General features: G+C 37.4%; 1 protein-coding gene across 2 annotated transcripts; it reads right to left on the reverse strand.

Moving 5' to 3' along the window:
* Positions 1-7,078: 7,078 nt before the first annotated feature.
* Positions 7,079-43,798, reverse strand: USPL1 (ubiquitin specific peptidase like 1). 2 transcript variants are annotated; one of them, XM_027835159.1, is made up of 9 exons: positions 43,717-43,798; positions 41,629-41,784; positions 40,978-41,106; positions 39,048-39,702; positions 27,181-27,294; positions 22,000-22,129; positions 18,127-18,252; positions 11,181-11,341; positions 7,079-9,250 (listed from the first exon to the last, which is right to left on the reverse strand). In XM_027835159.1, exons 2-9 carry the CDS (start codon positions 41,707-41,709, stop codon positions 7,308-7,310), a joined length of 3,339 nt encoding a protein of 1,112 aa, XP_027690960.1. In that variant the 5' UTR covers positions 41,710-41,784; positions 43,717-43,798; the 3' UTR covers positions 7,079-7,307. The 2 variants fall into 2 exon arrangements, with proteins under 2 accessions (XP_027690960.1, XP_027690959.1); XM_027835158.1 differs by having other exon boundaries at positions 41,611-41,784.
* Positions 43,799-72,089: the final 28,291 nt, after the last annotated feature.

Consider the following 72,089-nt stretch of genomic DNA (forward strand, 5'->3'; position numbering starts at 1 on the left):
GAACTGCAAGTATACCGAATGGAATATCTATTTATTGTTTGGTTTCTTTTAAAAGCTCTTGACATGGTGGAACAAAATGGAGCTTAAAAGACTACCATAAGTGTTTCCCATATATATGCTAAGAGCTTATAAGATTTCCTGAAAGGTGCAATGCCAGCATAACTTTGTTTAATGATCCTCTGCTTAACTGTCAAGAGGGGCATGAAGGTATGCTCACATAGACGTTTGCCACAGCTATGGAAAATGTCTGCAGAGAACAAATGGATGAACGATTTTCTATCAATGTGGAAGTTTTCTAAAGATGTTTCTCTTTGCGGATGGCACTGTGCTGATTACCTTGAGCCCTAGAATGCCATAGGAGTGCTTAATGAGATCAATAACTCAAAAGTGATTTTTTTAAATATAGGATAAAAACAAATGGATAAAGAATGCTTGTTGATCAAACTTATGGTATGCAGTTGAGTGGGTAGCCCAGTGAATTAATTCATTATCAATAGGTGGACAGGTGAACAATAAGTCTGAAATGAAGGAAGAGACTAGATTGGGTTGCATTTGGGAATTGGTGTAGTAGCACTTTCAATCACACATCCATACTTTGTCCACCACAAATCTAACCTCAACTGGGTTTTCTCTGCAGTCTGCCAAGCTTTTCATTCTTCCCTGATGGACACAAGTAGTACACTTCCTATAGCATCTGTTTCAAACAGTCTGCTTCCTCTTCAAGCTACTCCCTCTGTCCCTTCCCCCTCTTATAAGGAGGGGCCTTAAATTTTGCTGGAAAAAAAATTGGAGGCCGTGAGCACCTTCTATCCTGCAGATCTAAATATCACTGCTCTCCTCCCCTCCCCATTCTCTCCTCTTTTGCTCCAGTTTTGAAAGAAGAGTGGCCCTTCTTGCCAACATCAACTCTTCAACTTCCACCCTTCATCCTATCCCATCTCCTCTCTTTCAGAAATTTGGCCTTTCGATTATATGTATTTTTTTTTTTTGCTTCTTCATATTCCTTAGCTCCTTCTTTCCCACCCACAAACAATCCCTTACTTTTCCCATTCTTGTTTGTCTGTTTTGGTGAGGCGATGGGGTTAAGTGACTTGCCCAGGGTCACACAGCTAGCAAGTATTAAGTGTCTGAGGCTGGATTTGAACTCAGGTTCTCCTGACTCCAAGGCCACAGCTCTATTCACTGTACCACCTAGCTGCCCCCTACTTTGCCCATTCTTAAAAAACCTTCACTTGACCCTTACCATTCGCTCAGGCTATCACCATCTATCTCCATTTTCAGGTGCAAACCTACAGAAAAATCTGTTTATACTCATTGTGGTTTCCACTTTCCACTCACTTCTCAGACCTTTATGGTTTCTGTTCCATCACTAGACTGAAATTATTCTCCCCAAGATTACTAGTGATCCCTTTTTCCTGCTAAACCTAGTGACCTTTTCTCATTCCTTATTCTTTACTTCTTTGAAGCATTTGACACTACAGAGCACCCTTCTGGATAGTCTTTCTATTCTAGGCTTCTAAGACACTGCTTTCTCCTGACTCTCCTTTTACCTATCCTCAGTCTCCTTTGCATGATCTTCATATCTTTCACCTCCTAACTCTAGGTGTTGTCCACATTTACATATCCAGCTCTCATCTCTCCTATGCTGCAGTCCTATGTCACCAATTGTCTACTGTCCATCTCCATTTGGATGTCCCATAGGTATTGCAAACTCACCATGTCCTTTTTTCCATAAAAAGGACACTATGCTTTCAGTCACTCAAGTTTTTAATCTTCCTTCTCAATTAGCTACCATGTCCAGTTTCTTTTCAACTTGAGTCAATTTTACCTCTACTACACTTCTCACACATTTCCCCTTCTCTCCACTCACACCACAATCACCTAATTCAGGTCCATGTCACCTCAGGCCTTGACTACTGAAATAGCCTCCTAATTAATCTATTTCCCTCAAATCTCTCCTTTCTCCAATCCATCCTTCACTGAGCTGCCAAATTAATGTAGGTCTGACCATATCTCTCTGGTTCAAAAAGTTTCAGTGGCTCTTAATTGCCTACAAGATAAAATACAAACTCTTCTCACAGTTAGAAGTCTTTATAATCTAGCTTCAATCTAACTTTCAACATTATCCATTATTTATCTTCATACACTTTGTTCCAGCCAAACTGGCTTACTTACTATTTCTCCCACATGACATTCCATCTTTTGCCTCTGCACAGGTGAATTACAGGTATTTTCCTGCTAGCCTCCACCTCTTAAGAGTCCCTAATTCCTTTCAGGAGTCAGTTCAAATATCACCTGGTACAAGAGGCCTTTCCTGATTTCCCAGTTAGTTCTCTCCCAAATTACTTTGAATTTGTTTGCCCCCCCCAATCCTGCCCCAATTACACTGTATATATTTTGAATATATTCTTCACCCAGCAGAAGTTGGACTTCTAGAGGGCAGGGAGGATTGAGGGTTGATTTTGCAGGGGGCAGGAGTGTCTTTGCATCCATAGCGCCCAAGACAGTGTCTGGTACATAATGATGTCTAATAAATCCTTGAACTTAATTTCAACGATCCCACTTTGCTTCCTGACACAACCACCTACTTTTTTAAATATCAGTTATGCACCAGTGATACTATAAAGCTGTGGACCATAGAATACCACAATCTCTCATTTAAAATTCTGGGTGACCCAAAGGGCAAGGGAGGGTCACAAAATGGGTGTGAGTAGGCTGCAACATACTATCAATGACTTGCGCAAAATAATTGATATAAAAGACATCATCTCCAAAATGAACTAGACAAAGATTGTTATAAACCAAATGAAAAATATCAAATGGACAGCTACAGTTCTACATTACAGAATGTTTAAAAGATCTAAAGAAAGATCTCCAGGATACTAGCTGGTAGGATGAAATGGAAACACACTGTGTCCTTTACTGTGCTAAAGAAGGCATGGATGAGTATTGCACACAATAAGAGGGTATGGACAAGTTATGATTGGCAGTACTGGAGGGAAGATCCATGTAATAATAATAGTAATAGCTGATATTTATAAAGCACTGTCAGGCACTGTGCTAACCACTTCATAATTACTATCTCATTTGATCCTCACAACAACAGTGTGACGTAGGTGCTATTATTACCCTCATTTTATAGAGCAGCTAACAAGCATATGGAGGTTAAGTGACTTGCTCAGGGTCACATAGCTAGGAAGTTTCTGAGGCTGGATTTGAACTCAGATCTCCCTGACTCCAGGCCTGGTGCTCTATCCATTGAGCTACGTAGCTACTGGAACAGATTAAAAATAGGAATAAGTAAAATGAAAAGGCCATCGGAATATGGTTGTTTTTCTCAACTCTTTGTTACAATGAAGAGTTCAGTATCAACTGGGAAATGACTGATCTTTTTAAGAGTACTGAATTTGGAAGTCAAAGGACCTAAGTTCAAATCTCAGCTCTGCTACTTACAATGTATGTGACCTTGGGCAAGTTGCTTCAACTCTCTGGGCTTCAATTTCCTCATCTATAAAATGAATGAGTCAGAATTAATTATCTCTAAGGTCTCATCTAGCTCTAATTTCTATGAACCTTTTGAAACCAAACAATTTAAAACAAACAACCAGAACTGTGGTCTTCAATCGGTCCCTATTAACATACTGTGCTAGGTGCTGGGAATACAAAGACAAAAAAAGTAAGAATTAAAGACAAACTAGTCTGGGTCATGTGACTAGGGTGAAGGATGATAGGCAGTCTGAATGCTTCACTGATATCCCATAAGGTCAGGAGAAATCAAGTAAGTCCTCCAGCACTTTGGCTAGATTCCCTGTGGCAAACTTTTGGACCATGGACAAGAGTTGCCCAGAATGGACAAGCAAGGTTGCAATATATAGGTTGCAATCTGCATCACCAGAGGAAACATACAGAGCTCAGATTCATTGGAGTAAAGGACGAATTAACAACATGGCAGAGTTGCCCCAAGAAGAACTAGATTAACTATTTAAAGATGGATTTTTTTAAACTTGTATTTTATTGATACACTTTTTGACTTAACAATCATTTTCCAATATTCCTTCCCATTCTTTTTTTTTTAAAAAGCTTAAGCAAAACTATCTAACAACAGTAGCTACAATTGACACAACATGCAACATTCTACATTTATAATTTACTATTTCTTCACAGAGACTATTTTAACATGTTATCTGGAACCAATATTAGTCACTGTATTTAAGTATCTTCTAATTTTGTTTTCATTTACATTTCTATAAATCGTGTCTATCATCCCCCTGGTTCTGCTTTCTTTGCCCTGTTTTTGTCTTCACATTTTTCTAAATTCTTTGTGTTCACCAGCTTCCATCACAATTGTATACTACCATTTGTTCAGCCTTTTCCCAATCCAAGTGCAGGTACTTTTCCAATTCTTAACTACCATAAATTGCCGAGTCTTTTGAGAGATATAGTAACCTTGTGGGGTGCAAGCTTCTTAGTGGGAGTTCTGGACAAAGGGGAACAAACTGTTAACTTTTCCATCTTAATTCCAAATAATTTTTTCCACTGTTTGGAAAGTTTTAAAACAGTTGGTACAGCTCCACTCAACGGCTTATTTCCACAAGCCTTCAAACTTTATTTCCAGTTCGATGGGTAAGATATCTCAGTTGTCTTATTGCATTTCTCTCATTATTACTGGTTAGGAACATGTTTTCACATGTGGTTGACAGAATTTCAAACTCGGAAAACTGATCACATCTTTTGAACAAGATTAATTCTTTATTTCACTAGTCTTTTTAATACCACGCTAAACAAAGCTGATCACCCTCAACTACTCTGTAAATCAGAAAAGTGGTTAAGTGCTTTAATTTTAAGTCTTTCATAGCCCAAGCAAAGTAAAAGTAAGTTGTGATTGAAATGCCAGGGAGCAACTAGGTGCTATTAATCAACAAAATAATTAAGTGGATTAGAGATGCTGTTCATACACTGTAAGCAAGGCACTGGCACACAATACCAAAGAACCAATGTTCACTATGCTCTAAAATTCTGTGCAATGTTTGAACAGCGGTTTTTTTGCAGAACTTAACAAAAGATCATATTTCTGGTTTTATAGTTACTTTATAGTTGTCACCTCCTATTAAATAGAACTTGGATACACTACCTTAGAAACTGAGGTAAATGCCAGCTGTGGCAGCAACATCTCCAAGCACTGGGTGCATATTGGTAACTCCTCTCCCTTAAGTGATGTCAGGCTAATTCAAGAGAGTTAAACAGGGCATTTCAATGAGCTACACAGTGCTTACTCACTCTCAATAAGATAAAGGTCTTTTTTTTCCTTTCCACTTGAAAACTGCAGTGTTCCACAGTCTCCTTCTCTACAATCTCTCCTGTGGGCATATCTTAAGAATTGAATTCTGTAACATTCTTCTGGTATATTTGAGATTTTCCCTGTATTCCTTTAGCACTAGTAGAAAGTACTACAATTTTTAAAAATTATATTATTAGGCATTTTATTGATATACTTTCATTTGTGTTTTATCTATCTGCTATCTGCCTTATTACATTGGGAAACTCCTTAAAGGCAGGGACTGACATCATCTTCTTGGATTACTGCCTCCATTGTGCCCAGTTACAGTATACATTTTACAGTGGGTACTGAATACATTTGCTAGAAGGAAAGCCAGCCAGTATTTTTTAGTACAAAATGTTCACTGGATCACAGTACATTTGTACCCTGTGTCGAAAGGTTATTCAGAAGTCTTTTCCTGGGGCATTAATATACTGTAAGACAGGCATTTCAAATGTTTGTGTATTTTATGTGGAAGGGAGGTCTTGAACAATATGCTTTAAAATAGAGATTCTGAATCTTTTTGCATGTCACTGACACCTCTGGCAGTCCGGCAAAGCCTATGAACTCCTTCCCATAATGTTTTCAAATGCATAAAATAAAATACATAGGATTACAAAGGAAAAGAATTATATTGAAAATTATCAATTGTTTAAGTTTACAGACTCCCAAGTTAAGAATCTGATTTAAAAAACTGAGTTTCCCATCAAGATGTAGTGACAAAAAAAATATTAATCATTCTCCGGCCAACCTTTAAGAGTTACCATCCTTTTTCTTGGAGGAGACATCCAGCCAACCAGCTCTGGCACTTTCCACTGGCACAACTAAGAACCTAAGTTCTCAACGTAGTATTACAGGATCAGAGTGGTATCGAACAGTAAAATTAGGCTACATGTCCGTAGTTTTCCCTCACAATCTGCTGAAATACATTCTAATGTTCACCCTCATAGTCCTACCTATTCTTTCTTGGTAAGGTAAGGGCCACCACCCTTACAATCATTTCAGCAGCCACATTATTTGAACATTTGTTGAATGAAATATACAGAAGATGTAAAGTATGTTGACATTGCCAATTCAACATTCCTCTACATCCTGGCAACCTGAAAGTAGCATATGGAAAGCCAAAATTGTTTCTTCCAGGTACATACAAACAACTGAGATATACGGACCCTATTCTCACTCTACTGTGGAAAACAAGTTTATTTTATTTATTAACATATTTTCTTGTCATTCAGTCATGTACAACTGTCTGTGACCTTATTTGGGGTTTTCTTGGCAAAGATACTGGATTGGTTTACCTTCTCCAGTTCATTTTACAAATAAGGAAACCGAGGCAATCAAGTGACTTGCCCAGGGTCACACAGCTAGTGTCTGAGGCCACATCTGAAATCAGAAAGGAGTCCTCCTGACTCCAGTACCAGAATTCTCTCCATTGCGCCACCTAGCTGCCCAACATGATATATATATATATTGGCTCCTACCAATGATTTTGTTTCCAATTATTTATTGACTGTCATCTATGCCATTCAAAGACTCCTTTTAAAAAATTACATTTTCAGCACAGAATCCCCATATGAAGTCCATTAATAAGCCCTGTCATGCATTTTATTTAAAGTCCTGGGATTTATAAATTCATATTATCAATATCTATCATTTTAAAACAGTAGAGATCAAAAAGTTGTCCATTAGCTGTATTTCTAATTATCTAAATTGTAGAAACTAAACATTAATTCCACAAAATAAAAAATTAACCCCCAAATGTTTAAAACAGAATTTTGATAATTTTAATTCAGAGATCAGAAGTGCTTTCTGGGAAATAATAAGGACGTTAGTATGTTACATTTTGTTCAAACAAACAATACATTTCACAAACCAGGTTTCTGATTTACATTTTGAGCACAGCCAGCGTGCAGTTTATTTGAAAACATAATTTAATATTTTTCCTAAAGCAATAATACAAATATTAAATTCTAAAAACACTGACAAACATTCAACTATCAAACATATAGTCATCAAAATGAGGTAAATATTCTATGTCATCTGCTGAAGAACTTAATACTGAAGTGGAAAAAAATTCATCAAGAATGTCCGTCTTCAGGGGATTTTCCAAGTTTAATGTTTTAGCACAAGAATTATTCGTTAGTGAGTCCACTTGAACTTCATACTGACTTTGTTTTACAGGACTATAATAATTATGGTCTTTGCTAGGATATGCAGAAGAGAATCCACTGACAAAGTCACCAGATGTTGGCATTATGTTATGGTTATCTACCATCTCCAAATACTCACAATCATTTTCTCTATCCCTTGGGAGTTCTGATGAGGCAACAGTTGTAGTAGAAGACAGTAACTCTGCTAAAAATTCTTCATGAGTTGGGCTATTACACAGGGAAATACTGGAATGTGTGGTACCCTTAGGTTTATTATCTGTGGCATTGATATGATCCTGGAGTTCCATTAACAGGCCTTGCAGTGATTCACATTCATTTGGAGATGCATCCTGGGACAAGGGTTTTGTACTTTTCTTTGGAGGATTTCCATTTATTTGGAGAGCTTGAAGAGTGGCCAGTTTTTGCTTTTTTGCCTTAAGTTTTTTAAGAAGTTTTAGACGAAGTTTATGAGTTTGACTCTCATATGTCCCTGAAGAGATGTGATTTTCATTTCCATTAAAATTGTGCTTAGGAGGTATCCCACCAGAGAGGGGCTGAACACTTTTATGCAAAGATTTAGTCAAAACCTTTGTACCCTCCTGAACTTCATCAGGTATTAAGGATGCACTAATATTTGATGGTAAAGAGTTATGAACTGGAAGTGAGTTGCATGCAGAACTGGATGTTTTCTTGGGTGCTTGAGGACTTGTTTGATTTGTTATACCTTTAGGTTTAAAGCCCCGAAAATTATTTGCCCTTTTAACCAGAGAGTTCAAGTCAGTTGTCTTTTGCAAACGGACCTTTCTTTCATTAGCTGAGGCACAAGATGGCATAAAAGAAACTCCCTTGTTTAGTAATCCTTTTACCCAACTTCCTACAAACTTTTTTTTCTGTGACTGGGATTGTGAAGAATTATGTGTTGAACCCAGGACTACACTTTGGGAATCTCCTATACTATTTGCTGTTTTCAAATTAGATACTTGAGATAAGACACTTTGTTTTGATACAAGTTTTTCAACCTTTGATGAAAGGACTGGATTTGACATAGCACCCTTCTCCAAGGCAATGGGAGAAAAATTAACTTTTGTCTCTTGAATTTGTAATGGCTTCTCTCCTTCTGGAAGAGTAGTCACATGTACTGTGTTATTCATGCAGATAGTATCTGAAGTATTTTCTGCATTCAGCTGATCCAATTTCAAATCAATACTAGCATTCTGAATTAGGATACTAGTAGGCGGAATTTGAGGTTGGACAGGTGTTTCCCTACATGGAGCTAACTGTGAAGAAGCTAACACTAATTCTTGTTTTTGCAAAGTGTCCATTTCAGCAACTGCCTTATCTCTTATCACGGACTGATCTTCTATCACTGGCTGATTTTCAATTAGATTGCCCTCAGAATCAACATGAATTTCTGTGAGTGTTAAAGTTATAACATCATTATCTACCAAATCTTCTAGACCAGAAAGTAAACTGTGCTCATGATCTGTGGCTACTACATATTGTGGATCGGTAGTTGGAGCACTTAGAATATTCTCCTGATCAAACGCTGAAAACATTTCAGTGGCAGCATCACCACCAGAACACAAAGCCAGAGATTCTGGTTTAGAATCACTGAGGCTGAAACTTTCTGTCTTTTTAACTGGAAATTCTACATTGGATTGATCTACTGTTTTGGAAATGTTCCTTTCCCAGATAACAATGTGAATTTCTGAAGCAGGAACTTCAAATCTCTGATGTCTTTTACAGTATGATCCTTTTAAATCATCACATTCTAGCCAAGTTCCTGAAAAAATAAAGTGAACAATTTAAACACTCAAAGGTTACTCAGTCTGTGTATGTGTAAACTACTTCCCTAAGCTCAAAGTAACTACTTCTTTGCCCTTTTGCTTCTATATTTGACTACTGCATAATCCTTCACAACACTGAGCCTATCTTTATGACAGCACCTGTCTCAGACAAATGCCGAAGGTCCTTCCCTTTAATAACAAAGGCAGTGTTCTTACATATCAATTCTGAAGAACTGGAGCAGTTACATGAGCAGTTCAGTTGTGCCTTGTTCCTCCCCACCTCTTACCCCTTCAATATTGTAAGGGTTCTATTAAGAATTATTAGGAATTAAATGAGTATTGCAAATACCTAAAATTAAATTACCACCCCCAAAATTAGGTCTCAAAAATGATTCCGTTAGAAAGAATTTTTGGTTAACTGAGCTAAAAGAATGAACATACAGATATAAATGGCTAAGTTTTTAAATCCTGTTAGAATATAACAAAGAACCTGTTTGTTTCAAGACATTTTCAATATAACAAAATTCTAGTAGAATTTCAACAGTTTCTTTCAGGTAACTAACTGTAAGCTGTTTAAAGTCTCTATAGTCTATATCCAAAGTCGCTGATACTTAGAGGCAGAAAGTGTCTCAAGTCAAATTCATTCTTTTAACCTCTTTGATTACTGAACTCTTTTTTGATTCTTTATCTTCTACCATTCAGCAGATAAAAAGAAAATACCATGTTCCTGACAAACAAAAAAGCATTTTTGCATAGAAAGAAATAAGACTAGAGCCAATGACTTATTTATTAGCCAAGCTCAAGGACAGGCACTGAACAACAAATATGATCCTTTATGCTCCCTATGAGTTATTTCAATAAGTAGACTGCAATCCACATCATAGAGTGAACATTGGAGCAATATAAAGAAATCATTGCCTTCCTTTTTCCCCTATCTCTTTTTCAATCTTTCACATCTACAACTTGCTGAAAAGAGTGAGACAATGAGGAAACAGTAAATAGGTTGATGACGATGGTGGCACTCACCAAGTAACATAAATTTAAGTTGCTGGAAGGTAGGTTCTATTTTTTGATTTTTGTCTTTGGAGCCCCATAGTGCCTCATACATAGGAATCACTTAATAAACATTTATTGAAAGCATGAGAAGACACCTTCCCCAATCTTTTGCAGAGGTGAGAGGTCCTGAAGTATGGAACACTGCATATATTTTCCAGACTTTTTTTGATGTATTGATCAAAACCAATTAATTTTTTTTGTCTTCCTCTTTCTACTTTTTTTTTCCTGTCAAAATGCCTTTTCTTATATGGGATAGCTCTCTGAGATGGGGAGGAGAGATTCTGAGAGAAATTTAGGCAATGTAAAAATAAAAGAGATCAGTAACATTTCCAAGAAAATAAATGCTTGTTGAAGACCCTCCTCTACAAATTGCTTATTGAGAATGGAATACAGCCACTGGCAAATATCTGAATTTCACTTCTGGGAGTCAGGCTTAGCACTTTCATGAGCTTAGTCTAAATCAAGCGGAAACCCTTTGCTTAATAATTATATCTGAGAACAGATAAACCATAACAAAAATTTGTTAAAGAGGTTAACAGAATTTTTCTTTAGCTATATTTCTATATTTAAGACCTTTGGTGGAATGAACAAATTCTCCTATCTGGTTGTTCCTTTACATGTGGAATGGATGTATGTATGTCTATGCATGTATTATATGTATAAATAAACACACAACTAAATTATTAAAGTCTTTTCCTATTTAAAGGTAAGGATAAAAAAAGATTGCAAACTTAATAATGTGAATTCTTAACTACATATACAAATCAGCCAGCATTATCAAAAGAATACTTATTATTGTCTATTTTGACAAATACTTTAAAACTTCATTTTTAATAGCATGAATTACAAAAATCAAGTTGAAATACTTACCATCGGAATTCAAAATCCAAGTTATAAAATGTTTTTCATTCATTTGATACTGAATCACACAAGTTATTTGGTAGAAAAAGCCTTCAAAGTGAAACGAATAGAACTGCAAGTCATTACGTGGCAAGCCTTCTACAAAGTGCAGCATAAATACTGAAGACACTCTGGAGGGAAACAGAAAAGAGAAGTCAAACAAATAATACCATATGTCTTGTTATACAAAAGGCAGTCGGAAGCTAACAAGTCACATACAATTCATTTTCAGGGCTGACTGCTACCACACTGAAGCAGTAATTTTTTTTTCTGAGACCCTCCAGATGTGTTTCTTAATTAGAATTGAAGAACTCTTTTAAAAGTATGTAACACAAAACCTTCCTCAGAAGGGTTATCACTCACAGTTGGAAGCTATCATGCAATAAGGTTCTATCACAGTCCATTAAGCAAAAATTGCTTTGCAAAATATACCCATTATGTCTTATAAGGAAATCTCTAAGTAGCCACAGCCACCTTGTACAATCAAACTCAGACCCTCAAACACCATTCTCTGAGATTTCTCCAAATTAGTTGTTCTAACTGGTAGTTTAAGAAAATAGGAATCATCATTTTAAAATATAAGGAATTCGGTGAAAATGGGAAGAATGTTATAAACTGAGGCAGAGTGAAGTAAATAGAATTAGGAGAACAACATCAACAATGACAAAGGAAAAAGAATACTAAATACTAAAAGGAAGTCAAACCCCGAGCCCCTATTATTACTAATCTTTGTCTTGGTGAACAGATCATGAAACATATATCCCTTGTCCTCATAAAGTAGTGGGGATAATACAGATAGATTGTCATGCAATGGATCACTGTACTACCTGGTTCTGTTTAACAGTTTTTGTTATGTGCTTGGAGGCGAGGGAGAAAGGACATTTGCAGAGTTTGGAAAAGAAGGGTGATACAAAAAGAAATCAATAAAACCTCTTTAAAATATGCCAATTTGACATAATCTTATGCTGCAATAAGGGAAGAATACTATCCAGGTCAAGGGCACCTAGGTGCCACAGTGGATAGAGTGCCAGGTCTGGAGTCTTCCTAGACTCCTCTTCCCGAGTTCAAATCTGCTTCAGAGACTTATTAGCTGTGTGATCCTGGGTAAGTCACTTAACCCTGTCTGCCTCAGTTTCCTCATCTGTAAAATGAACTCGAGAAGGAAATGGCAAACCACCCCAGTATCTCTGTCAAGAAAACCCCAAATGAGGTCACAAAGAGCCAGACCTGACTGAAAATGACTAAACAAGGGACTTCTTAGTCTCATTCAGAATATTGCATTCAGGTCTAGGAACAACATTTTAGCAAGGCTATTGATGAGCTACCCAAAAAAGGCCAATCAGGATAACAGAGGTGAGGACATTTAGATGTCTGAAGAATTGTCACTTGGAAGAGGGATTAGATTTCTGCTTGGCCAGAACTAAGGCACAACTAGAAGCAACATAAAGAAGTAAATCTAGGGGCAGCTACGCGGCGCAGTGAATAAAGCTCTGGCCTTGGAGTCAGAAGGACCTGAGTTCAAATCTGGCCTTAGACACTTGACACTTACTAGCTGTGTGACCCTGGGCAAGTCACTTAACCCCGATTAGTAGTAAATCTAGATTTGATGTTTGACAATTACAATAATAACATAATTTCAGCAATACTGTTTCCCAAGGTGACGTGACTGCAAATTAGTATGGCTGTGTTGTGATGGTTTAATTGTATGATAGCAAGGCATGGAATACAGTGGCAGTCAGCAGCACACGAGGTGATGTGAAGAAGAGGGATGAAGTAATCCAGGAATGAGTTTTGGAAAGGAATGAAGGGCAACAGAACAAGGGGTACAGGATTCAAGGAAGGAAGATAATGTGAAGCTGAACTTGTTAACAAGACTGTCATTACTGAAAGGAGGAAAGTGAGGCCAGTTGGGAGAGAGAGATTGTGAAAGGCTCTGGATAGCTCCTAACAATCAGAGCTAACCCAAAGTGGAATGGGCTGTCTAGGGAGGTACTGGAGGCTTGATGACCACTTGTTGAGTATGGTATAGCAGGGATTTTTGTTTAGGTACTGATCAGACTAAATGGCCTATGATCCCTTCCAAACCTGAAATTCTGTAAAATTATACTTGGAGGAAGAATTCAACTTGCAAAAACAAAAGAATGGAGGAAAAAAAACCATTGAAATAATTTCTTGGGAACTAAAGTTCATAGCAATTCCAAAATTCTATCTCCAGTACTGCTAAAAAAAGAATAATTTGTCTCATCTATAGATTATCGTTAAATCAGCCTTAAGCTGGGTCCTGAATTAAGTATGAATGAAATGAATCCTTTTTCAGCCTTTAAGAAAACTGTCAAGTGTAAGTGTCCCTTCTACTAATTTTTCAAAAGCTGCCAAAACTCAGTGTCTCAAGATGTTCAGCTGAAATGGACTTCATAGTATTTCTTAACATTTCAGATTAATCACATAATTATTATGAATTACTCCTAATTACACATTCAGCTGGAAAGCAATCAAATCTTCAAATTACAAATGCCCCTCAATATATAGAATATATTCCTAAAAATTTGCCTATACAGCAAAATCCTAGATATTAGATCCTATTTCCCCTATTTTTTTCCAATTATAATATTAAAGATGTATTTCTTTCCAAGCCTTTAGCCCCTAACTCTCCACTTCTCACTATGTTTCACTTCTGTTGATGTGTCTCACTATGTACCAAAAGAGTCACACCATACCCTACTGCTGACTATATGAAGCTACCTGCAGGCTGAATGATGAAACTTCTTTTAAATCCTTTGTTCTTCATTCATAAAAATAATAACTGGTCTGTATCAGCTTAACATCTGAAAACATTCTTTTCTCAACTTATTTTAACCAATGAAGTAAGTAAATTCCATTAAATACAAAGAAATAGTTTGTAGGAAAACCTGAAGTCATTTTAATTTTTTCCAGTTTTTAAACTTTAACAACTTGGGTTGGACATTGTATAGAAAATAAGCTTAGGAAATAGGAGATGTGTCAATCAGTAAGCATTTATTAAATGCCTTCTATGTACCAGGCACTGTGCTGAGTACTAGAAATATGAAGACAAAAATTAAACAGTCCCTGCCCTAAAGGAGCTTATATTTTAATAAAGGAGACAACATGTACACATACATAAATACAAAATAAGTGGATCAGGTAAGGCCTCATTGAGGAGGGGGTATTTAAGTCGAGCTTTGAAAGAAATAAAAATTCTAAGAGGCACAAGTCCAGAAGTACATTCTAGCCTCTGCAAAGGCACAGAGACGGGAGACAGACTATCATGTTTTAAGGCAGAGCAATAAGGCCAGTTGGGCTGGACCATAGCGTGTGAAACTAATGTATAACAAACGGGGAAAATTGGTTGGATAAATGTTAAACAAGAGAGTTTAGAGAGCAGTCAGACCTTCACACTATGAAAATCAGACACATCTTTTGTGGAACATGGGCTGCAGAGAGTAGAAACTTGATGTCAAGTGACAAATTAGGAAGCTAACATAAAAGTCCAGGCAAAAGGCAACAAGGAAATAATTTCTATTCTAGGAAATGATTTTATTCTCCAGCTAAAGCAGAAGGCAGATTTTAACGATACCCATTTTCTAGATTTTAAATTTAAAGTGACTGTTTTTGGTACTTAGCCTCTTGGTGCTAAGTAGTAACCCTAAGTGTTAGTGCCTAAGGTGAGGTAAAGTAAAGCAAAACTGAATTCCAGTGTTTCTATGCAAGCTTGAGTGGCACTACTTTTCTCCACAGGCAGAGGCTTTCTCCTCACACTGACTCCTTTTCACCTTTTCTTTTCTTTAGTCCCCTGGGTGCTATTCCCTACAATTCAACTCTTCTCATAGTTCAGGACATGCACAGCTGATGTCCCTGAGGCTCAGTGATCACAGAATTCCAGAAATGGGCTCCACGAGTCCCTCTAACCCAAACAACCAACCATCCCCTCCTACCAAACTGCCTTTGTCTGAAGACCTGACGTGCACAAGAACTTACTTCCACTCTAAGGGCTAGTTGTTTTTTTCCCCACAGCCTCTCTGAGGTTGAAATCAAGTCTAATGTCTCTTTCACATTCTACCCCTGTAGAGCTTAGGCTTGAGCTCCCCTCACCATTCCATGCTCCAATTTGTCAACATCCTTCCTCAAGCGTGTCATCCAGAACTGTTTAGGGTCTAGGACTGAGAGATGGGAAGGGAGACTAGCTCAACCCTAGAACATCTGTGGGAAGATGGTATTAACGGAATGGACATTGTTTGTCTTGAGAGAAAGGATGGGATTTCAAGGCCTACATCTATCCAAGTCTACTATCTTAAGATGTTAGCCCAGTTTTTTAGGTAGCAATCCTAACTTGTTCCATAATTTTATGTTGAGTTCAACTGCTTCCCAAGATAATGTCACCAGACTCCTTCCCACAGCAGAGTAGCCACCATGTGCGACGCTAATGATTCAAAGCATATTCAAGGCACAATTGTTCAATGTTCTAGACAAGTAACTTGTCATTTAAAAAAATTCAAAAATTCACTATTGATTACACAAGGTTTTTATAAACTCCTTTTAAAATTTTAAACCAATACCTAAGAATATAAGATTTGATGAAAATAAGCTATAAATGGCATTTAAAGATAAATTTAATATGCTGCAAAAGTAAGAACAATGTTTTCCTGTTTCAGATCTTTCCATAAAAAATGGCAATTATAGGTGAGATGGTAACTTGTGTATTATGCTTAGCATAAATGAAATCCTTATTAGCTGTGAGTATACTTTCCACATTTTCAGAAAACAAGACTGAAAACTTATGAAAATATTAACCATTCTAAACGGAAATCTACCTTTTAACTGAATATTTAAAAGAAACCTATTTTGTAAGTGATAACCACTTATCCAGGAGATGGGTAAGACAACTCTGACTAGTATGTGGGGAACATTTCAACAGAGTCCATGAAAATAACAGAACACTGTCCACAAATAACCAATGAGGGCTAAGTCATAACTGAGATTTTCCTCAGAAAGCAAATTAGCAGAGGTAGGCCAATGACATGACCAAATTCTTGCTAATTTAATTTAATAATGATGTTCTTTTAAAAATGAAATATTCAGCATGTCAATTCATTCACTGAGTTAATCCACATTTACTTATCATAAGCAAAATAAGAATATGATAGGCACTAAAAGAGATAGAAAGATAAATGAGGCATACATAGTCCATGCCCTCAAGATATTTAAAATTTAGTAGAGGAGGTGACATGTTCTCACAGATAACTATAATGCAAACTAGAATGTTAGAGCACAAGAGAGGTACAAACAGGTAGCATTTGAGTTGATAAGCAAGAGCTCATTTTTAGCTGAGCAGCAGGAATAAGGGAAGTATTCATGAAGGAGACGGCATCTGAGATGGATCTCGAAATCTGAACAGGATTTCCACAAGCAGATGAGGGATAAGAAAATGTTAAGCATATGATTTACACAAAGTCATGGAAGTAGGCAGGTTATGTTTGAGAGACTGTTTTCTTTGGTTGAAGTATGTGAAGTAAGTGGTATGGAAATGATGCTGCAAAAACAGATTAAAGTCAGATTATGGAAGGCTTTGAATGCCAAGTAACTGGGAGCCATTGAAGATTTTTGGGTAGAAGAATATTATTATATCAACATATTAAGAAGATTAATTAAGTGCACTAATGTGTAGCATAGACTGATAGTTAGGAAGCTACTGTTATAGCCCAGGTGAGAGGTAATGAGGCCCTGAACTCATTGAAATGGTGGCAATAGACATGAAGAGGAGTGAATAGATGGCAGAGGTGTTATAAAGATAAATTTGACAGTATTTGGTCACTAAAACAGTGAAGAAGAGGTAGGAACTGAAGATAATGAAGAAGAAAGGACAATGAATCCAATTTTAGAGATGCTGCACTGGAGAGGCCAGCAGGATATCCTGGCAGATACATGTCAGAACTTAGGATAAGAGTGGGCAATTGGAAACTGCAAGTTGAAAGAGAAAGATAAGGGTTGGAGACCAGCATTTAGTTATAGCTAAAGCTACAGAAATAGAAGAGATAACTAAGGAAAAGGACACAAAGAGATGAGAGAAGGGACTTGAGAAATGCCTTTATCAAGGAGCACAGGTAGAAGACAGTAAAAGAGAAGCTAGAAGAACTAAGAGGCTTGAGAAATATATCATAGGGGAGCATTACTTTGAAACTGTATTAAAATATTTGTACAGTTTTTAATACTGCTAAAACCTACAATGATTTAGTCTTTAACTGACAATTATAATTTTATCTATCATATTTACAAATCTGGTTACTAAAAGTTATAAAACAGCCTAAGCACTTTAAGAAGATCTACTTTATCAAAGATCCACTTTAATAGCAAAACACAAATGTAAAAGTTCCAGTTTCAAAATTAAACCTACTGCATTAGGATTTTTATTGGACATATACAGTATCATATTGGTTCTAGTTCCCCTTAAGGAAGATTTGTCAAACAGGAGCCCAAACTAGGTATCACTGGTGCTAATTCCTTCCTCTTGCTGCCAGCTGACACAAACTAGGGAAGTCACCTGATTATAAGTAGGATTTGTGAAGGTCTACTCCAAGGGTGGGGAAACTGTGGTCTCAAGGCTGCAGGTTCCCCATCCTTGGCATTCTATCCCACTTCAGCTGCTCCCTCCCCACCAAATGCTCTGAGAAGCTGCTTATGTGCAAAATACATAAGAGGTCCTGTCAGGTCGAGCCTCCTTCAATGATCATTACAAACCATACTTTACCCTATATGACAATATTGAAATTCTATCAATTAAAACAAAATTTTATAATGATAAATTGTATCTTCATGTTTATGGGTTGTTTAACCCTTTACATTTTAAAATACCTACATCTATATACATTTATACTAGAAATTTGAAGAAAACTGAACTTACTTTTCCAAGACCATTCTTCTTCTTTGTAATTTACTTTTACAATTGTTACATGGACCAAAATGGACAGCATCAAGTGGATGCCACTCAGGTATTATGTTTGTGAAGGTTACCAGATTCTTTGAACACCTGGATAAAAGGAGATATATACATTGTTGTGCTCATTAGACGGTTGCTATTATTTTATTTGTGAGTTTAATTCATTTTTGAAAGTTCAAAACTATACCAAATAAAAAAGAAAGTTCAAAACTGCTTTAAAAAAAAAAGACAAAGGACTTTGACTTTTTTCAAAATGACTAAAATCTTTAGTCAATCATAAACATAGTAAATATGTCTGTGTTCACATTAGCTTTAAATATAACAGCTTTTAATAATTTAAAAATTAAAATTAGTCAGGTTGGCAACACATGCCTGTAATCCCTGCTACTGAGGGAAGCTGAAGCTAGAATATCTCTTGGGCTCTAGAGTTCTGAGCTGTAGGGGGTTAAATCAGTCAAGGTATCCAAACTAAATTCTGCACTGAAAGTGAGCTCCAAAGAGCAGGGAGCAGCCAGGCTGACTAAGGAGGGGTGAATTAGCACTTGTCAGAAGTGGAAAAGGACAAAATTTTTGAAAGAAAAAATATAGCTAGCATTTAAGAAGAAAAAATTAGTTGAAATTATGTATTAGTAAAAATATATAAGTAGTTCCATTTCCTTGGTCACATTTTTATAATAAAAGAACGTGTTATTGAGAATTTCATTAGGCAAAGCTACATGGAATTTTAAAAAATTAAACCTAATCAAAAGAATATACATTAACAGCCTCTGAAAAACACATTTTTTTAAACTGTATGTTGTTTGATATATTACTGCAATAGGGAACAAGGGAGGAACAAGCATTTCTTAAGCATCTACTATGTGCCAGGCACTATGCTAAGCATTTTACAATTATTATCTCATCTGACCTTCAGACTGTCCTGGAAGGTAGATGCTGTTAGGATTGACCCTCATTTTACAGTTGAGGAAAGTGAGGCAGACAGCGATCAGGTGATTTGCCCAGGGCACACAGCTAATTAGTAAATTCAAGTCTTTCTGACTCCAGGTCCAGAACACTGAAAGACTTGAGTCTTTAAAAAAAAAATCCACCTTAGAAACTTGGGTTTAACTTATAACAATGATTAACAATGATCAAGTATCATAAATATGCTAAATCTAAAATACTGAAAAGAGAAAACTCTAGAGAAAGCATAGAAAGATATGTTTGATTGTTTTTAAAATGTAAGTTATAAAGATCACAATAGATGTCTTGAGCAAGAGAAATGTGCAAATATATTAATTATGGTTCTCTTACTCTAAATTCTGAAGGCAAATTGATAAAATATGGTTTTCTTTTTTTGCATTTCACATCTAAGTGTCAGCTATTTCTCTCTGATGTACTAGTGGTTCCTAAGTAAAACTTAATTTAGAGAATTAATGTTGAAAATAGAATATTCAACAGAAATAGTAAGTAAATGAATGTGCATGCTGTTTTTTTCCTTATAGCAGACATTAGCTAGTTCAGCTTTTAGCTGTAACAAATATGCTAAGAAAAGTCTGATGACCTGCTAATTTCACTTTTAGCTTTTTGACCCTTTGCCTTTTTTCCTTTCTCATGTTAGTTTTACTCCTAAAAAAAAAGTAGAAGGAGGAGGGGGAAAAGAAGCAAATTAATTTGGCATCAAATCTAGGTGGATACCATAGAAGACTTTTATAGAAAAATGAGTCTCAGTGATATCTTCTGTTACAAAAGTCTCTCAAGTTTTTAGTAATAAGGGGGTCAGTTTAAATGATCATATAGCAAGTATCTAAGACAATGCCAAAAGACTCACAACGGAAAATGCTATCCATATCCAGAAAAAAAACTATGGAGTCTGAATGCAGATCAAAGCTTACTATTTGCTCTCTCTCTTTTTTTTGTTACTTTTTTCTTGAGGTTTCTCCCACTGCTTCTAATTCTTCTTTACAACATAACTAATGTGAAAATATGTTTAATATGAATGTATATGTATAGTTTGTATCAGATTGCATGCCATCTTGGGAGTGGGGTGGAGAGGGAGGGAGAGGAAATTTAGGACTCAAAATCTTATGGAAGTGAATGCTGAAAACTAAAAATAAATAAATTAATAGATTTTGGATTTTAAAAAAATGATCATATAAATGCCATAGTATAAAATAACCATCACTGTGATTTTAAATCAAACTACCTTCAAACAGAAAACAGTCTCAAGGCTGTTGACTGAATGCCAAGGTACTTAGAGAGATAATTTTATATGCTTGTTTAAACAAAGTAATCTCAGTCCTATATGTTAGTGATATTTTTATTTTTCCTCGAACTGTTTAGCCACTTTGGGAGTTATGTTTGCCCACAACTTCAGTTTACAACTTCACAGCTACAGCCTGTTCTTGATTTTTTCATCAATAAAAGAAGGTAAACAAACTATTTCCTAGCTTTGTTTGTACCTAAAACAGCTGCCAGAAAAATTAGATAATGAAAAAGTCAAATCTAACTTCTCTCCTCAAAAATTTTTCCACTAATATACCCAAGATCAACATTTTCTATTTTATTAATGGACATAAGGATCAAAGAAAAGATAGTTTTCACTTGTAATCTGAATATATTAAAACTAGACCCTTAAGAGGTCACTCTATCTAAACCTTTCGTTTTACAGATAGGGTTTAAGTAATTTGCCCCAAGGTCACACAGGTCAGAAGAAGAACTCAGACCTTGTGAATCCAAGTCTACTCCTCCTTGTATCATACAACATTGTCTGGATAGCAAAAAGAAGAGGATGGTTCCTAACTTTATACTTCCAAATCGTTCATCAACTTCTCTCTCCTTCCAGAAAGGGAGAAGGCACAGGAATAATACTAGTTGAATCTTTTCTTTTCCCAATCCCAGTTAAATAGGTAAAAAGATGTTCGTGGTGATTTTCTAGGGTTCAAAAATGATGGAATTGCCTTTTCCCAACCTCACCCCCAGGTGCCAGACTCAGGGTTACAACGTGACCATCTCACCGAGGGGTTTCAAAGCTGGGGCAGCTCAAAGATCAGTTTACCACTTCTGTCAGGAGAAAGAAAAGAAGATGGCCATGGTGGATGGTAAGTCTTCCATGGGACTGAGGGAAGGAATGAGAAAATAGAAGTAACTATTCTTTGAGATTATCTGTCAAATCCTATGACCCTGAAATTGATTTCCCTCCTCTCAGAGGCAGTAATGGGTAATTAGAGACCTCATAGCGTAGTGGTGGAGTTAGGAAAACTCCCACACCTACTGCTGCATGGGGAAGTCAGTCAACTTCTCTGGGCCTTCATTACCTCATCTCATTACGGGGATAATAACACCTGTAGTAATAACTAGAGGGGCCTACCTGTCATGATACTCAAATGAGATAATGTACATAAAAGTCTTTGCAGACTTAAAGTGCTAAGTAAATGTCAATTCTTATTATAAAATGGGTTTGTCCTAAGCAAAAGTGAAACAACCAAGTGTGTGTGTTTCTAAGGATTCTCATTAATTTTTACTGAGCAGAAAACTCAGGGAGACTATAAGTACTGGATATTCTACGTTTCCCTTTCTAAACATTTACCAACCTAGTCCTAAACCACCCTATCCCTACCCCCCTCCCCCCAAAAAAACTTAGGGTATCCCTTGATTTTCTAATTTCCAGAGACCAGATTTAAAGACACAAGCACACAAATCTGAATAACTGTGTAACTGTAAGACTAAGAAACTGTGCCTTAAGTGTCTGGGAATAAGAGTAGTACTATACAAGCACAGACTATTCAAATTTTGTGTGCCTGATATATTTACAAAGCTATAATACTTTTAAAAATAATTTCAATAAAAATATCTAACCTCTGTTGATATTTGTTTCCACACTGAAAACACTCAAAGTTCCAAGAAAAAGATGACATGAAGAGCGTTTCAATGAGAGGTTCCATTTGCAGAAGCAAGGGAAATGCAAACACAGGACTTTCCATATTACCTTCAAAAAGAAAAAAAAGTGCTTTTAGAGGGCAGGTTTTTAAACACAATCAAGAAGCATTCAAGAACATTAGTCTTATTTTATTTACTAATATAACTGTCATCTTACTAAATAACGGTTGCACATCTAATTTTAGAGTGAGGAAAAAAAAGTAATTCCCCTACTCCCACAATTTCTTGGTTAAAGGTTCCAAAATTTACCATCTCTTTTCTTCCTCCCCAGTGGAAGACTATTGTGACAACTTATTTTAAAAGGGTTATTAAATCAGGTACGGGGACTAGAAAAAGGAGGGGGTTGGGGTAGAACGGAAAGCAAGAGAAAGGAAATATTTTTCTCTGATGAATCAAGGAAAGCCTAGGAGATTAGGAGCCAGGTTTGATCCAAGACTATTACTGATGAGTTTAGTTGTTTTGCTAGAAATTATTTTAGCTATAGATCTTGAAATAAAATAACTTGTGAAAAAGAATCCTGGAATTTAAGAACTAGAAGGGATCTTAAATATATTCTAGTGTTTTTACTCCTTATTTCATGTACTGAAGTTCAGAGTTGTTAAATAACATGCCCAAGGCTACACAGTTGGTTAATGGCAGAACAAGGAGTTGAATCTCTCTCTTGACTCCTAGTCACCCTGGCTAAAGTCTAATTCTTCCTCAGAAGAATTAATTTCAAGAATTTTTGGTGCTCATAAAGATCATTAAATATAGTTACTATCTTTAAAAGAAAACTAATTGTAATTATCAGGTTTGGCCCTGAAGAAAAGTGGAGAAAATGCACCTGTGTGGAACATTGCATAGACTATCAGATTCCACTGATGTGGGGGAGTTTTGCTGCACCTATACACGTGTGTGTGTGTGTGTGTGTGTGTATAAATGCTGGCTTCCAAGTTTTATAACCAGTAAACAGGCCAACTAGGGGAAAAGCTTTCAATTTCTGTTTTATACTCAGTTCTCAAGCTGTCATGGGGGATACAACATGCAAACAACTATGTAACAAGACATATAAAAGATACATTGAATAATCCAAAGAGGCAAAGCACAAGCATTGAAGGAGATCAGGTAAAGCTCTGTGTAGAAAGTGGGATTTTAGCAGGGTCATGAAAAAAGCCACAAAGTAGAGATGGAGGGAGAGAATTCCAGGCAAGGGGGACATACAGTGAAAACGCCTGCAGTTTGGAGATGGAGTGTCATGAGGCAGACAGTGAGAGAAGCTTGGAAAGATTGGGTGGGAGAGGGGGGAAGAAAGGGCAGATTAGAAAAGGGTTTGAATACCAAAGAAAGATTTTATATTTAATCCTAGAGGTGATAGGGAATCATTACAGTTTATTGAGTAGGGGTGACATAGTCAGACTTGAGCTTTCAGATTAATCTGAGAGTAACCTGCTTGAGCTCTCCCCCAAACCCCTCCAAATACCTGTAAAAAAAAATGGCTCTAAACAAATTCTAGAGGATCAGAAGGCACAAAAAGATAGAGTGAAACAAATTTCCAGCCTAAGACAACCTGGATGGTTGATTGGAAAAGTATATCGCACTGGACTGGGAAAGAAACACAGTTCAGCGTGAACACACAAGCAAAGACCAGGCCTCGAGAGGACTGAATCACCGGCAGCTGTGGCGGTTTCCAGACTTCTCAACCCACAAACACCAACAGGAAAAGTCTGTGACTGCAGTGAGAGAGAGGCTTGGTCCCAGCCCCAGTCCCGCACAAAACCCAAGGCGGCAGCTGCTTCCAGAGCTCAGCCCACAGACAGGGAGAATCAAGTGGATGATCAGAGGGGCACTGCAGCAATCTCTCTGCTGGTGCAGGATTCTCTTGCTTTGCCCATGCTTGGATCTGGGTCACAGTTCCGTGTGGCAGTCCTGGGGCAAGGAGGAGCACTGGTGTGGTAGAGCTTGTAGTGGCAGTGGAGAGGAAATCCTTCTTACAGTTCCAAGGCAGAAAAGAGTGCTTGTGGTCACTCACAGATCAGAGTACAGGCCAGGAAAGGAGTAAACACCTCGCCCTTGATCATACCACCTTGTAAGAACTGAAAATTTATAGATCCCTACAAGTATCTGAAAACAGCTGCACAAAACCCCCAAAACTTGGGACAGTACATTCTCCACACTGGAAGCAAACCCCTACCTTAACAAAGAGTTTATAAAATCAAGTAACTGGCTGGGATCATGAGCAAACTTCACAAAAAAAGACCATAGAATCTTTCTTTGGTGACAAAAAAGATCAAAACATGTGACCAAAAGAAGACAACAAAGTCAAAGCTCCTACATCCAAAGCATCCAAGAAAAATATGAATTGGTCCCAGGCCATGGAAGAGCTCAAAAAGGATTCTGAGAAACAAGTAGGAGTAGAGGAAAAACTGAGGATAGAAATGACAGTGATGCAAGAAAATCATGAAAAACAAGTCAACAGCTTGCTAAAGGAGACCAAAAAAAAAAAATACTGAAGAAAATAACACCTTAAAAAATAGCCTAACTCAAATGGCAAAACAGTTCTAAGAAGCCAATGAGAAGAATGCCTTAAAAAGCAGAATTGGTCAAATGGAAAAGGAAGTCCAAAAGTTCACTGAAGAAAATACTTCCTTAAAAATTAGAATGGAAGGGGCAGCTAGGTGGCACAGTGGATAGAGCACCGGCCCTGAAGTCAGGAAGACCTGAGTTCAAATCTTGCCTCAGACCAAACACTTGGCACTTACTAGCTGTGTGACCCTGGGCAAGTCACTTAACCCCAACTGCCTAAAGAGAAACAAACAAACAAAAAAACAACCAAAAAAAATTAGAATGGAGCAATTGGAAGCTAGTGACTTTACGAGTAATCAAGACATTCTAAAACAAAACCAAAAGAATGATAGCAGATAATGTGAAATACCTCACTGGAAAAACAACTGACCTGGGAAACAGATCCAGGAGGGATTATTTAAAAATTACTGGCCTATCTGAAAGCCATGATCAAAAAAAGGGCCTAGACATCATCTTTCAATAAATTATCAAGGAAAACTGCCCAGATATTGTAGAACCAGAGGGCTAAAGAGAAATTGAAAGAATCCACTGATCACCTCCTGAAAAAGATCCTCAAAGGAAAACTCCTAGGAATATTGTAGCCAAATTCCAGGTCAAGGAGAAAATATTGCAAACAGCCAGAAAAAAAAATTCTAGTACTGTGGAAACACAATTGTGGAAACACAAGATTTAGCAGCTTCTACATTAAGGGACCGAAGGGCATGGAACATGATATTCTGAAAGGCAAAGGAGACAGGATTACAACCAAGAATCACCTACCCAGCAAAACTGAGTATAATCCTGCAGGGGAAAAATTGACATTCAGTGAAATAGAGGACTTTCAAGCATTCTTGATGAAAAGACCAGAGCTGAATAGAAAATTTGACTTTCAAATACAAGACTCAAGAGAAGTATGAAGAGATAAACAGGAAAGAGAAATCATAAGAGACTTATTAAGGGTGAACTGTTTACATTCCTGCATGGAAAGATGATATTTGTAACTCATGAGACCTTTGTCAGTATTAGGGTAGTTGGGAGGAAAAAAATTATATGTACAGACAGATAGACAGACAGAGAGATAGATAGATAGATAGAGGGCACAGGGCGAGTTGAAGATGAAAGGGTGATATCTGGAGAATAAAATTAAGGGGTGAGAGAGGATTATAGTGGGAGAAGGAGAAAGGGAGAGGTAGAATGGGGTAAATTATCTCATGTAAAACAGACAAGAAAAGGCTTTTACAGTGGAGGGGAAGTGGGGGAAGGTGAGAGAGAATGATCGAATCTTATTCTCATTTGATCTGGCTTAAGGAGGGAATAACATACACACTCAATTGGGTATGGAAATCTATCTTAACCTACAGGAAAACAGGGAGGAAGGGGACAAGAGAGCAGGGAGATGATAGAGGTGAGGGTAGACTGGGGGAGGGGATAATCAGAAGCAAACATTTCTGAGGAAAGACAGGGTCAAAAGAGATAAAATAAATGGGGAGCGGGATAGGATGAAGACAAATACAGTTAGTTTTTCACAACATGACTACTATGGAAGTGTTTTGCATGACTACACACATATAACCTGTATGGAGTTGCTTGCCTTCTCAATGAGGGTGGATGGGGAGAGAGGAAGGAAGAAAATTTGAAACCCCAAGTTTCAAAAACAAAAATTGTTAACATGCAGCTGGGAAATAAGATATACAGGCAATGGGTACAGAAATCTATCCTGCCCTACAGGAAAACAGAAGGACAAGGGGGTTAAGAGAAGGGGGGGAGATAGAAGGGAGGGCAGATTAGGGGAAGAGGTATTCAGAATGCACACCATCTTGGGTGAGGGGAGGGATGAGATGGGGAGAAAATTTGGAACTCAAAATCTTGTGGAAGTGAATGTTGAAAACTATAAATAAATTAATAAAATTGGGGGGAAAAAACAAAATCTTTTAAAAAAAATCATCTGCTTGGCAAACTACATAAAGCAAATTAATTGAATAACTGATTGGGTGTCCCACACTAAGTTGGGCACAAACACAGCAAGCCCTCAGTGGTGGAAGAGAGCTAAACCAGCATGCTTGGAAATGAAACAGGTCAAAAACAACAGCTATCAGCAGTGGAATTTGGCCCATGAGCTACCAATGTACTTTGAGCCTGAGTGAAATAGAAAGACCTAGTCGTCCAAAAAACAAGGTCCATCCTATCCTCCTGGACATGCACAGGATTTTTCATAAAACAATGGAACCTATTTAATCACACCACTCTCACAAAACATTAATAATATTATTGTTATGCTCTATTAATATTAATACTTTTAGTGAAAGCAAAAAGGGTTTTGTACCATCAATAAAATTTCATATTTATCTCATCCATTTTAATTTCCATTTTTGTGCATATTTTGCATTTTATGAAAGAAATATATGAACATAATTTATAAGTAAATATTAGAGTGTATGCTCAAAATTTTTAACTGCTAAAGGTTTGTGATTTTAAAAGCTGGGAGACCATTCTTCTAAAGAAACTCTTCAACTACAAAAAACAGAACACTTAAAGTTTCCATCACTGCAAATTACTTACCTAACTTACAATGAAGTTTTGGTTGAAGCTTAGCAAAAATTTTGTTTCTGACTTCATTGAGGTTAGTCTCAGCCTTTCGAAGTCTATCTGAAACATTCTTTATACAACTGTCATCTAAAAACAAAATAAATACAGAGTATACATTAGTATTTCACAAAATTCTTATTGATCTCTGTCTTTTCCATCAGCATTTTAGAAATATTAGCCACACTTTGGAGAGTCATTTTATAGTGGACAAAGAGACTGAGAATCAGAAATATCTCAGTATAAGTCATGTCTCAGAAACAAACTGGCTGAGTGACTCTGGGTACATTTAATTTCCTTGGTACCCTGAAACAACCCTCCAAGACTATAAACTGCCAAGCAAGTGCCATTTGCATAAGTCACAGTCACATGTGGTCCACAACATTCCTGAGTGCAGCATGAACCAGAATTAAATCTGGTTAACTGGGAAACATTTAACAAAATAAATAGTAAATTCAATAAATAAAAGTACAATAAAACATAGATACTGTTAATATGTAGTTTTCTAACATGAAGCCTGCAGCGATCCTCATGTACTTTTTAGTGGCCAACATTTCTCTCGTGCCACCCCCCCAATCCCATTACCAAAACTCCAACTTTAGATTACTCTAGTCATTCACCACCTTCATTCTACTCATGTGCTGCTGAAAGAAGCTGAGGGAAATCAGCAGCCGGTGCTTACTGGGTCTATGACAAATTTCTAATCTCAACTGGGCCCTCATTGCAGTGAGGTAAACATTTTACTTAACCCTTCTCAATTTGATGTCCCACTCCTAACAGATAGAGTTCCAAACCTTCTCACCTCTCTTCAAGCCTCCCACAGAACCCTGGGCCCCTACCCTCTCAGAAGAGGGCCTCACATCATACTTCCCTGAAGTATACTTCTGTTTATATCCCCTGTGCTTAGTACAGTACCTGGCACATAGTAGATGCTTAATGAATGTTTACCAATGGACTGGATACTCATTTCTTTCTGGGTTTTGCTCTATTTTTCTCCTCCCTGTTTGACCAATACTGTTCATTCTCCTTTGCTGATCTTCATCCATGTCATGCTCACTAGCTGTAGGTGTCCCCCAAAGCTCTGTCCAGGGCCTTCTTATCTTTTCTCTCTCAATTCTCTCACTTGATCTCATCAGCTCTCTTTTATCATTAGGGTTCAATTATCATTAAGCAAATGCCCAAGTACCTACCTTCTCTTCCCTATAAGCCCTATTTTCACCTCCTTTTTATGTGTTTTCTAGTCCAACTAGAATGTAAGTTCTTTGAGGGTAGGGGCTGTCTTTCTTTTTGCCTGTATTCATTATCTCCAGGGGTTAGCCCAGGGTTTGGCACATAGTAAGCACTTATTTAATAAATGCTTGTTGCCTTGACTACACAGATGATTCCCACATTAATATATATATTAGTATAAATATACATATATAGTTCCAAAGGTTTGTAATCTCAATTATACTGAGTCCTCCCTGCTCCTTACCCCACATATTTAATCAGGTGCCAAATCTTGTCATTTCTACCTTGACAATTTCTCTCACATCCTAGTCCTTTCTCCCCACTGACACAGTTTCCACCACAGTTCAAGCACTCATCACCTTTTGCCTAGATTATCACAACAGCCTCCAACCTGGTCTCCTGTCAAGTCTCTCGCCACTCCAGTCCATCCTACACATTGCTGCCAAAGTGAATTTCTACAGATCTAACTACTTGGCTTCCTATTTATTGCCTCTATGATAAAATATAAACTCGAGTTTAACTTTTAAAGCTCTCCACAACCTGGCTTCTACCTCTTTCCAGCTGGACATTATTGTCTCTCTTACACTCGTAATATGACCGAATTAGCCTTTCCCCTCTTCTTCATAGACAATACTCCATCTCCTTTTCCTGTGCCTGCACAGGGACCATTCCTTTGGGCCTGGATTGCACTCTTTTACCTCTACCTCAGAGAATCCCTCTCTTCCCAGCTCAAGCACCATCTTCTACATTTCCTGATCCCCTGAAGTGTGAGTGTCTCCCTCAAAAAAAAACCTTATATTTAACTACTTTATACAGTTATCTTTATTAACTTTATATTTATGTTATCAATAATATTTATATGTACTTATCTTCTCCCATTAGAATGTAAGCTCACTGTGAGTGAAGATTACTTCATTTTTTGTATTTGTATCTCCATTTCTTGGCAGGTGCTAGTACATATTTAAGTAGTTTAATAATATTTAAGTATGCACTTAAATACTTGTTGACTGATTGATATTCCAAAATTCAATATTTGTCCCTTCACATCCTTCTCCTCTTCTGAATTTCCCAATTACTTTCAAGGGCATCAGGAACCTCTCAGTGCCCCACGCTGGCAATCTTTTTTGTGTCATCCTCAACTCCTAAGTCATACTAACCCCACATATCCAACTGGTTACTAAATCCTGTTTCTACTCATATATGTCCTCTTCACTCACATAGCCACCACTCTAATTCAGGCTCTAATTATGTTTCACTTGGACTATTTCAACAGCCTTCTAAATGGACTCCCTGCCTCAACTCTTTCTCTATTCCAACCCCATCTTCCTAAGGTACAAGTATAACCAAGTCATCCACCCCCCCCCCACCCCTCACCCTTGCCTTTTAATAAACTCCAGGAGTTCCCTGTTAACCTGCAGGATCAAAATATGAATTGTCCTGTTTGTCATTTAAAGCTCTTCTCAATTCAGCCCCTTCTTGCTTTTCCGGTCTTCTTACATCTTACTCCCTTCCTCACACTCTACCAACCCAACTACACTTGCCTATTTGCTGTTCTACACAAGACACTCCATGTCCATGACTCCTGGAATACATTCCTGCCTCTCCTTTTAGTTTTCCCAGCTTCCTTGAATCCTACCGTCTTGAGAAGACCCTTCCCAATCCCCTCAGCTGCTAATGTCTTCCCTTTTGAGATTACCTTCCATTTATTATGTATATCTCTTGTATGTATCTAGTTACAGTGTCTCCTTGGTTAAAAAATGAGCTCCTTGAGAGGCTGGAGCATTTTTGCCTTTCTTTGTAACCCCAGTGCTACAGCATAGTGCCTGGTACATAAGGGTTTAATAAACGTTTGTTAAATTTTGAGTTTCCTGCCAAGATGGCTACCTGAAACAGTAAAGCAGGCCACCCAGATCACTAATTAATAATGATAGTGATGATGACAAACACAACAACAATAGCTAGCATTTATGTAGAACTTTAAGTTCTGCAAAGTGCTTTACAAATATCTCGTTTGATCCTCACAATAACCATGAGAAGTAGGTGCTATTATTATCCTATTTTACAGATGAGGAAACTGAGGTAAATAGAGGTTAAATGTCCACGGTTTCACAATCAATGCCCGAGTCAGGCCAGCAAAACCCTAAAATTCACTCCAGATCAAATAATGATCAAGAAATCCAACAACAAACTACAGTAGAGTGATCTCTTCCACTCCAGAACTATACAAAAAGTCAGAAGTCCACCATCAAAAGGAAAAAGTAAGCTCTCAAGCAAAGCCAGAGCTAGGGCATCCAGAGACAGGAAACATGCAGCCTGCAAGGATCCTCTGTGTCCAGAGGCAGTGAAAGGAGAGGGCTCCCTTCAGAAAACTAAGAGTCATCAGAGAGTCCCAAGGTATGGATCTTAGAAACCCAAGGGAGAAACACCAGAATAGGGTTTGGGAATAGGACATTCTAGGCTCATGAAGCTCTAAGATCTTTGTCCTGTGACACCACAGAAGGCCTTAAAGATCCAGCACTATAAGCGGCAGCTAGGTGGTACAGTGGATAGAGCACCAGCCCTTAAGTCAGGAGGACCTGAGTTCATCTGGCCTCAGACCAAACACTTGACACTTATTAGCTGTGTGACCCTGGGCAAGTCACTTAACCCCAACTGCTAAAAATAAAAAAATTAAAAAAAAAAGATCCAGTTCTATGAATCTCAAAGATGTGGACATGCTGGATCAAGGGAGTTAAGGTCAGCACAAGAATGAGGGCAAGACCAAGAAGAACTAACCACCTTATCCAAAAGCCCAACAGTAAGCAATGCGTGGTCCTGGCACAAAGTCCCAATTTAGAAACTAAACTTGGAGACACAAGTAAATTTAAAGAAAAAAAAATTATTGCAAATCTAACTGTAAAACAACTGTAAGCAGAAACTAAACTTAAAAAAAAAAAGATTTTCCCACAAGAACCACAGGAATACTTAGAAGAAATAAAGCAAGAGATAAAGCAGTAGAGAAAAAGTACAAGGAGAATAAACAGCTTAGAAGAAAGTGATAAACGTTACTCAAAAAATGGAATCCTTGAAAACTAGACTAAATCGAAAAGAAATCAGTAATTCCATAAGACAGCAAGAAATATGAGAACACAACCAAAAGTCTGACAAAATAAAACAAAATCTAAGATATCTGATATCAAAAACTGACCTGGAAAATAGGTTAAGGAGAAATAAATTAAGAATCAGTAGACTTACTGAAAATTAATAATTTTTTTAAAAAGCTTAGATACTATATTTCAAGAAATCAAGAAAAGTGCCCAGACCTGTTAGAACTGGAGAATAAAATAATAGAATCCATTGATCATCTTCTGAAAGAAACCCCAGAAGAAAAATCTAAGAAATATAGTCGAAATGCAGAGCTCCTGTGTCAAAGAAAAACTCCTGCAAGCATCCAAAAAGAAATTCAATCCACTACTGTAAACAGGAAAAAGTAGGTGGAACCTGCTATTTCTCATAACTAGGGTATGTAAGAATACACAAACATAGAGGAAAGGATGAAGGGAAACAGGTAGCAGGTGAAATTTACCATTTTCAAAAACAGACTGGTTAGTTTTATTTAATTATTTATTTTCTCCTATTCTCTGTTATAAGGAATAGCACTCTGGTAGAGGTGAGGGAAGGAATTTATTGGGAAATACAGATGATGTAAAAATTAAAAGGTATCAAAACTTTTTAAAATTCATATTAACCAAATTTCATTTTTTAGCAATATTACTGGAGTAGCAAACTGGGGGATGCCATGGATATATAGCCAATATGGATTTTTAGCAAAGCTTCTGGCAAAGTCACTTGTGAGTAAGAGGAAGATGAGAGCTAAATGATAGCATACCTTGTTAGGCAGGTTTAAAACTGGTAGAATCACTGGACACCAAAGATAGCAATTAATCCTTACCCTAAGGCTTTCAATTCTATCCAGCTAAGGCCCACACCATCCCAATTCTTATCCTTCTCTGACCTCTCCTTTCCTCTCTGTCCTTGACCTTCCCTAATTTTTTTTTAACCTTCTAGATCACCTCTCTAAATAAAATAACTGAGAACTGGAAAGTACTCAAAGTTCTCAAAACTTTGCCTTAGATGACCTTGTTTATTTTGCTTAACTCAAGTTAAAGATGACCTGACTTTAGGAGTAGCTAGGTGGCACAGTAGATAGAACAGCTGGCTTGGAGTCAAGATGACCTGAGTTCAAATGTGACCTCAGCCACTTACTAGCTATGTGATCTTGAGCAAGTCACTTAACCTCTTCTTGCCTTAATTTCTTCAGGCTTAAAATGGATATAATAAGAGCACTACCTCCCATGATTATTGTGAGGATCAAATGATATATAATGTAAAGCTATTTGTTCCCTCCTTGAACTCATGGTCCAGTCAAACTGACCTGATTGAGCTGTTCCTCATATACTAGACTCCATCTCCCATCTCCATGCCTTTGCACTGTTTATTTCCCATGCCTGGAACACAGTCCCTCCTAAGACAGTAACTGGCGCATAATAGGCACTTTGGAAATGCTTGTTTCCTTTCCTTCCTATTTCTGATGAGGGTACCATCAATCCAATATCCCAGGTTCATAACCTCTGTATTTCTCTTGACTTACTTTCCCTAACCCCACACATCCAACCAATTGCCAAATATTTCCTTTTCTACCTCCATATTATCTCCGGCATCTGTGTTTTCCTCACTATTTACACAGCCACCACCTCAGAGCCTCAGTTCTGGCTCTCATTACCTTTCACCTGGACCTACTCTAGTCCATCCTATATAGTATATACTGTCAAAATGTGTATGTATATATGTGTGTGTGTATATGTATGTGTATATGTGTGTTTGTACACACACACACACACACACACACACACACACACACACACACACAGAGTATATACTGTCAAAAACAATTTTCTTTAACTAAGATCTGACCAGGTCACTTCCCTACTCAAACACCAATGGTTCTCCATTGTATCTAGGTTAAAAGACCAACAACTCTGGCTTTTAAAGCGTTTTACAACATGGTCCCAACCTATCTTTCCAGCCTCATTATATATTCCTCCCTCTCTTCAACTCCATGGTCCAGTCGAATTGACCTTCTAGCTATTTCCCAAGCTCATCTCCATGCCTTTGCATCACTCATAACCATTCCTGGAATGCAGTCCCTCCTAATAACCACAAAGAATCCCTCACTTTCAAGATGCAGCTCAAGCAACATTTTCTACAGAAAGCCTTTCCTGATCCCCCAAATGCTACTGCCCTCCCTCATGTTTATTTTGTATTTATTTGCATAAATACATGTCTCCCTCCAAAGAATGTAAGATTGAGAGCAGGGACAGTTTCATTTTTCATTTTCACATTTCCAGAATCCAGCACAGAGTAAATGCTTGTTGAACATCTCATACCATATACCAAGATAAGGTCAAAATGGGTACATGATTTAGATATAAAGGGTGATACCATAACCAAATTAGGGGAGAATGGAATAGTTTACCCATCAGATTTATGGATAAGGGAAGAACCAAATGAGATAAAAAGCATTACAAAAATGGATAATTTTGATTACATGAAATTATAAGGTTTTGCACAAACAAAATCAATGCAGCCAAGATTAGAAGAAAAGGAGAAGGGGGGGAATGTCTTATAGCAAATGTCTTTGATAAAGGTTTTATTTCTCAAATATAAAGAAAATGAATCAAATTATAAGAATGTAAGTCATTCCCCAATTCATAAATGGTCAAAGGATATGAAGAGGCAGTTTTCAGATGAAGACATCAAAGCTATCTATAGTCACATGAAAAAATGCTCTAAGTCACTAATGAATAGAGAAATGCACATTAAAACAGGGTACCACCACACATCTATTCGAATTGGCTAATATGAGAACAAAGAAAAATGATAAATGTTGAGGGGAATATGGGAAAATTGGGACACTAATGCACTGTTGGAGTTGTAAACTGATCCAACCATCTGCAGAGCAATTTGGAACTATGCCCAAAGGGGTATAAATCTGCGCATACTCTTTGACCCAGCTATACCACAACTAGGTCTGTATCCCAAAGAGGAAAAAAATTAGAAAAAAGGACCTATATATACAAAAATATTTATAGCAGCTCTTTTTGTAGTGGCCAAGAATTGGAAATTAGGGGATATCTATCAATTGAGGAATGGCTGAACAAGTTGTGGTATATGGTAGTAATGGAATACTATTGTGCTATAAGAAATGATGAGAAGAATGCTTTCAGAAAAAGCTGGAAAAACTTACATGAACTGATGCAAAGTGAAGTAAGCAGAACCAGGAGAACATTGTACAGAGTAACAGTAATATTGTACAATAATCAAACTGTGAATGAATTCTCACCAATACAATGATTCAAGACAATTCCAAAGGACTCATGATGAAAAATGCTATCTACTTCCAGAGAAAGAACTGATTGAGTCTGGATACAGATTGAAGCATACTATTTTTTTTTTTTTACTGTGTTCTCCTTCACAACACGACTAACATGGAAATGTTCTGCATGACACTACTTGCAGGACACCATGCACATGTATAACCTATATCAAATTGTTTACTGTCTCAGAAAAGGGTGAGGGAAGGAAAGAATTTGGTACTCAAAATTTTAAAAAAAGAATGCTAAAAATTGTTTTTACATGTAATTGGGAAAAAATGTATTCTTTAAAAAATGCTTACTGACTGAAGTAGTTGGTTTCAAACCTTTTCCTCTTTCCTCAAGTCTCTCTACGCTACCCTTTCCCTTCTCTCTCTCAGGCCACCTCACCCCTACTTTACAAATAAAATGGAGGCCATCTGCTGGAGAACCCTTTTTTCCTCCTCCTCTCAATCTCATAGCTTCACCTGTGCTCTCTCCTCTTTTGTCCAGTCTGAGGAAGATGGCTGCTTTTCCCTCTTAAGAGCACAGATCTAGAGCTGGAAGGGACATCAGAAAAAGCTCGTCCTACCCACCTCATTTTACAAATGAGAAAACTGAGCTTCCCAGGACATTAAGTGATTTGTCAGATTTTCTGACTCTAGAGCCAATCAATCCTCTTTTTCCACTTACTGCCTATTTGTTCCCATGACCTTTATCCTTTCTTATGGCCTCCAGAAGCTTGATACACATATCCTATTCCTCCTCCCTATGTTTGTCTGTCTGTCTCTCTCTCTCTCACACACACTTTTACTGTCTTCCTGACTTTTTGTGCTGCCTATAAAATACTGTCTCCCCCATGCTTTAAAAAAACCACTTCCCTTGACTCTGTTATCCTTTCCTGTGATCATCCCACATTTCTGTTCCCTTTTACTGCCTAGAAAGACTTTAACAAGCTACCTCCATCTGCTTCCGGCTCATTCTCTCACTTACCAATCCTCTGCAATTTGACTTATTTCATCAGTCAGATCACTGATATACCCAACTGTCTTTCCTTAATGGTCATCTTCTTCTTGACAGGTTTTGACACTGCTGATGACTCCTCCTAGATTCCCTTTTCCCTGAGTTTTCGTGACACTACTTTTTCCTGGTTCTCAACCTACTTCTATGGCTGCTCCTTATCAGTCTCCACTGGTGGACTATTAGCTATCTCTTAGCCTTTAAACTTATCTGCTCTTTAAGTCACTGTCCCAGGCCCTCTTCTCTTCTCTCTATTCTCCCTTAGTGATCTCACCAACTGCCAATGTTTCAATGAACATCTCTATGCAGAAAACTCCTAAATCTATATATCTAGCTCTAACATCTCAGTTATTGTTATTGTTCAGTCATTTCAGTCGTGCCCAACTCTTCATGACCCCTTGTGGGTCTGTATCAATAGATATAAGCAAAAACTCTTGGGAGAGAGGGTCTGCAATAATTAAAGAGTATAAACGAGTTTTGGCAAAGATCCTGCAGTGATTTGCCATTTCCTTCTCCAGCTCATTTTGCAGGTGAGGAAACTGAGGCAAACAGGGTTAAGTGACTGGCTCAGGGTCACACAGCTAGTATCTGAGGCCAGATTGGAACTCAGGAAAAGGAGTCTTCCTAATTCTGGGCCTGGCACTCTATCCATTATGCCACCTAACTGCCCCATTAGAAAGTTGGGGCTTTGTTTTCTAGTAACCCCAAGTTTGTTTCCATGCTGCGGGGAGTTCCATGCCCTGGAATGAGAAGTCAAAGGGAGAGATAGGTTTTAGTTTAACATGAAGAAAAACTTCCATTTGGGGATTGCTTTTATTGTTAGGGTTACCTAAGGAAGTAGTAAATTCTTTCTCACTGGAGGGAGTGTCCAATGATGCTTAACTTTATCAGGAATGTTAAATGGATTTATGATTTAAGCAAGCACTAAGCTTTAAGCAAGTCCCTTCCAATTCTTAAGATTTTATAAAAATCGGTAAGCAGCACTTTTCAAGAACAGAAATCACAAGATTACAATGTTTCTGCCTCTATAACAGTTCACAGATGGAATTTCTAGGGAAATCCCAAAGGAACTACCTTCATTTTAAGGCATGAGAAATATAGACATTGAGGGATTTGTTCTGGAGACCTCCAGGGAATGTGCTACTCACATTTCCTGCCTGAGATGGTTAACTCAGGCTGCAAATGCATGCTGGCTTTCCTGCTAATAGTACAAGGTGAAATGGCTTGAGAAATGCTTTATACTATCACCTGCTGCAGAAGATTAACAGTAACTAGACAGAATGGAAAAAGACACAAAGAAAGCCAAGGAAATATATGTACAAAAATATTTATAGCAGCTCTTTTTTGGAGGCAAAGAAATGGAAACTGAGGAGACACCCATCAATGGGGAAATACTATTGTCCTATAAGAAATGATGAGCAGAATGCCTTCAGAAAAACCTGAAAAGACTTCCACGAGCTGATGCAATGTGAAATGTACTGTGTACAAAGTAACAGCAATAGTGTAAGACCTGGCCATTCTCAGCAATACAAGGATCTGAGACAACTCTGAAGGACTTGTGATGAAAAATGCTATCCATTCCCAGAGAAAGAAGTAATGGTATCTGAATATAGACTGAAGCATACTTTTTTACTTTATTTTTCTTGAGTTTTTTTTTTCTTTCCCTTTAATCTGTTTTCTTTCGCAACATGGCTATCATGTTAACGTTTTGCATGACTACACATACATAACCTATATCGAATTGCTTGCCTTCTCAATGGAGGTGGGAGGTGGGATGGTGAGGAGGGAAGACGGGGGAGAATTTGGAACTCAAAGTTTTGAAAACAAATGTTAAAAATTATTTTTACATGTAACTGGGGAAAAATAAAAAACAAAAAAAGTTTCCCAAGAAAAAAGCCAAGGAAAGATTCCAAAGGGTCAAGGGGAAGTGACCATAAAGAGGCTGGTGAATGAAAGAATGTAATTGTAAAGAAAAAAAAAATTCTGTTCCAGTATAATTATGCAACAAGTATGACATTATTTCAATGAAGAGGGAAGAAACTATACCTTCTAAAGAAAGAGCTGCCATTTACACTCAAGGAAACACTAAAGAAAACAGAACAGTAAAAAATGTTTTTAAAATTTAAAAAAAGAAAACAGAACAGTACTAGAGTAAAAATAAGGAATACTGTTATTGCACCCTGCAGCCAAACCTTCTTAAAAAGCAGCTGCCACCCACTCTCAAGGCAAAGACTAAATAAAGAAGACAGAGCAGTACTAGGGCAAAGGGAAAGAATACTGTTATTGCTTCTAATAGGAAGAGATGCATGATGTTGGTAGACTCAGAAAATGTAGAGTTTTCTCTGAGTTCATAGAAAAGTTAAGGATCACATGAACAAAGATCCTAAAAGAATCCTTTTTGGGAGGAGGAGAGCATAAAGGTTCTTAAAAGTGCAATTTTAACTCTAACAATTTCAAATAATGCCAATCAGGAATAAATGAGGGAGGAATCTAAAGAAATCAACTGACTAGGTAGAGAAGCTCATTGATGAACTCAAGATTTTTAAAAGGCAAGCATTTTGGAGTAGGGGAAAGAATACTGAATCCTGGACTTTTGGAGTTTCCTAGAACACTGGCTTTGCCATTTATTCACCATATGAACAAAAATGAGTTATAACTTCTCCAAACTTTAGTTTACTCTTACATAAAATGCCAAGAATACTTGCCCGATCTGTTTCCCATGTTTCTTGTGAGGAAAGCAATTATTGAAATACCATATAAATGTCAGTTATTATCACCAAAAACAAAGGAAGGACATATAAACAAGGACAAATACAAAAAAAAAAAAGTGTCAGCAAAACTGATATAGGGTAAGCAAAAGCCTGTAACAAAAGGGCTTTAAAAAACAATATTCAAGATATGAAAATGAAAGGAAAAAGTAGGACCAGTGATTAAGAAAGATGGTATAATATTAACAAAAGACAAAAAAAGTTACAATTACTCAACTCCTTTTTCTTCTTCTATCTTTATCACCAAGAAAAACAAACAAACCTCAAAGGACAGAACAAATACTGTGAAAAAGAAATTGATATCCAAGAAAAAGAAAAGGCCTATCAGTGTTAAATTTGTGGTAACTGGTATGCTTACTCTTCTCCAAAGCCTATGGAACCATCATCAATATTCTGATAACTTAAAAACAAAACAAAGAATACAGTTACCAACCTTTAGCTCCATTGAAATGATGAGCAGTCAAAAGCAGGCTTGCTTGATTATACTTTGCATACAACTGCTGGAACACAGATTCTTCTTTAAGACATAGTTCAGTCACAGCTCTCTTTAACCCTTCCAAGTGCACTAATGCTGAAAGAATACAATCTAACCAACAAAGAGCATATGCATTTCTCCACTGAAGACATGGAGATTCAGTAAATGGCAGGCATTGATTTTCCAGTAGGATTTCTAATTTAGTTGCATCCACTTCAGGTTTTGGAATACTCTCAGTCTGAGAGCCAACCATCAAAGGATGTTCTTCAGCAGTCTGGTCTGCAATTTCAGCTTCCAAAATCCCATTATGCTGCAAAGATTCAGCTGCCTTGCTTGGGTTCTGTTGCCAGTCTTGTAACACAACAGATAAATCTGATGAAGTTCTATACAAATTATATCCATCAGGTCTGTGAGCAAGCTCACTGTTCACAGTACGCTTGCTGTCGAACAAAGTGTTGCTGCCATCTTCCTTTAAATTTGGTTCCAAAGATGAAGCAACATTGCTGCTTTCCAAGATCTTCCTCTTCAGCTGTTTACGGGGAGGCTGATAATTTTCCAAATCAACAGAAACTATAATATTATCTAGTGACTTATAGCCCAATGGATAGATGCACTAAGAGGGAAAAGAGAATCAAAAAAGGTAAAAATTGCAAAGCAAACAGTTACAAAGCTTAATTGTCTTAACTGTAGTTTTATTCAGCAATACAGAGAAGGAAAAGCACATAATTTCCTGCTTTAAATAGCTAATATAAAGATAATGCAAAAAGCAATCAACAATTTTAATTTTTTTTTAAAAAAACCTTATAGAACAGTGTTATAATCTTGGGGGACAGGAGAGGGGACTAAAGAAACTAAAAAATTTGAAGACCAAGAGTACTCCACAAGAAGAAAAAGCATAGTAAATCTTCATTTCTTCAATATAAGTACTCACAGTGATAAAGAGTTCATTCTCCCTCTCAGGGATTCTTATCTGTGCTTTTACCATTAAAAATTGTGCCAGAGGCCTTCATCTTGCTCTTTTACTATCTCGGGGTACTAACTATACTTAAGCTGCCTATTTGTGTCTCATTCTTAATAGATAACCAGACCAACTCCCCTTCTGGTCATACATGTCTTTTACACCATATCTGGAGCACAGATTAACTCTGGTTACATGCTTTGGCTGATCCATACTCACATCAGCTATTTTTCCATTGCCTTCAAAGATATTTTACTTATTTTCTATCTTGATAAAGTGAATAATTTTGTTCAATTTTAACATGTTCTTATCAATTTTTATAGTGCGTTAATACAATCTCAATACAACATGAATAAAATTATTTCAAATAATTCCTCAGAAAAGACTTACTGCTCTTAAAATGTGTGGAACACAGTTGACAAAAAAATAACACGATTCAGAATAAAATTAAACTAGAATGAAAAACTGAAATATATTTGCAAAAACGAAAAGATTTATTTTTCTCTTCCATAGGTTCACTATCTTAGGAATTCTCTTTCATCCAGTTTATTAGGAGAGTTTCTGGAATATAAGTGTATAAACATTATTATCACTTGACAGAAAACACGTTGGTTTTTTCTTCCCTTCACTGGAGAACTAGAAACATTTGTCCATGACTTGGTGAACTACATAGGAATAAATTACTATAATATACTTTCATGGATACTCCTGAAAGTCATTCAAAAACTTATGAATTACTGTCAAAATCACTTATAAAAGTTACTTCATTAGTATCTTTGTATCCCTTGTTAAGTAGTACAACACCTGGGACACAGTAGGCCTTAATAATGTTGACTGATTAGTTAACAAAAAGTTCAAAGAATGTAGGTTACCTGTTGCTTCCAAATACAAGAGTTCTATTTAGCAAAATTCTAAAAATTAATTCGTTACCTGTGGATCTTCACACAAAGAGATAGATTCTTGAAAACTGATTCGATAAGACTTTAAAGTTTTGGTCTTTCCCTTATCTCTACAGGCTGGACAGTACCCATCTGATGTAACGTTAGCTGAATCACATTTCTGAGAAAGAAAGAAAACAATGTAAAATGTATGTATTCCCATTTAGTATCAAAGAAAGAAGCGGAAATACATTAGAAAATCTTTTCAATTCTCATACTAGCAGTTACACTAACAATCGTTTTTTAACATGGCAAATAAATACATATAAGGAATTTAAAATTTAAGTTGTTGGTCAAAAAAGAATGTCATTGTAGTTTTAAAAGGTTTCTGTATTAAAACTGCATCATTTTTATTTGCAAAGAAAAAGTGGTATCAACAATGAACAGATTCCATGACTTTTAAGGTAAACCATAAGTTTTGTGAGGCTAAAATAAACACTTTCTTATATCAATGAAAGAGGTAAATATATGAAAATAATCTTTCGCCATTGCTGTAAGATTTCCGTGGAAAGTATTATTTATATAAAAAAAAGTTATTTGGTAAAAATAAAAACCAAATTAGTTAATGGATCAAAAACAGAAAAAAAAAACAACTTTGCACAGAGTGGAAAACAAGCTCACTGACTTTTCCCAAATACCCCACCATGTGGAGTGAAGATATCCCTATACCAGTGTCTTGTCCAATCACTGGCAAACCATTTCCAATCTTCTGGGAATCCATCATTCCGAGTCATTGGCTAAATTATGTAACTTGTCAATATGTTCTTAGTCAATATCACTAAGGATTTTTCAATGAACCCTGGAAAAAAAAAAGTCAACAGGCAGTTAAGTCAAAATCCAATTAACTTTCAGAAAAGCCACTTTATTTTAGAAAAAGTATGCGTTAAGTATATGTTGAAAATTAAGTAATATCTTGAGATAAAATGTCTGTGAAATTATTATCCAAATCACAATTTGAAAAAAAAATGTTGTATTAAAACTGACACATATCTTTTACATTCACTTGTCATAATAGTTACACAAATTTTTTGTTGTGGGACTGGGGCAAGTTCTCCCCTTCCTCTCAGGATCAGTTCCGACAGCATACATCTTAAATAGTACTTAATCTTTTTAAAGCTTCAGCATTTAGTCAGCTTGCTATACTGAATGGAGTTTGAAGATAGCCATTGTTTAATTCTAGTAACAAATTGAAATGAGTATGCTGGGAACATGTTTTAAAATTATCCTATAATTATTTTCAATTTTTGGATGGGGGGGATCCAAAGTACCAGCTCCCCCCACCTTATTTGTCCTAAGACTTCCTTCAGTTTAATAACATTGTTTTTCTGAGACAGGAATGAAATATTTAGTTTTGTTTTTGTTGTTGTTAAGTAACCTATGTAAATTATTTGAGAAACAGAAATACACATGATACATTATTTTATACAGGTAACAAGCCAGGGAACCCTAAGGAGTATCCTTAGCAGTTCTCAAACTCTGAAAAGCACTGTTCCAGTGGTGTCCTCAAAATCCCATAGGTAGAAAGGATTTCAGAAGTATATGTTCTAAAATAATTCAATATCAAAGTGAATTTCAACCCACATCTTCGACATTATCTCGGACACTTAAGGAAATTACTTTGGCCTTAATCCAAGTCTAAATGACACCTCCCTCCACTCATCTCAATATTAAGCAGGGCATATCAGTTCAATATATTTCCTTGCTATGTTTCTATATAGATAATTCATATCCTCAACTTATGGAGAAAAAGTAAATTTCTGGAAGGTACTCAAATTGAGTTACAATTCACAAAGAAGACTTATCCTTAGACATTCAGTCTTAAGGAAAATCGTCCTCTGTCTACCTTGAAAGAATGCCTTCTTTGTTGTAAAAGTCAATTTATCACTAAATCTAAACAAATGGACCTTTATTTTTCTTGGAGAGCCTCCTCCCCCTTATAAAAGTAAGTTAAACTAATAACAGGCTGAATTACTAAAAGCCAGTCTACTGCACATCCTGAAATGAAGAACCCGAGTATCTGAGAACAATTAGAGTTAATACTTAAGATATTTTTAAGAAACACCCTCGGTAGAGCTGGGCAGGCAGTTTATTTATCACCTAGGAAGGCAGCAATCATATCAGTTGGTTTTTATCCGCGTCTAAGCCCAGGCTGAATGAAATGACTGCATCGCTTAATGCAAATTGATCGAATCACCAAAGGAGAGGTGGACTAAGCCGGCCCCCAAGCTTAGTTTCCCCGCAACGTCCAGAACAGGCTGACAAGACCCAGCTCGAATCACTGCCCCCCACCCCCGCAGGGGGCACGTAGTGTCATCCCATCTGGTCCCATAGACCAACCCTCTGGGGCACTGGGGACGAATCTGTTCCGGCACCAGATCTGGATGGGGAAGCCACAGAACGGAGGTGAGTCCAGAGCAGAGCCCCCAGCCCACGAACACGCCCCACCTCCCACGGCCGAGATGGAGCCCACGGGGAACCTGGGTGGGGGAGGGGGCGGAGGCACTACCCGCCTCGGGGAGAGACACAACTCTGGTTTCTCTTCAGGCTTTACCTCTGGTATCCCAAGCTAATCCCTGCGCCCCACCTGAGCCTCCCTCGGCCCCTCCTCAGCCCAGCCTCCAGCCGATCGCGCGACCCACGACACGCTCAGGAGCCCCCCTCCCACCCCACCCCCGCCTTCCCCTCACCACCCATCCCAACAGGGGCAAACAGCCCCCTCCAGTCCCCTCACCTGATGCTCGTGCCCGCCCAGCGCGCACCGGGACCATTCCCACGCCGGCTCCGGCTCCGGCTCTGCCTCCAGCTCGAGCGTCGCGCGGCCTCATGAAACGTTCAACTCACGTTTCTTCCCCTGGGCCGCTCCTCCTCCAGGAGCAGAGCTTCTTCCTGCTCGTGTCCCCTGCAAATGCTTCCCCTTCATCCCTCCCACACTCACGAACTTTCGTTCCGGTCCCAGCCAGCCCAGCCGCAGGGGGGACGGGGCAGAAGCAAGGAGAGATCACTAGAGCACTTCCGGCGGGGCTGCGCTTGGGGGTGGAGCCGGCGGTGGAAGAGTCCGACGCCCTGTGTGGGCGTTCCGGCTAGGAGAGAGTCACGTCGCCGGAATCTGCTGGAAATAACGCTAAAGCGGCCGAGGAGGCGGGTGGCGCGGAGGGTGATTAGAGCCGCTGAGCTGCCCGCGGCGGAGGGATTATGTAGTCCTAAGAAAGAGGCCGGCACCTAGCCCTCCGCCGTAGGGCCTCGAGTTTGGTTGTTTGTTTTCCTGACGACTTTTGACCCCCCCCACAGGGACGCGATGGAGCAGTCCCTGGGGAGCTGGGGCCTGCTGTGGACGTACGGCTGACGCATTGGGCCTGGTCCGAGCGCACAGTGAGGCGTGCCATTGCCGGAGATCTCGAGGTCCCAGAGACCCTGCCCTTCCCCACCCCCACTCTCCCTTCCCCCTCCCTGTTTCCCGGCGGGCTTTGCGGCGGCGCCCGGTAGGCCCAGCACCCCGGGGTCCGGGGTCCGGGCTCCGAGCCGGGGGGGACTGGACCGTGAGAGCGCGCTTGCGCCCCTGATGGGCAGAGCCTACCGGGCCCTGGTCGTGTCTAGACCCTCTCCCACGGAAGGGCCCTGGGCCCGGGCGGATCCCGACGGCAGCCGCATTTCCCATCACGAGGGCTGCCGCTTCCTTTAGTCCTCCCTGCAGGACCGGCCTCGTGCCTTCCGTGGGAGAACAAGTTGGGGTTTCCGCCCGTTCGTGTCCTTGTGATGTGGTTTTAACAGAGCCTCGAAACCACCTCGTTTGGGGGTTGGTTTGTTTTCTGATTTTTCCAAAATCAATTTTTGTTAGCTCTCCTTGAACTGAAAAGATTTACAGTAGAGTATTTATCTGTTTGACAGGGGTTCTTAGCCATTTTTGTGTCGTGGACCCCTTTGTCATTCTGGAGAAGCCTGTAGACCCCTTTTCAGAATAATATTTTTAAATGCATAAAAATACATAAGATTACAAAGGTAACTAATTGTTTTGATTCTTCCTCCTCCAGTGGTGGGCCTTCCCTCTTATATATTTCCCATTTATCCTGTTTATATAGTTTGTTTATGCATAATTGGCTTGGGCATGTTTTCTCTACCATTAGACTAAGTTACCTTTAGGGCAAGGGATATCCCCAGTACTTTTCACAATATTTTTCTACATAGTGGGCTCCTAGGAAATATCCTTTGACTGAGTACGATTAATCAAAATATTTTGAAAGCAAGTGAACTAAGAGTTTCTTATTTAGAGGGAAAAGGTTGCCACCTACTTTGTCTATTCTGTTAAAAAAAAAAAGGAGGGGGGACTTGTTTGTGTTAAACTATTATTTTACTAAAATTTTTTAAAACTATTTTTTATTAAAAAATATCCCTAATATTGATGAACAGAAACAATCAGGAGGTTGATTCTCCTTCTCTTACCCACCAGAAAGTAGAAGTGGTTAGTTTTTGTTTACCCACTTTAGAAATAGATATATTCATTAATTCACATAATCGTTTCCAATTAAGAACTTGTACAAGTTCTCCAAGTAAGAGAAAATTGGTTAAGTTGTATTATCATTTTTCCAAGAGGTCTGTGATTTTGTGTTTCTGTTATACATTTTATTTTAATTCAGTTTTATTTTCAACTCTGAATTCTCTCCCCCACCCATTTAGAAAGCAAGGAAAACAAACATTATGAATATGTATAATTAAGCAAAACAAGTTTCCACATTAGCATTGTCAAATATATACACATTTGTGTGTATATACACAAATGTGTATATATGTGTATATATATACAAATGTGTATATATGTGTGTATGTGTATATATATATATATATATAAATGTGTATATATGTATGCTTCAGTTTGCACTCTGAGTCCATCATCTTTCCATCTGGAGGTACATAGTATGTTTCATCCTGTACTGAAGTTGGTCATTATGTTATTCATTTTCTAAGCCTTTCAAAGTTGTTTCTTTACAACATTGTATGAATTGTTATTGTATAAATTGTTATCCTGGTTCTGCTCAGTTCACTGTGCATCAGTTCATACAAATTTTTTTTTGGCTAGGCAGTGGAGTTAAGTGACTTGCCCAGGGTCACACAGCTAGTTAAATGTTATGTGTTTGAAGCAGGATTTGAACTCGGGTCCTCCTGAATCCAGGGCTGGTGCTCTATCCACTACGCCACCTAGCTGCCCCAAATAAGTCTCCCCAGATTTTCTGAAACCATCCCCTTCATCATTTCTTATAGCACAGCAGTATTCTATCACATACATATGCCATATCTTGTTGATGGGCACCCTCTCAGTTTCTAATTCTTTGCCACCTAGAAAAGAACTACTATAAATAGTTTTGTACGTGTAGGTCCTTTTCTTCCTTCTTTGATCTTTTTGGGATACAGACCTTTAAGTTATTCTTTTTACTAAAAATTTTCTTAGTATTAATGAACAAAACCATTAAGGAGTTATTTCCCCCCAGCCCCCAAAGTAAAAGTGGTTTGTTTTTGTTTATGTACATTAGTGTACATTCGTTCACTAATTTACTGACTCATTTTCAGTTAAAAATCAGTATAAGTTCTCTAGGTAGGAGAAAATTGCTTAGGCCATATTGAATTATCATTACTCCAGTGGACGTGGGATTTCATGGCATACATTTTCCTTCCAAAGATAGAGATTACAATCCATACATGCCTTCCCACCTTGTGTTACATTCCTCCATATCCATGTCTTCCTGTGAAGGAAAGGGATGCCTGTTTAAAATTCTGGGAGTCTACCTAGTGCTCTATTCACACCCAGTTTTCATCAGACCTTTTTCCTGTTTAAATAAATACCTACCTCTAAATATTTATTTAGAAGATCCTTATTCATTACTGATATTAGTATATTTATCATGATAAAGATTCACAGAGTGCCAGCTTAATAAACTTAATAAAATAGAACTAAATCTGCCCTCGGTTTACTAGTTAAGTTACATTATAGTTCTTTAAAACTAGAAAAAACTGCAAACTGAATTACAGCAAAATATCCAACTTCTTTGTGGTCCTTAAAGTATTGGATTTAGAGTTAGAAAACTGGAACTCAAAATCTTGTGGAAATGAATGTAGAGGTAGAAAACTGGGTTTTAATCCCAGCTTTGCTATTTGTTACCTGTGTGGCCTTGGCAAATCATTTAACTTCTCACAGACTCAGTGAGAGGTCTCTTCCAAATCTAAAGCTTGTCTGCTTTGATTCTATTTCATTGGCATAGTTGGTAAAATTCCTTTCGTTGATAGAGATTAAGATGAACCAAAGGGAAATAAGTTACTAGGTACTGAGAAGTTAAGTGACTTGCCCATAGTCAAACAGCATATTGCAAGTAAGACTTGAACTCAGGTCTTCTTCCCTTACTACACGTCCAGCATTTGTACTTGAGAGTAATTTACAGCTTTTGCTTTTTCCTTCACAGTTACCCTATAGCAAATTTGTTGTATTATTAATTTATAAATAAAAACATGGAAGTATAAAGACATGACAAGCTTGGTACGTGTGGGAAGGCAAGAGGGGAGGGAACAAGCGCAAACACAAATGCTTCAAACACCGTTATAGTAGGTTCCATTTTTCTTCTTTACCGGGAGCTGGAGGTGTTAAGTTGACAGACTCTTTTCCAATCAATAACATTTTACAATAGTATTGGTATATTTTAACCACACTTCATTGTAAAATTGAAAGAGTCCTTACCCCTACCTCTTCATATGCCTGCAAGACTCTGTTCAAAGGTCACCTTCTACAAAGGTCCTTCCACTCTGTGTATGTGTGTGTGTACGTGTACGTGCATGAGAGCACACACTCAGTGCTATCTTTTGCACTGGTATGCAAGCTTCTTTTTGGGGTTTTGCCTTAATATCACCAGTGCTTAGCCCAAGGCCTGGCACATAGTATTAGGCTTGATAAATGGCTGTTGATTGATAAGTAGCTCATTTGCAATCACTCATTTATAATATTGTGTGGAAATAAAGGCACAATGGATAGAGCACCAAGCTGGGAGTCAGGAAAACCTGAGTTCACATCCCAGATGCTTAACTAGCTATATGACACTCATTGGGCAAGTCACTTAACCCTGTTTGCCTCAGTTTCCTCATCGGTAATATGAGCTGGAGAAGGAAATGACAAACCACTCCAGTATCATTGCCAAGAAAACCCCAAATGGGGTCATGAAGAGTCAGACACAACTGAGAAGTGACTGAAAGACAACAACAAAAGGAAATAAGAGGCAACATAAGGGTTAGTGGTTAAGAGTTCTGTCGTGGGAGTCAGGAAGAACTGGGTTCATGTCCTGCGTCTGACATATACTGGCTGTGTAATTCTTGGTGCCCCAAGGCAATTTCTGAGTATAAATTGAAAGGCTGTTAGGGGAGTCTTCTTTCTGGATTTCCCTATAACAAAATCACAGTTTTCTTCCCCACCACTCCCAAGGAACTGACAACGTTTTCTCTGCAGCGTTTTCTCTTAACATATTTTCTTGAAGCCATTTAACATCTTAGGCTAGGCTAGGTATGCCTGTACTGGAGAGAGGAAAAAGGTAGAAATTGTCTGCAAATTGGCATTTCCATTCACATTCTTAGGATGTCTCCTCTAGGATCATTGATGGCATGGATGATGAACTAGTTCTATTTTGAAGGGCATAGCACATCTTTTGATGTGTCTACCTGGAACTGGTGGAGATAGCCCAGGACCCAGGGCACAAGAGCACCCTGAATTGCAATGCACCACCACCATTAGCCCTGCTTCTGCTGTATCATCTGATAATTTTTTTTAGCATGATCCCAGTTGGAAGGACAGCAAAATGATGTTTTTTATTAAATAGAAACTAAAGCCATTGAAACACAAATAGAAGTCTCATTTTCACTTACTGCCTACTTCCTTTTTCTTGTCTGTTAAACATTGGTTCAGCACCTACTATGTATCAGTGTGGTGCTAAGCACAGAGATATAAATAAGAATGACACAGTACCTACTCAGGGAGCTTCTAATGGGGAGACTACATATAAATGAATTTAAAAGTATTAAGTGCTTACTAGGTGCAAAGTACCGTGGTAAGCATATTAAACAAAAAAAGCTCTTGCTCTCAAGGAGCTCATTTTCTAATAAGGAAGATGATAGATGTAGGAGATTTTAACTATAAGTCAGATGGTAATGTATCAGTCCCATTGATAACATTATATCTATTTCTGATATAGGACCATTTGTCAGTGCCAGTGACTTTAGTGGTAAGAAGTTTTCTGCCTCAGTAGCTGTGACTATAGCACTGGCAGGGGCATTTGTAAGGTTACTTCTCCCAAAAGGTTGCTTCCCTTGGACTATGACTTTGGGTACCATTTAGAAGCAGGAGATAGAGGATCATTGCTATTCATGGGGCTTTTGGGATGGAAGGCATGAAGGGATGTAGTGGTAATAGTGGTTTGATGCACCTGGCACATGCCATCTCCTATCTCTGCCTCAGGTTTACTTATTTCTTCAGCTATAAAATAAATGCATGTTAAATATAATAAAAAGTGCACATAAATGCAAACTATTAAGATGCAACTTGGGAGGGCACTAGCAGTAGGAGAGCTCAGGGAAGGTTTTATGTAGTGATGGTGGTAAAGATTGTGCTTTAGCTCAGTCTTGAAGAGAAGAATTCTTTGAGGCAGTGGTAGGAAAGGTGTGCACAGCAATGGTAGATGACCAGTAGAAGTGCCTGGAGATAACACGTTTAACTATTATATCAGGTTCCCTTTAGTCCAAATTTAGAGCTCAGTTGTTTGGCTCTAATCTTTATAATTCATGCCCTAATTCTTTTCTAACTCAGCTAGGTTGAGTTGTTTTAAGATTCTCATGTCACCCTATATTTCTGTACCTCTCCAACCAAGTACTTTTCAAGAAACATCATTTGAGCCAACAAAATCATCGTAGTATTCATACTATATCTGATTAAACTTGATTGGCCAAGCACTTTTAATATTTCTGATATGCCATAGTACCAAAGTTCACCAGGAGAGGCTGCTGTATTAGAAACAATCTCTTCCCTCTGAATGTTTTGTTATCTTTGACCTTGAATATATCCTGAGTCACTTTCTAGGTCAGGGTGACCCACTTTCAGTCTGGTTCTGGTATCCTTCAAAAGTTGCTTTGGTAGAGTCAATCAAATCTCTTAGAGCACTGTCTCAGTTGTTCAAGTTTTTCAGTGATTTATTGTTTCATTTATTGTAGATGTGTCCCAAATAACTGGCACAGTACTTGGCACATAGAGGTGCTTAATAAATACCTTTTGTTTGATTACCAGGGATGCATTAGTCATCATCATATAAATTAATCTGATATGAATTTTAAATACACCTAACAGTATGAAAGTTGGATTACACTTTTTGTTTTTGCTGTTCTGTACACATACCCTAAAACAAAATTAAAAGGCAGTACCAGAGCTCTTGAGGGTACTGTTTAAATATGTTATGTAGAGGAAATATGACTACTTTTAATTTAGTCAAAACATAAATCACAATTTTGCTGTCACCAAATGTGTAAAGTTACATTGGCTACTTTTCACTTTAGGGCTTTGTAATTTTGTCGCATGCATTTACTCTGCATTACTCTTGTGTTGACTAACGATATTCTTGATCTTATTAGTTTTTAAATTGACAGCTTTATTTGGGAGATGAGCACTGATCAATGGGTAGAGTTAAACACAAATGAACTTGATAAAACTTCAAGAAATAATAACCTTAAATATGATCTGTAAATGTTTCCCTGGGACCAATCTACTTTCAGTAAGCGTTTATTCTCTGCGATGTCCTGGTCCTTTACGAATGTAATTACCTGATTAAATTGAGTTGTTTCCTTTTCTCACTCATGTTCTCCGCCCCCCCAATTTTCCTATTGACAAAATGTGAAAGGGAATTCACACATTAAATAATATATAATAGTCATTCCTTATATTTTATACTGTATTTTTGGAGAAGCAACATAAACTCAATTGTTTCTCAGCAGGAGAGTTGTTATTATTATTTTACAGATGAGGAATCATATTCAGAAAGATTAATTAGATCATTCAGGGTCACAGAACCAATAAATAGCAGAACTAGGATTAAATCTCACATTCCCCTAATCCAGTGTGTCTTCCATTATACCACAGTGTTCCTCAGTTCACATGCCAATCTAATGGTAGAGCTAAATATGCTTAGCTGTATTTTCCCTTGCTAGAACCACCACTTCAGTTGAGAAAACACTATACACAAAGAATGGCAAAAGTAGAAACATGTCTAGCAATTTTGAGCAGGTAATCATGTAACATGCTGATTAGCAATCAAGATACCTCCAAATCAAAAACTAGAACTGACATAGAGAAACACTGTTTTGTAATTGTGGTATAACTGCCTTTTCAAGATGAGTTTGATTATTAGTCACAAGGTCTAGAGGAAATTTAGGATTATTTGGAAGGAAGTAATTTTCTATTCTACAGAGTCTATAGTCTGTCATTTATGCAAGTCATGAAAATTTAAAACACTAGGTAGGTCTTCAGTCAGCTTGCCTCCTCTCATCAGAAATGGACAGATCTTGGTGGGACATTGGTAGGAATACAGAGCTAGTGTACATGAGGTAGTAGCAGTTATACTCTGAGGTGAGCAATAAATTATGTAATTATGGTGGTTTTTTCTAGGACTGACTACATGTCTGTGTAAATCTGCTTCTAAGATTAGTTGCATTCTCAGTAGCCTAGTTCCACATATCTTTATGTTGTCTGTGAATTCATTATTAGCTCAGAAAGTACATAGGTGAGAAAGCTGATAGTTACACTGTACTGTGCTCAGGTCAAACCACCTTTGGAATACTGTGGTCAGTTCTGTATGTATTTTTAGAAGAGACACTGATAAGCTGGAAAATGAGTTTTCTGCCACTGCAGGCATTCAAACAGAGGCTCAATGACTATTTGTTTAGGGTATTGTACAGGGGCCTACATCCCTTCTGACTCCTAAGAATCAGTGATTCATACACAAATCTATTCTTTCCCTGTCCAGAAGCATGCTGGCTATATACAGTGCTGGTCTTGAATTGCTTCCTGCTTCCTGACCCCCTTACAATCCTCACTCCCCTTGTCATTATGATATTGAGAAGGCCTGTGCAACCTGAAAAAAGAGAATACAAAACCAGTCAATAATTTGAGATTGGTAGCTCAGTCTACTTAAGTATAGGTTCTCTCTTGCAAAATTACAAGCAACCAGCCATATGTTCATTTATTTACCCAATCAATAAACATTTGTTAAGCACCTACTATGTACCAGGCACTGTGTTTGTCACTATGGATTCAACTACAAAGAAAAAAACAATTTCTACTCACGAGGATCTCAGAATGTATTAAGAACCACTAGCAGTATTTTTGCAGTATTTTTTCCTACCAGATCATAGTTATCTTTGTAGCAGAACTTTACCTAGGGATCAGTGGTGCTATATCATAGCACTGCATGGGGGCAATTTCTGTACCCATATTAAAAGTACATATATAATAATGTTCATGTTATTAATATTAATAAATACAGGTATGGCCAGAAATTACTCAGGTGGGCTGAGCTCTGTCTATGGGACCCTTATGCTGATGACAGCCTTACCTATGGGGTAAAGTCCAGCTCTGGTTCTTATTCCTCCATAGCTACTCTTCCAAGGCTATTGTAATAAGGAAAACTAAGACTGGTAATGGAATGCTAACATCAAAGCCATAGAAAAGACAGCTTAAAAGAATGGCCATCTTGAGCCTACTCCTTTCATATGTGCAGAGAATCATCAGATTTGTGAAAAATCTCAGGAAAGGGTCACGTTATCACCAAGATAGTAGAATAGTTTTTCCTTTACAACCCTAAAACTTCAGCAAAAAAATAAATTATGTGCTAAAACCCTCAAAACTAAGCCAAAGCACCACCTTATTCATGAAGCTGTTTCTGATCCCCCCAGCTACTAGTCCCCTTCCACATAAAATTAACATACTTATTGTGTTTATACTTACATATGCATATGCCCTGCAGGGTAGGCACTCTTTCATTTTTATCTTTGTATACTTAGTATCTAGCACAGTGCAAAGGGCTTAAAAAATGTTTGTTGATTGATTAATTGATAATAGCTTTCCCAAAAATTTATTATGAATTAAAAAATCTGAGTACCATAGTTTAGGTAATGATACAAGAAAATTACCCAGAATTTTTGAATATCAATAATAAAACAGTGATCAACTAAATCCACAGCTCACTGTCAGAAAAAAAAAATTCATGCATGAAACTCAAAGATAAGTACTGGTTAAATGTCACAATTTCAGTAACAACATATTTTGTAAGCAGCTAGGACAAAGACCTAGAGCTGTAAAGGAAAACTAATTCAAATAATTCAGGATTAATCCACAGTCATGAAAAAGGAGTGAAAATAATGGAATAAGATTTTCAAAAGAGCCGAAGACCTCAAGCTCCAACTCAGAATAACATATCCTGCAAAGCTAAACCTAATCAATAATGAAGAAAAGATTGACTTTCAACAACATAGAAGCATTTTTGAGGTAGTCCTGAACAAAAACAAATACAGAGAATATTCACTTTGCAAGCATTCTAAATGAAATACAAGCAGAGAAAATAAGTACAAATATCAAGAAAAGGTTATGCAAGGAAATATTTTTTATATTCTATATTTTATATTTATTTTATTTTTATATTTATGGGTGACTTTTAAAAACAACTAGAAGATAAAAGAACAAGGAGGAATCATCAAAAGACGAAATCAAATTAGCTGAAGATTTAAGCAGAACTTAAAGAATTCAGGGAAGAAAAGGGGGAAGAACTGAATTTTTAGTGGACAAAATCCCGATTCCCTATAAGCGACTAAGTGTCTTCTGTGAGAAATCTAATACAGTAGGGATTTACCATAACAGAAAGAGAGGAAGTAAGAGAGAAGGGAGTCTTGGTAGAAGAGGAGAAAGCTGGATAACCCTCTATACTTTTGGGTATTAAAGTGCTCATAAGGGAGAGATTGATTTTCTGTCCCACTCCCCTCCAGTGGCTTTTTCAAACTTCTATTACCTGAAGTCCCATATGCTTCCTCCAGTGCCTTCTCTGCCTCTATCTCCTACCTGACCTAGAAAACAAAAGCCATCTGCCATGTTTCCTCTTCTCCAGTCTTACCCAAATCTCAAAATCCCTGTCCATCACTTAACCTCTCCTATACACCTATTTCTCAGAAACGATGTGGCTCTGCTTGCCAAAACAGTTGCTCCTGTGCTCTTGATCCCATCTCCTACAGTTGTCTCCAAATCATTTGACAGCATACCTTTCCCCATCAGTAAAAAATTATTTTCCACATGCACACCCAATGTAGGCATAGTTTATTTATAAGTTGTATACATGTATTAGTAGTTGTGTACATTATAAAACATAAAAACTAGACATTAAAAAGGATAAAATAAGAATGAAAACATTTGCCTCTCGGGCATGTGAGGGGACACTGGAATTTATTGAGAAGAGTAACAGAATCAGATTTGTGCTTAAGGAGGACCATTTTGGTACTCCTCATGTATTTTCCATAGTGCACTTCCTTCACCACCACCAGGTAAATATTGATTTTAAAAGGCAAAAATGGGAAGGGAGTACATCCCAGGAAGGAAGAACGGTCAGTGAAAAGGTACAGAGGTGGAAGGTCTAATGTCATGTATAAAGAATAGCCAAAAGATTAGTGTGGATAAGCCATACAGTTAGTGAATAGAAATAATGTATAATATCTTGGGAGAGTAAGTCAGATGCAGGTTATGAAGAATTTTAAATGAGAAAGGAGACCTGGGAGTGAAATGGTATTTTATGTTTTCTCCTAAAATAACTAGAGATCAACTGGAGTGTATTGAACAAGAGTGTAACATTGTCATACCTGTGCCTAAGGAATCATTTTGGCAACTGTGTGGAGGGTAGATTGGAGAAAGGACAGACTTGAGGCAGGGAAGCCCAATTGGAGGCTATTCTAATATTCCAGGGGATATAGGTCATGAGGGCTGAAACTGGAATGGTAACTGTGAGAGAAGAAAGAAGGGGATGAATATGAGAAATGCGGAGGTTGAAATAGGAAGATTTGGCAACTGATTGAAATATGTGGGGTTCAAAGGTCAAAGAATGCACAACCTAGTCATTTTGGGGACATAGTTCTATGTTGTTTTCTAGAATGACTGGATCATTTCACAGTTCCACAAACAGTGCAATAATGTGCTTCCAACGTTTAGCCTTTTCCACTATTTTCATCTTTGCTAATCTGATAGGCATGAGGTGTAACCTTAGAGTTGCTTTGATTTGAGTTCTCTGTTAGTGATTGGAACATTTTTCCATATGATTATTGATAGCTTAGATTTTTTCCTTTGAAAACTACCTGTTCATAATTTGTTTAACTGTTGGGGAATGGTTCTTAGTCATATACATTTAAATCAATTCCTTATCAGTCTTGGTTATTGGATCTCTATCAAAGCAACTTAACTGCCAGGATTTTTTCCTGTTACCAGTTACCTTTCTAATTTTAACTGCATTAGTTTTGTTTGTCCAAAAACTTTTTAGATCTTATATAGTCAAAATTGTCTATCTTATATAATCCCCTCCATTGCTTTTTTTAATCTTGAACTCTTCCCCACCCTTATATCTGAAAGGTAATTTCTTCCTTGCTCCTCTAATTTGTTTATGATATGACCTTTTATACATAGGTCATGTATCCATTTGGAGTGTATCTTAGTGTGAGATGTTGGTCTCTACCCAATTTCTGTTTTCCCAGAAGTTTTTATCAAATAGTGAATTATATCCCCAGTAATTGGGGTCTTTGGGTTTATTGAATACTATGCTTATATGTTCTCTAGCTTCTGTATGTTGCATACTATTGTGAGTGAAATTGCATTTTGTTATCAGGGTCAGTCTCCCAAGAATAAGATGGGTCAATGGCTTGCCTCAATTTATGTCAAAGACCCAAAATTGAAGATGCAACTCACAGTTTAGAACAAAGAACAGTACAGGGTAGGTGACATCATGGGGTTGAGGACAACATGATTGACTATGTAGCTGAGATGATGGGAACAATATGATTGGTTAGAAGTTTGATAATGCAAGGTTAGCAACAACTTCCTCTGGACCCCGTTTCTAAGAAGTGTTCATTGTTTGAGTCCAGCTACAAGGTCTAGAGTTAACAGACCAGACTTTTTGGACAGCAAACCAGACATCCTTGAAGGATAGTTTAGAAGTATCATGGTATTAAACCCAACTCCTTTATGGCAAGTGGCATCTCCCCCAAGGTTATCTAAATTCCTTGAAGCAAAAATAGAATAGTGATTAGCCAGAGAACTGAATCTGTCAGTTTAACCCATTACAGGCCGACTGAATTCTGAACTAAGTTCAGAAACAGAGAACCCTGACTTAGGGAATTACAGAACAAAATCAATGAATTGTAAGTAGGATCAATAAAAAAAGATACAGAATCAATTTAAACTTCTAAATACCTAATTTGTTCTACTCACTAACCTCTCTATTTTTTAAACAATACCAAATTGTTTTAGTAATTACCACTTTATAGTATAGTTTTATATCTTGCACCACCAGACTCTCTGTTCCTTGCCACTTTTTTCATTGTTACTATTTATGTTCTTGACTCTTTGTTCCTCCATGATTTTCATGATTATTTTTTGAACTTTATAAAATAATTTTCTGGTAGTTTAATTGTTGTGGCACTGGATATTTAAGTTAATTCAAGCAGTTGTCATTTTTATTATATTGGGTTGACATTTCCATGAGCAATTAGTATTTCTTCAATATAGCTTGGTAGGTTCACTGCTGGCTATATTTTATACTTTATGTAGTTATTGTCAATGGAATTTCTCTTTCTAGACTTCCTTCTGAGTTTTGTTGATAATATACACAAATGCTAATGATTTATGTGGATTTATTTATATCTTGAAGCCTTGCTAAATTTATTAATTATATCAATTAGTTTTTATTGAGTCTTTTGGATTATCTAAGTAAATCATCATGCAAAAAGCCATAATTGTTTCCTCTTTGCTTATGTTTATTCCCTTGGTTTTCCTTTCTGGTCTTATAGCTATAGTTAGCTATGCTGAATAATAGTGGTGATAATGGTTTTTTTTTTATTCTGCTGAGTCCTTATTGGAAAGGTCTTTAACTTTTTACATTACATATTTTGTTCTTGGTTTTAGATACAAAATTTTTATCACATGAAGGAAAAACCCCTTTTTTCCTAGTGTTTTTAACAGAAAAAGGTATTGAATTTTATCAAAAGCCTCTCGCTATTAAAATATTTTTTATTATTTATATTAACATAATTGATTATATTTGTAGTATTTCTTATGTTGAAAGGACCCTGAATTCCTGATATAAGTTGAATCTGATCTTAGTATATAATCTTCCAAATAGATTCTTGTAGTCTATTTACTAATATTTAATTTAAAAATTTTGTGTCAATGTTCATTAGAGAGGTTGGACTATAGGTTTCTTTCTCTGTTTTGTCTCTCCCTGGTTTGGGTATCAAGGCCATGTTTGTGTCATAGAATGATTTATTGCAATCAATTTAGGTAATCTTGGAATTAATTATTCTTGGAGTATTTGACAAAATTTACTTGTAAATCCGTCTGGTCCTGGAGTTTATTTTTTTTTTCCTTTGGGAGTTCATTTATGGCTTGTCAAACTTCTTTTTATGATAATGGATTATTTTGTCTATTTCTTTTGTTTATCTGGGTATTTTTTGTGTAAGAATTCATCCATTTCCTCTAAATTACTGTTCATTTTATTAGTATATTATTGCGGAAGAGCATTTCTGATCATCTTTATTTTCTCTGCAATTGTTGTGGATTCTTTTTTCATTTTTAACACAATTTGCTTTTCCTCGCTCTCAGTCAGATGGTTTATCTATTTTATTAGCTTCTCCACTCATGCCTCTCCCAAAACCAACCTCTAGATTTTATCAATTAAATGTTATGGGTTGTCTGTTTAGTTTTAGAGTTTGGGGATGGGGTTGCTTCAAATTCTATTAATCTCTTTAATTTTGAGACTTTCTACCTTGTTATTTAGTTGGGTTGTTTCAGGTTTACGTTATTAAAGGTTTTTTAGTTGCATGTCCAATTCATTGATTTGTCCTTTCTCTTTTTTATTGATAAAAGTATTTAGAGATATAATTTTCCCCTAAGAACTGCTTTAGGTACATCCCATAAGTTTTGGTGTGTTGTCTCATTACTGTTTTCTCTGATAAAATTTTCTGGTTTTTTTGCAATTTGTTCTTTAATTCACCAGTCCTTTAGTTATATAATTTAGTTTTCAATTATTTTGATTCTTTCATCAAGGGTAAGTTAAGAATTTAACTTAAGAATCAGTATTCTTACTTAGATCAAAGTAGTTTACTTTAATATTTAAAATCAAAGTAGATTAAAGAAAGCCAAACAAGTGACCCCAAACTGGTTAAAAGTATAGTGGAATTTATATGTGATATGCTAAAAGCTAAATAATTTTAGGTTTTATGAATATTCAAGGTTAAAGAGGACTTAACTGATATATTAATAGAATTTTAAAATATTAAAATTTATTTGACCTGTATTTTAATGCCTTTTCCCCATTATAAATATTGTAAAGGGAGTAATTTCAAGTTAATGGCAGGTTTGTTTTAAATAAATTGACGCAGTGTTTGAGTATTTTGTAGAATTTTGCACATGAAGACCACTTAGTAAGTACATATTTAATTTGCTTTAAGAACTATGTATATTTAGTTATATAAGCTAAAGTATTAATATAATCAAGTCTAGTACATCACAGCAAAAGCTGATTTACTATGTGTGGCAGGTTAGAGGATACAATCATTGCCGCTACCACCACCTCACAGGTAACTCATTTAGCAGTCAGAAAGTCAGTGTGCCTGCCCTTTTCAGAGACTCATCAGTGTTTTTGACAGCAGCCTTCATCTTCTGCTATCTTTTCTTAATCAGGAGGGTGATTTTGGGAAATTTATTTTAGCTTCCAAATGCAGTCTGTTATGATTAATCAATAAAATCATTTCTGACCTGGGTTCTGATTAGCTTTTAAGACGAGTTCTCCTATGAATTCATATAAGAGATGGAAGCACAGTGTTCTCTATTGAGGGGCATAGGATTCTTGAAGTTCCTTTTCACAGGTCATGTGTACAGCTAGACATTACTAAATGTCAAAAGAAAATCAAGTTGTAAATGTAGAGGATTTTTAGAAGAGGAAAGAACAGGGACTGGTTGCTATTTTTGAAAGATATATAGAAAAAGAGAGGGGACCTATAAATACTAGAAAAGTAAAGCAACATTAACTGTGCATATGAGAGGGGGTATATATGTATATGGAATGTCCCAAAAGTCTTAGTGCAGTTTTAAACTAGATTTTGGGGACTCCTGTATATACATATATACACATGCATATATGTGCATGAAAGCATGCATATGTATGATTCTAAGGATAGGGTAGAAGCCACATTTAGCTCAGGTGCCTTGACTAGATACAAACTGTTTGTTTGTTTTTATTGAATCAAGCAATCACAAGTGAGTGTGAACAGGCTCTGTGTACCTCCTTGAATCAATCAAAGCCAGTCTTGAGAGAGACTGGGTCGGCCCTATGCATTTTGTATAAGAGGAAGGAGCACTCTCAGCGTGGGGGAAGAAGAGATTCTGAGTCCGGTCTGGAGGCTGGAGGAAGCCTAGAACAAAGGGACGGACCAGTTATGGGAGACAAGGGAGACAGCAAGAAAAGCGTCTGGCTGCGTCTCCCCCAACAAGGATCCAGGCCGAGGGGAGCAGCGGAGAGAAGACCAGCTCTTTCCCCAGCCTCCCCTCCTGATGCTCATCTCCACAGACACAAAAAATTTAATCTTCTGTTTTGTTACCAATAAACTGAATTTTGCTTCAGCCTCAAAGAGGCCAAAGGTTAACTAGAGATAGTTGTAAATGTAAGGTAAGGCACAGAGCCCAACTTCTGAGTGTTAGGAATTTTTCCTAACTAAAGACTCAGAACAGTTGTGACTGAACTCAGAACCATTCGTCTAAAGTAAACTCCTTAAAGTGGAAAAGAATGAAACCAGTTAGACCTTGAGGAACATTATGTCAGTCTATAGACTTAAAATGAGCTAATGATTGTAACAGGGTATTACATTTAAATACATGTGTATACATTACATATGTTTGTATGTGTATGTATGTAATGTGTATTTATATATAGACACATACTTTTTTTGCTTAAAACAGTGCTTGGTATATAGTAGGCACTTAATTTCTTATTGATTGATATACACACACACAGATCACAATTGGAAGGAAATCAGTGAAATGTAGTCAGGTATCCTTAGGCAAATGCCACTCTGAAAAATGAGGCACGAGTAGGTAATGACTTTTCTCTTTTCCTTTATCTTTGGACTAGACCTGTGACTGCATTGGGTGTTGGGAACGAAGTGAAGTAACTCCTTCTGTTAATTCAATTAAGCAACTGTTCTGCTGTGTTTTTAGTCTTCCAGCAGAGGTGTCAAACTCACAGCCCACTGCCACCTGGGTGCTATTAGAACCAGATTAAAATGTATGTAATTGGGAAATGTTTAGCAAAATAAATAAAAGTACAATATAACATAGATAATGTTAATTTGTGGTTTTTTTCTAAGTCATTCAGTAGCCCAGAAATCCTCCTGTTTGAAGCCACTGTTTTAGAGCATTGCCTGAGGCACTCAAAAGTTAAGTTACTTACCTAGCATCAATCAGCCAATAAGTGTCAAAAGTGGCATATTAACAGCTAATTAATTATTCTTCTGTAAACAAAGAACAAGTACAATTGAAGATAAAGTCTTTGGAATTCTTTGATGTTTTCAAAAAAGTGTTTGATTTGGAGCGTGGAGACTTAAGCTCAAATCGCAGCTCCAATATTTACTAGCTACAAAAACCAGTAATTGAATCTCTCTATGCCCCAACTTCCTTAAATGTAGAAGAGGGATGATAATACTTGCACCATGAACCTCACAAGGTTGTTGAAAAGAAAGTACTTTGTAAACCTTCATTGCATATTATTGTAACGTCTGCTAGAACAGTGTGAAGCCTGCACTGCCCAACAGGCAATTCTGTGGCCCAAAAAGAAGCTGGCTGTTTTTCACTGTTATAATAATAATAGCCAGAATTTCTATAGCACTTACTATGTATGCCAAGCCCTGTGTGAAGTGCTTTACAAGTATTATCTCATTTGATTCTCACAACAACTCTGGGAGGTAGGTTCTATTATTATCCCCATTTTACAGTTGAGGAAACTGAGGCAAATAGTATTTAAGTGACTTGCCCAAGGCCACACAGCTAGTTAGTGTCAGAAGCCAGATCTGAACTCAGGATTTCTTGACTCCTGGCCAACTCTCTCTGAGATAATACTATTTCTGATCTTTTGCCATCTTCCATTGTAATGTTTGGGACATTTGGGTGGCATACAGTATGATCTACATATGCAAAGATGGTAAATAGAAGTCTTCCAAACTTAATATGACCTGTTTAAATACACTTCATTTTGTGACTTTTCAGTGTATGCTAGATGAAATGATTTCTGTACTACTTTGCCCTCTTCATTGTTGCAACTTTTATGTATCTATCAGAGCTTGTTAATTGCCCGTAATCCCTGATACCTCAGGTGTTAACCATAATGAGTAAGATGATTTTTTTTTAAAGATGATTCTTGAGAATAGTTGCATTTTAATAGGGATTTCCTCAATTTAAAACTGCTTTAGTTCCAAAATATGAATCTGTAATGAAATTTTTTTTTGGTGAGGCAATTGGGAGTAAGTGACTTGCCCACAGTCACAAAGCTAGTAAATGTTACGTATCTGAGTCTGGATTTGAACTTTGGTCGTCCTGACTCCAAGGCCAATGCTCTATCCACTTCACCACCTAGGTGCCCCTGTAATGGAATTTCAAGTGTTATGGCTTACCATTGAGGTCCTTGAGATTTTTTTTTTTTCAAGGAGGGAAGTCTTCTGGATTTTTCAAATCATGCTGTGTATTCCTTAAATCATAACATTTAGGTAACTGTCTACTCTGCCTCTAAGGCTAGTCCCACCAAATGATCAGGTCAAATGATCACTATACTTATATTAGTACATTTGTAGATTTTCATTACTGTTGTACAAAAGCCCACAGGGAAGCAGAATTTATTTAAAGTTAATTTAAATTCAGGTCAGCATGGAACAGTATGTTTTTAGACATGTGACAACATTGTAACAAACATAGATGCAATTACTGTACTGTAAATTCAAATTGGCAAGTTCAGGTTTGGGCCCATTTTCTTACCTTACACATGGTGTTTAATTTTTTTTTTCATAACAAAAATGTTTCAAAATGAAAGCAAGTAAAGAATGAATTATATTTTTCAGAATTGTCAAGCAAAGTCACTGCAACTCACACTTAAAATAAACAGATTGAAAAGTCTTTTTTCCTATTCTTAGTTAAGTGTTATTGTGGTTGTAGCTCCACATCCCCTCTACTTTTTCCACCCTAATATTTTTACCTTCCACTCCCAGAAAACTGGATCTTTCATCATCACTCCCTCTGCCCAGAGCAAAAATTATTTTAATATCTGTATCACTAGGACCTTATAAGGTATCACCTTCCTTTCTCTTCCCTAGGGAAAAAAGAACCCTTAATGCAGGAGCGGTATCATGACAGCCCTCTAGCATTGAGGTAGTACCCAATGCTCTACCTTTCATAGTAGGCATGCACTATATTACTAAATCTGAAAATGAACAATAATGGTAAAAATCAATATCTTAATTACATATGTCATCCTTCATGGAGCTTTCAGCACAGCCAACAGGCATAAGAAACAGCAGTTTGGCTACAGCAGTGAACCACATGGGTTAGCCAAGAAAACTACCAAAAAAGAAGTGAGAGAGATAAAGATCTGGCTTCAGTGAACAATGTGTGTGCTATGTTTGTGTTTCTGCCAATGCCGCAACTTAAAATATAATAGTAAAGGGCTTTTGATGATGGATGGAATATTCTTAATAAGGGACAGTAAAAATATACATTAGGCTGGAATCTTGCTAATCTCATTAAGAGACATGAAAAGGGAAGGGAAGGAAGAAAACTGCCCACATAAAATCATAGAATAGCAAGAGAAACACTCATAATTCACAGATCAGAAGAGAGAAATAGAATGCACAGTTTCAGACGTCTGTGGGGAATATGACATATTCAGGGAGGACTGGCACCTGTGGTGTGAGGGCTTGCCAACCCCTTTGAGGGCTGCTCATCCACCTTTGGTATCCACCTCTCACCCAACTCTCACCTGTGGCTCCAAGAAGCTGTAGAATGTACCATAGCCACACTCCAATAAAACTCTCTTAGCAAACTGGCTAAACCAGGTTGAGGGTAACTGACAAGCACCAAACTCATAGGCGAATTAGGAGAATGTCTACCCCAAGCAGGTGAAGACTTCCCTGGGGCAGAATGGGTGAATGAGAATAGTTTGTTTGTTCCAACAGTCATGAAGGTGACTGAAGCAGGTGCTGTGGAGCACTTAGAACTTAGAGTTCAAAGATGCCAAAATCATCCACTGCATCCCAGGCAATCATCCTGACTTTTGTCTTGATGGACTTTGATGACTCTGGAAGAGAGAATAAGACTTATAACTCTATGCACCTCTGCCTTACTTAAATGCAATTCACTTGAAAATCAAGACATCACCCCAGGATGTCACTGGTCTTCTTTGAACCAAAGAAGAACATACAAATGCATAAAATAGGGACAAGCAAGATGAACTAGAGCTCCTATTAGATTGCAAATTTGAACTTATACATACAACTGAGAATTGGTGGGATGTTACTCATTACTGGAATATAATTCTCAAATCAGGGTATACCTTAGGCAAAAAGAATAGAAAAGATAAAAGACATGGTAGAGTCATTTTGTGTGTTAAGATTTATCCTTGATTAGCAAGAACAAACAAGGAGATATTAAGACAGAATCTAGCTGCTGTCTATCCAGTAATAACCAGAACTGACATTTATCTCTTTTTATGGTTTTCACAGAATGTCAGGGTCTTGAAAGTGCATTATCTCATTTGATCCTTTTAACAACCTTGTGAAGTATTAAAGGCATTATTATCTTCATTTTACAAATGAGGAAACTATGGTTAAGTGAGATTAAGTAACCTGTCCATGGTCACACAGCTAGGAAGTGAAAGAGGTGGGTTTGATCCAGATCTCTTTCACCTCCTAGTCTAGCAATCTTGCCATTACATCGAGTTACCTCTTTGGAGTTTTTTGGTTTTTGGGGGGGGGGGGCGGAAATCGGGATTAAGTGACTTGCCCAGGGTCACACAGCTAGTACATGTCTGAGGTCGGATTTGAACTCAGGCCTTCCTGACTACCCAAGGCCTGTGCTCTATCTACTGCACCCCCATTGTGCCTCTCCATCTAAGTCATGAGGCCCAGAAGAATCATATCCTAAGGTATGAAAGAACTGGCACACATGGTTACTCAGACATTGTTGGTGGTAAGATCTTAGAGAACAGGAGAAGTGCTGCAAAGGCAAATAGCCCAATTTTCAAAAGAGGGAAGTGGTTAGAGACTGCAAACTGTAGGCCAACTTGACTTTTATTCCTGGGTAAATTCTAAAACATATTATTAAAAGTGTAACAATAAGAACCACTGATGGGCTCTGGGTATGGGGAGCTTGCCCTCTTCCTTTCCAAGAAGGGACCCTTCTCAACTGTGGACCTGTGTACATATAAATAAGGTTTAGTCCTTGGAGAACCTGGCCTCTAAAGAAAGGGGTCAAGCTCTCTTTATCTCATTGTTTTTGGCTCTCTATACACCCACCCACAGACTCCAGGAAAGTCACTTAAATTTGGCTCATGACTAGGGTATATCCCAAAAGCAAAGGAATAAAAAATGGTACTCAGTGTACAATGTAGGACAGATATAGGACAGTGTTTATTTCTTCTCTAGAAAAGAAATGCTTAGCACACCTGTGACCCACAAGTATGCATTGACAGAAAAACTTAAAACATGCAGTAGCAGTAACATAACTACTGCCATATTCTTCAAGGACATTGAGACTCAAGACTTCAAAACATGAAGCAATTTGAGAGACTGCTGAGTAGGCATTTTATATTTCACCCCGGCTATGTGCTGTCCAGATAAGTTCCTGTAGGTCCATGTCTTTTGGCAAGTCAGACCAGGGATTGGGCTCATTCTCCTGCCAGTGGTCATCCTTTCTGATGTGGAAACCCCTGTTACTGCCAGTCAACTCTGACCTCTTGAAGCTGCCTTCAAAGCTGGAAATGTCCACATCAGGATCACTGTTCAGCATACTATGCTAAACATAGCCAGAAGCTCAAGGCATTGGCTTAGCTCACTAGCCAAGCCCCAGCTATAGTTGTCATGTACCCATAGCCACCATGTTGATAAGGTTAGGGAAAGAGCAGCAACCTCCCTTTTCTTTTCAGTTGACACAGCGTTCCACACCACCGCCATGGCTTTTGTCACAAGGCAGGGGGGAGGGTCAGTGAACCACCCAGAGCTTGCTACGATGCCTTTAGTTTTTACAGCATTTATAGATATTTGCACCTCCCCCAATCTAGTGAGCCTACCCTTGTGACAAAGATTTTTAAGTTTTTAAAAGCAGCAAAACAAAATGACACGTCTAAGAGTGTTTGCGTTATTCCATACCTATAGTTTGCAACTTGTATATATAGTAAGTGGAGCCAAGTTCTGTGATAGTCTGATATACCTAAGAGTCATTTACTTTGATGAAATCCTTATGCGTTTTGTTCTACTAAGCCGGCTAGATACATATTTTTTATTTATGATTTTTAAAAATGTTTAAATTTTCTGACTTTTAACACCAAGTAGAACAGATAATGACAATTGTGCTTACAACTTTGAACCTCTCCTGCACCTAACTTGCTTTTCCTTTTAAGTACATAATAAAGTCAATTTTACTTTCAAAGCTATTCTGCTCATCTGTGTTCTCTTCTGAACTTCTATCTTTTCACTTCTGTGGTTTAAAAAAAACCATTTCAATGACTATCTTTTCTTCCTTTTAATCTTTTTTTGATAATATTATTATTAGCTTTACACAAAGTGAGAGGGGGGACAGGAAGGACAAATAAAATCCTTGTAATAAACATACATTGTCAAGCAAAATAAATGCAGTCATTAGATATGTCCAAATATGTGTATGTCATTCTGCACCTAAGACTGTCTCATCCCTCTTAAATAGTGGATAGCGTACGTCATCATCATCAGACTTCTGGAGTCAGTCATTTCATTGATCAGATTTTTAAAAATCTCTTCAGTTATTTTTTCTTGTTGTATAAATAGTTATGCTCACTTTCTGCATCATTTCATACATCTCTTCCAAGGTTTCCCTGAAATTGTCGTTTTTACCATTTCTTCCAGCACAGTTGCTTTCATATGCCATAATTTGTTCCACCATTTTCCAGTTCATGGGGACCCGTTTAGCTTCCATTTCTTTGTTATAACAAATAGAACTGCTCTAAGTATTTTTAAACATATGTATGTTTCCCCTCATTCTTTGATCTATTTGCAGTATTACTGGATCGCAGCATACACTTTGGTGACTTTTATGTTATAGTTCCAAATTGCTTTCCTGAAAAGGCTAGACTAATTCACAGTTCTACCAAGAGTGCATTAGTATGCCTCTCTTTCCCCAGCTCTTTCCAAAATTATCATCTTCTGTTTTTTGTGATCTTTGTCAATCTGATAGGCATGAGGTGGAAGGTCATTAATCATTAATTAGCATTTCTTTAATTATTAGTGATTTAGGGCAGTTTTTTCATGTGGTTGTTGAGAACTTGAATTTCTTATTTTGAGAACTACTTGTTCATGTCCTTTGACCATTTGTCTATTGGGCAGTGGCTCTTACATATACATTATACACACACACACACACACACACACACATACACACACACACACACAAAATATATAAATACATGTATATATACATACATATATTTGAATTAGTTCCTTTTAAACCTTGGATATCAGGCCTTCAACCAAGAAATTTGCTACAAAGATTTTTTCCCAGTTAACTATTTCCTGTTTCATTTTAACTGGATTTATTTTTTTTCTGCAAAAACTTTTCAATTTTACTTAATAAACCTGAGGCATTTTTAAGTGTAGATTGATACTCTCAAATGCCCTCTTTGGTTGTGAATTCTTTCTCAATTCATAACTGCAAAAGGTATTTCCTTCTCTGTTCCTAAAATTTATTTATGATTTGACTTTTGATTTTTAAGTCAAGTGTGTATTTGGTACTTACTGCCAAATAGTTTTGATGATTACTGCTTTCTAGTATATAGATAAAGGACTATTACTACTACATCCCCTTTGTTTTTTTCCTTTTTATTTATTTATTATTTTGCAAGGCAATTGGGGTTAAGTGACTTGCCCAGGGTCACACAGCTAGTAAGTGTCAAGTGTTTGGTCTGAGGATGGATCTGAACTGAGGTCCTCCTGGCTTCAGGGCTGGTGCTCTATCCACTGCGCCACCTTGCTGCCCCTATATCCCCTTTCTTTACAGAGTAATGACAGAGATTTATGATATCTAACTTTTCTAAAATTCAGTAATAATAATAATAAACAACCCTGTAAAGTGAATACCATTACTATTCCCTTTTTATAGATGAGGAAACTGAGCTTGAGAAAGGTTAAGCTAGGGTCACATGGTGTCTGAGGCAGGATTTAAACTCAGGGTTTTGCTGATTCCAAGTTCAGCACTCTGTTTCCTACTACACCTATCTTCCTCCTTGTTCCAGTCCTGAGCTTCTTTCTTGTTCATCTTTCTGTAAGATCCGACAAAATCTGAGTGGTACAATGAGGTCCTCGACTATTACAGTTTAATATCTATTGCTTCTTGTAAATTGATTAACTTTTAAGAATGTGGATGCTATATCATTCAGTGCATATGTGTTGATTATTGATATTAATTGTCTGCGGCACCTTTAAGCACAAGTTTCCCTACTTATCCTTTTAATTATGTACATTTTTATTATTATCTTGTCAAGATCATAATTGGTACCCACTTGCTTTTTTGAGCTCATCTGAAGCATAATAAATTCTACTCCAGCCCCTTATTGTAAATCTATGTCAACCAATCAAGCAACAAGCATTTATTGGCCACTTACTATATGACAGGCACTGTGTTCATGATGAGAGTTGGGAGTACCTGTTAGGAGTAGATAAGAGTCGTGATGGCTGTTTCAGATGTTTGAAGGTCTGTCTTTTAAAAGGATTTATTCTGCTTTGCCCTAGATGGAAGGAGGAACAATGAGTGGGCATGGCAAAGAAGCAAGAAAAACTTTCCTAAGAAGCTAACCAAAAATATAATGGACTGCCTTTGAAGTAGTAGCTTCCCCATCACAGTTCTTCAAGGACAAGTAGGATGGCCATTTCCGGTTATATTTTATTAGAAACTACGGTTAAAGGGGCAGCGAGGTGGCTCAGTGGATAGAGCACCAGCCCTGAAGTCAGGAGGACCTGAGTTCAAATCCGGCCTCAGACCAAACACTTGACACTTACTAGCTGTGTGACCCTGGGCAAGTCACTTAACCCCAATTGCCTAAAAAATATATTAAAAAAAAATTACTGTTAAGGTATGTGTTAGACTAGATGGCTATTGACATCCCTGACAACTCTGAAATTCCACGCTTCTCAAATCTGTGACTGTGTAATGGGTATATAGGGTAACTCATCCCTTTCTATATCCTTATTTTTGAACTTTTACAGTTTTTTTTAATCAAATTTGAGACGGGATAATGTGTTTTTATACCTGCCTTTTTGAACAGCTGTTAGCCTTTCTCTGCTTGTTTATGCTTTTTCAGATGTAGGTAGGTGGAGCAATGAATAGAGCCCTGCACATGGAGTCAGGAAAACCTGAGTTCAAATTTGACCTTAGATATTTACTGGTTGCTGCGTGATTCGCTTAAAGCCTCAGTTTCCTTAAATGTAAAATGAAGATAATAGCACCAACTTCCCAAGGTTGTTGAGCTTCAATCAGATAGTATTTGTAAAGCACTTAGCATGGTGCCTGGCACATAGTAGGAGCTTAATAAATGCTTTTTTCCTTCTGTTATAATACTGTCATGAGCAAGTATTGACTTAAATATATTTGAAGATGGTAATGTATTTTTAAGTGTAAAAAAAAAGTAAGAAATTCTCTTTATGCTGTGATCATGCTTCTGACTGTTTCTGGGTCTTTCAATGTGCCGAAATACTAAAGAATTTGCCTTTCTAAAGGTTTATCTACTGTCAGCTCTACACATTGTTAGTTTAGCGTCTGTAATGGGATGTCATTGAAGATCAGCCCCATAAAATATCTACTGTAATTTAGAACTGGAAATAATATTCTTGTACTCTGTGATAATTTCTAATAACTGTATCACATTAGGGATAATTTCTATTTTTGTACTCATAACATAAGAGAATAGCTATAATTGGCCTAGGTAGGAGACGTTCTTTCTTTGTAATAACATCTTCTGCACTTTCACATACATTACCTAATCTGATACTCACATCAAACTGAAGAGGTGGGGGAGACTGATAAATTTGTGTGCAGTCTGAATCGTAAGAAGAAAAAAAAGGCAAGTTTGGAAAATGTGAAAGGTTTCTGGCTGTTGAAAAGTAATGAATATATGCTATATTCCAAGAAGACTTACCTGACCTCTAAGCTATACTCTCCACTCATTTCCCTGCTCTCCCTCTTTACAAAATTTCTGCAGCATTTAGAGTCCTCAGCCCTTGGTGATCTGGCTTTCTGCCTCATTACTCAGTTAAAATTGCTCTCTCCAGTTACCAGGGATCTCTTAATTGAGAAATTTGATGGGCTTTTCTTAATCGTGATCCTTCTTGACCTATCCACTGCATTTGACACCATTGACAACTATCTCCACTTGGGCAGTCTCCCCACTCTGATTTTCATGACATTGTTCTCTCTCCTTGCCACCTACCTGTCTGACTACTCCTTCCCAATGCTCTTCTGCTGGATCATCATTTATTTCACCTGCCCTAACTGTGGGTGTTCTGTCTTCTTCTTCTCTTCCTACCTCCCTCTCATCAGCTCCCTTAAGTTTAATTATCATTTCTATGCCAATGACTCTCAGATCTACGTATCCAGTCCCAGTCTCTTCCCTGAACTTCAGTCCTTCATCGCCAGCTGCCTATTGGACATTTCAAAAGTGTTTCTTAAAGATCCCTTAAACTCAACAAGACTAAATGTGAACTCATTATCTTTCCTCCCTTTTCCAAAATCTTCCATTTTTGTCGAAGGTACCACAATCCTTCCAGCCATCCAAGTTCATATCCTCAACCCCTCACTCTCCCCGACTAATTGGGTGCCAGATAATTGCTGTCTCTACCTTTACAACTCTTGTACTTGACTTCTCGGTACTCACACAGCTACTTCCTTAGTTCAGGCCCTCATCACCTTTCCCCTAAATTATTGGAACAACCTTTGTTAATTTGTTTGTTTGGGAGATTGGGTTTCCCTATCTTACCAGGGCTGGAAATGCAGCAGTCATTCACAGTCCTAGAGCTGATGATTATGGAAGCTTTAACTTGCTTGATTTTTCTGACTTGGGATAGTTCTTCCAGAAGAAAGAATGATGACCTTTTTCAACAATATGGTAGCCTTTTATTTTCCAGGGATTCATCGTAGTAGTGCTCGTCTTACTGCAGACACCCCGTCAGAGTTAGCTTTAGTGAAGCTCAGAGCTCCAGAACTCCACCATCCCAAGCCTCCCCTAGTAGCACAGATTATAAGTATGTACCACCATTCTCTGGCACATAGGTGGTACAGTGTATAGAGTGTGAGGTCAGGAGCCAGGAAGACCTGAGTTTAAATCCAGCCTCAGACACTTATGGCTGCGTGACCCTGAGCAAGTCACTTAATTCTTTGCCTCAGTTTCCTCATCTGTAAAATGAGCTGGAGAAGGAAATGGAAAACAACTCCAATATTTTTGCCAAGAAAATCCCAAAAATAACTATGCCTACAGGGCAACCAAACTGTGCATTTCCTTTGCTCCAGCAATACTACTACTAGGTCTGTATCCCAAAGAGATCATTAAAAAGGGGGAAAGACCTACATATACAAAAATATTTATAGCAGCTCTTTTTTTTTGGTGGCAAAAAACTGGAAATTAAGGGGATGCTTATCCATTGGGGAATGTCTGAACAAACTATGGTGTATGAATATAATGGAATAACTGTTGTGCAATAAGAAATGATGAGTAGGCAGATTTCAGAAAAACCTGGAAAGACATATATGAACTGATACAAAGTGAAATGAACAGAACAAGGAGAACATTGTACACAGTAACAGCAATATTGTGTGATGATCAACTATGAATGACTTAGCTCTTCTCAGCAATGCAATGATCCAAGACAGTTCCAAAGGACTCATAATGGGAAATACTATCTATATCCAGAGAAAGAACTGATGGACTCTGAATGCAGATTGAAACATACTATTTTCACTTTCTGTATTTTTTTGTGACTTTTCCTTTTTGGTCTGTTTCTTTTTTTTTACAACTTGACTAATATGAAAATATGTTTTACATGATTGCACATGTATAACCTATATCAAATTGCTTACCATTTTAGGAAGAGGGGAGAGAGGAAGGGAGAAAAATTTGGAACTCTAAATTTTGTAAAAATGCTAAAAATTGTCTTTACATATAATTGGGACAAAATGAAATACTATTAAAAAAGAAAAAAACAAAAATGGAGTCACTAAGAGTCAGACACAACTGAAAGGACTGAACAACACAACAAAATAACCACTCCTAGCCAACAGCCTCCTAAATGACCTCTCTGCCTTAAACTCTTACCACTCTAGTTCATCCTACACACTGCTGCCAAAGTAATTTTCCTTAAGCACAGATATGACGATGTACTCAACCAATGCCAATGGCTTCCTCTAGCCTTTAGGATAAAATATTGACCTCCCTGTTTAGCTTTTAAAGCTCTATATAACCTGATCCCAACCTTCTTTCCAGCCTTATTGGACATTGCTTCCTCTCCCAAACTCTGATCCAGTCA

Source organism: Vombatus ursinus, unplaced genomic scaffold (assembly GCF_900497805.2).
Source record: "Vombatus ursinus unplaced genomic scaffold, bare-nosed wombat genome assembly UNPS02014813.1, whole genome shotgun sequence".
Taxonomy (NCBI): Eukaryota; Metazoa; Chordata; class Mammalia; order Diprotodontia; family Vombatidae; genus Vombatus; species Vombatus ursinus.

Bases quoted from the DNA above. Each gene is read 5' to 3' on its own strand.
- USPL1 (XM_027835158.1), bottom strand. From the start codon at position 41,709: ATGATGGATTCCCAGAAGATTGGAAATGGTTTGCCAGTGATTGGACAA. The intron at 39,703-40,977 runs GTAACGAATTAA...TTTCCCTCTTAG, and splicing joins CTTTGTGTGAAGATCCACAG to TGCATCTATCCATTGGGCTA. The intron at 11,342-18,126 runs GTAAGTTCAGTT...GTTTCCCTCCAG, and splicing joins AGAAGAATGGTCTTGGAAAA to AGTGTCTTCAGTATTTATGC.